The sequence below is a fragment of the Neofelis nebulosa genome, chromosome 9 (genome assembly GCF_028018385.1).
Source record: "Neofelis nebulosa isolate mNeoNeb1 chromosome 9, mNeoNeb1.pri, whole genome shotgun sequence".
Classification (NCBI taxonomy): Eukaryota; Metazoa; Chordata; class Mammalia; order Carnivora; family Felidae; genus Neofelis; species Neofelis nebulosa.
In genome coordinates, this window is record NC_080790.1 from 137,404,739 (window position 1) to 137,472,662 (window position 67,924).

At 52.5% G+C, this 67,924-nt stretch overlaps 5 protein-coding genes across 9 annotated transcripts in view; 2 read left to right on the top strand and 3 right to left on the bottom strand.

Annotated features, from left to right (window-relative positions):
- Positions 1-18,159: 18,159 nt before the first annotated feature.
- On the top strand, positions 18,160-30,551 carry NELFCD (negative elongation factor complex member C/D). Of its 2 annotated transcripts, none has more exons than XM_058686099.1 (15): positions 18,160-18,309; positions 21,990-22,105; positions 22,346-22,455; positions 23,298-23,407; positions 24,503-24,610; positions 25,214-25,366; positions 25,582-25,712; positions 26,366-26,531; positions 26,767-26,901; positions 27,312-27,451; positions 28,167-28,281; positions 29,262-29,357; positions 29,437-29,577; positions 29,926-30,055; positions 30,149-30,551. In XM_058686099.1, exons 1-15 carry the CDS (start codon positions 18,190-18,192, stop codon positions 30,181-30,183), a joined length of 1,806 nt encoding a protein of 601 aa, XP_058542082.1. In that variant the 5' UTR covers positions 18,160-18,189; the 3' UTR covers positions 30,184-30,551. The 2 variants fall into 2 exon arrangements, with proteins under 2 accessions (XP_058542082.1, XP_058542083.1); XM_058686100.1 differs by having other exon boundaries at positions 18,188-18,309; positions 21,993-22,105.
- A 60-nt stretch (positions 30,552-30,611) lies between these two features.
- CTSZ (cathepsin Z) lies at positions 30,612-39,338 on the bottom strand. The gene is made up of 6 exons (XM_058686102.1): positions 39,169-39,338; positions 38,626-38,789; positions 34,311-34,490; positions 32,399-32,549; positions 31,941-32,103; positions 30,612-31,133 (listed from the first exon to the last, which is right to left on the bottom strand). Exons 1-6 carry the CDS (start codon positions 39,297-39,299, stop codon positions 31,023-31,025), a joined length of 900 nt encoding a protein of 299 aa, XP_058542085.1. The 5' UTR covers positions 39,300-39,338; the 3' UTR covers positions 30,612-31,022.
- Positions 39,339-52,653: 13,315 nt separating this feature from the next.
- On the top strand, positions 52,654-60,587 carry TUBB1 (tubulin beta 1 class VI). Of its 4 annotated transcripts, XM_058686105.1 has the most exons (6): positions 52,665-52,856; positions 54,901-55,004; positions 55,283-55,536; positions 56,597-56,705; positions 57,437-57,547; positions 57,681-60,587. In XM_058686105.1, the coding sequence occupies exons 5-6, from the start codon at positions 57,487-57,489 to the stop codon at positions 58,775-58,777; spliced, it is 1,158 nt and encodes a 385-aa protein (XP_058542088.1). In that variant the 5' UTR covers positions 52,665-52,856; positions 54,901-55,004; positions 55,283-55,536; positions 56,597-56,705; positions 57,437-57,486; the 3' UTR covers positions 58,778-60,587. The 4 variants fall into 4 exon arrangements, with proteins under 4 accessions (XP_058542086.1, XP_058542089.1, XP_058542088.1 ...); XM_058686104.1 differs by lacking the exon at positions 54,901-55,004 and having other exon boundaries at positions 55,302-55,536; XM_058686103.1 differs by lacking the exons at positions 54,901-55,004; positions 55,283-55,536 and having other exon boundaries at positions 52,654-52,856.
- A 1,833-nt stretch (positions 60,588-62,420) lies between these two features.
- ATP5F1E (ATP synthase F1 subunit epsilon) lies at positions 62,421-65,963 on the bottom strand. Its single transcript, XM_058686107.1, has 3 exons — positions 65,806-65,963; positions 64,047-64,173; positions 62,421-62,576 (listed from the first exon to the last, which is right to left on the bottom strand). Exons 1-2 carry the CDS (start codon positions 65,835-65,837, stop codon positions 64,050-64,052), a joined length of 156 nt encoding a protein of 51 aa, XP_058542090.1. The 5' UTR covers positions 65,838-65,963; the 3' UTR covers positions 62,421-62,576; positions 64,047-64,049.
- An 823-nt stretch (positions 65,964-66,786) lies between these two features.
- Positions 66,787-67,924, bottom strand: part of PRELID3B (PRELI domain containing 3B) — a 9,586-nt gene continuing 8,448 nt past the window's right edge. Inside the window, exon 6 of the mRNA XM_058686108.1 lies at positions 66,787-67,924. This exon is cut by the window's right edge and continues 624 nt beyond it. The gene's annotated coding sequence lies outside the window, so the exon portion shown is untranslated.

Here is a 67,924-nt window from a genome sequence, read left to right on the forward strand (position 1 = left end):
ATGCCCAGCTCTCAGCAGATAATTAAAAGGCCGAATGAAAGGTAATGTTAAGAGACAGAGCAAGCATCAGAACCAGACTCGGAGATGACAGCAGTTTTTAAAAATGAAGAGTAACATGCTCATCATTTTTACTATAATGTTTATTTATATTTATTTATTTTGACACAGAGAGAGAGAGAGAGGGAGACACAGAATCCGAAGCAGGCTCCAGGCCCTGAGCTGTCAGCTCAGAGCCCCACACGGGGCTTAAACTCACAAGCCGTGAGATCGTGACCTGAGCCAAAGCCCCACGGTTAACCGCCTGAGCCACCCAGGCGCCCCAACATGCTCATCATTTTAATGGGAAAAGTAGACAGCATGCAAGAACACATGGAGGATGTAGGCAGAGACATGAAAATTCTAGGAAAAAGGAAAATGCTGGACAGGCAACGCTCTGTGACAGAAAAGAAGAATGCCTTTGTTGGGCTTATTGGTACGCTGGATGCGGCTGAAGAAAGAGTCTCTGAGCTTGGGAATATGACAATAGAAAGTTCCAAAACTAAAAAACCAAAGACAAAAAAAAACAAATAAGAAACCCTGAGAAGAAAATGGAACAGAATATTCATGAACTGTGGGACAACCAAAAAAAAGTGTAACATACCCATAATAGGAAGAGCAGAGGAGACAGGAGAAAGGGGTAGAAAAGTCTGAAATAATAATGGTGGAGAATTTACCCAAATTAATGTTAGACACCAAAGCACAGGTCCAGGCAGCTCACCGAACACCAAACAGGATAAATGCCAAAAAAACAAATAAACAACAAAACAAACACCTATGCATGTCATATTCAAACTTAAGAAAATCAAAGATTAAGAAAAAATGAAAGAAACCAGAACGGCAACCCGGGACTAGCTTGGGGATGGGAAGTGAAAAAAAGAGAAAGAGAGAGAAACCAGAAGAATGATCCACCTTACCTACAGAAAAGCAAAGATAAGATTTCTCTCCAGCTCCTCCTTAGAAACCGTGCAAGCAAGAAGAAAATAGAAAGAAATATTTAAAGCATTTGGAGAAAAAAAAACCACCAGTCTAGAACTCTGTATCTTGGGAAATTATCCTTCAAAAGGGAAAGAGAAATACAGCCGTTCTCAGAAAACAAACAAACAAACCTCAAAAACTGAAGGAATTTGTTGCCAGTGGACCTGCATTGCAAGAAATGTTAAAAGAAGTTCTTTAGAGAGAAGGAAAATAATGTAGGTCAGGAACTCAGACCTGCAGATAGGAAGGAAGAGCACTGGAGAATAAGTGAAGGTAGAATCCAAACTTACTTTCCTTATTCTTAATTGATCTAACAGATGTGAGTTTGTTCAAAATAATATCAACAATGTGCTCGATTATGTATTGATACGTGTACTTATCTTATGTGTGCTTCTGTATGGTAACATGAATGACAGCAGCGGCACAAGAAATGGGAGGGAGGGATGAGGAATAGTTTCTTTTTTTTTTTTTTTTTTTTTTTAATTTTTTTTTCCAACGTTTTTTATTTATTTTTGGGACAGAGAGAGACAGAGCATGAACGGGGGAGGGGCAGAGAGAGAGGGAGACACAGAATCGGAAACAGTCTCCAGGCTCCGAGCCATCGGCCCAGAGCCTGATGCGGGGCTCGAACTCACGGACCGCGAGATCGTGACCTGGCTGAAGTCGGACGCTTAACCGACTGCGCCACCCAGGCACCCCGAGGAATAGTTTCTTATTATAAGCTCTATAACTGTACCCACAAAGCAGTCTAGTGTTACTGGAAAGTGGACTTGGATTAGTAGTAAATGTATGGCAAACTCTAGGGCAACCGCTGAAAACAAAAATCTTTTAAAGGAATACAACGTATATGCTGAGACAGGAGAAGAAAAACGGAGTCACATAAAGAGCTCAATTAAATTGACAAAGAGCAGAAAGAATGCCAGTTGAAAAGTAGGAACAAAGAATAAAGGCGACAAATAGAAAACAGGAACAAATAGGATAGATATTAATCCAGTAATACTAATGATCCCTTTATTTTTTTTAAGTTTATTTATTTATTTTGAATGAGAGATAGAGCACGAGCAGGGGCAGGGCAGAGAGAGGGAGAGAGATTCTCAAGCAGATTCTGCGGTGTCAGTCCAGAGCCCGATGTGGGCTTGAACTCAGAAACCACGAAATGGTGACCTGGGCCGAAATCAAGAGTCGGATGCTCAACTGACTGAGCCCCCCAGATGCCCCTTAATGATCACTTTAAATGTAAATGTAGGGGCGCCTGGGTGGCTCAGTCGGTTAAGCGTCCGACTTCAGCCCAGGTCACGATCTCGCGGTCCGTGAGTTCGAGCCCCGCGTCGGGCTCTGGGCTGACGGCTCGGAGCCTGGAGCCTGTTTCCGATTCTGTGTCTCCCTCTCTCTCTGCCCCTCCCCCGTTCATGCTCTGTCTCTCTCTGTCTCAAAAATAAGTAAACATTAAAAAAAATTTTTTTAAATAAAAAAAAAAAATAAATGTAAACGTAAGCACATCAATTAAAAGAAATTGTCACCGTGGATAAAAAAAAAAAGACTCATCCATATGTTGTCTACAAGAAACCCGTTTACACTTGGACACATACAGGGTGAAAGTAAATGGATAGAGGTGCACCTGAGTGGCTCAGTCAGATGAGCATCTGGCTCTGACTCTGATTTCTGCTCAGGTCATGATCCTAGGGTCCTGGGATCGAGCCCTGCATTGGGCTCTGCACCAAGCATGAGTCTGCTTAAGATTCTCTCTCTCCCTTTGCCCCTCTCCCCCACTCTCATTCACTCTCTCTCTCTCTCTAAAATAAAATTTTAAAAAGTAAATAAAGGGGCGCCTGGGTGGCGCAGTCGGTTAAGCGTCCGACTTCAGCCAGGTCACGATCTCGCGGTCCGTGAGTTCGAGCCCCGCGTCGGGCTCTGGGCCGACGGCTCGGAGCCTGGAGCCTGTTTCCGATTCTGTGTCTCCCTCTCTCTCTGCCCCTCCCCCGTTCATGCTCTGTCTCTCTCTGTCCCAAAAATAAAAAAAAATAAAAAACGTTGAAAAAATAAAAAAAAATTAAAAAAAAAAGTAAATAAAGATAATGCTAACGCTAATTTAAAAAATGGGAGTAGCTACATTGATTTCAGACAGAGCAGACTTCAGAGCAAAGAAAATTGTCAGGGATAAAGACGGCCCTTACATAATGAGAAAGGGGTCAGTTCTCCAGGAAGACACAAAAGCCCTTAAAGTGTGTGCATCTAACCACAGAGGATCAAAATGCTTGAGGCAAACACTGGAGGAACCGCAAAAAGAAATGATGAACCCACTGTCCAAGTAGGAGACTTCAAACCCCCTCTCTCACAAATGGGTAGATTCAGCAGGCAGAAAACCAGTAAGGATATCGTTAAAGTTAATAATCCTGCCCATCAACTGGATAGAATTGATGTCCATAGACTGCTTCATCCAACAAGAGCAGAGTCTTCTCAAGCCCACATGGAACATTTACCGAAATAGACCACACTCTGGGCCATAAACCAGAATATAAAAGATAGAAGCATACAGTATCTTCTGTCAGACCACAATGGAATTAAAGCAGAAAGCATTAACAGAGAAACAGTTGGAAGGCTCCAAATATATGCAGATTAAATAACACGTAGGTCAAAGAAGAAATCACAAGAGAAATTTTAAAATATTTTGAATTAAATGAGGGGCGCCTGTGTGGCTTAGTTGGTTGAGTGAACGACTCTTGATTTTGGCTGAGGTTATGACCCAGGGTCATGGGATTGAGCCCCATGTCTGGGTCCACTGGGTGTAGAGCCTACTTGAGATTCTCTCTCCCTCTGCCCCTCTCCCCCCCTTGTGCTCGCTTGCTCTCTCTCTCTAAAATTTAATTAAAATGTAAAATAAATAAAATATGCTGAACTAAATTAAAATACAACCTTTCAAATTTTGTGGGATGTACTGAAAGCAGAGCTTACAGGGAAATTTATAGCACTGAGTACATATATTGAAGGGAAGAAAGATCTAAACTCAATCATCTAAGGTTCCACTTGAGGAACTAGAAAAAGAAGAGCAAAATTAAATCCAAAGTAAGATGAAGAAATATATAAAAATTAGTGCAGAAATCAAAGAAATTGAAAACAGGAAACCAGTAGAGAAAATCAACAAAACCAAAAACTGATTCTTTGCAAAGACCAATAAAATCAAAAAGCTTTAGCCAGGATAGCTAAGGAAAAAAGAGAAGACACAGGGGTGCCCGGGTGGCTCAGTCAGTTAAGTGTCGCAACTTTGGCTCAGGTCATGGTCTCACAGTTCGTGGGTTCGAGCCCCGCGTCGGGCTCTGTGCTGACAGCTCAGAGCCTGAAGCCTGCTTCAGATCCCGTGTCCCCCTCTCTCACTTCCCCTCCCCCATGCTCGCTCGCTCGCTCTCTCTCAAAAATAAAACATTCAAAAATAGAAAAGAAAAAAGAAAAAAAGAGAAGACATAAATTACTACTAATATCAGAAAAGAAAAAGAGGATGTCACTACAGATCCCATGGATATTAACATTATACTCAGGGAACATTATCAACAACTCCATGCCAACAAATTCAATAACATAGAAAAAGTGGATGGGTCAGTTCCTTGAAAGATTCAATCAGCCAAAACTCACACAAAAAGAAACAGACAACTGAATGGGCCTATATCTATTAAAGAAATTTAATCAATAATTAAACACCTTCCAAAATAGAAAGCAACAGGCCCAGTTTGGTTCACTGATCAATTCTACTAAACTTTTAAGAAAGAAATCATACCGATTCTGAACCATCTCTTTCAGTGGAGAGAAGCTGAAGGAATACTCTAACTCATGCCTCTGAAACCAGTGTTATTACCCTAATACCAAAACCAGACAAAGACAGTACAAGAGAAAACTACAGACCTACATCTCTCATGAACATAAGTGTAATATATATTATATTAGCACATTAAATCTGATAATATGAAGTAACATCACGACCAAGTGAGATTGATCCCAGATATGCAAAGCTGGTTCAACATTCAAAAATCAATTAATGTGACCCATCATATCAACGGGTTAAAAAAATAATAATAAAACCACAATGCATATTACTAAGTATAAGAAGTTATATATTGTGTGATTCCAAATATATGACATTCTGGGAAAGGCAAAACTATGGAGACAGTATAAAGATCAGTGGTTGCCAAGGGTCAGGGGAGATGGAGAGGCAGAGTACAGATGATCTTCAGGGCAGAGAAACCACTCTTTATTACACCGTAAAGATGGATATGTAATTATAAATTTGTTCAAACCTTTAGAATATATAACACCAAGAGTCAACCCTAAGGTAATACAGACTTTGGATAATGATGTGTCCACATAGGATCATCCATTTTAATAAATGCACCACGTGAGGGGGGATGTTGATGTTCGGGGGCTCTGTGCATGAGTAGAGGCCGGAGGTCTATGAGAAATCTCTATCTCCAATGCTGCTGGGAACCTAAAACAATTAATTTATTTAAAAATGAAAGAAAATGGTTGGAAGGAAGGAGGGAAGGGGAAGGGCGGGAGAGGGCAGAGGAGGGGAGGGGAGAAAAAGTCCGTGAAAAGCCTTGTAAACATTTAAGGAGACTGCAGCTTATCCCAAGAGCATTAGGAAATGGGATGGCTGTTGTATTCATTTTCCATAGCTTCTGTAACAAATAATCACAAATCAGGGATTTAAAAGAAGAGAAATTTATTTTCTCACAGTTCTGGAGGCCAAAAGTCCAAAATCAGGGTGCCAGTGGTCCCCATGCTTCGCTTGAAGACTTTAAGGGAATCCATCCTTCCTCCCTCCCTCCCTCCTTCCCTCTCTCCCTCCCTTTCTTTCTCACTCCTTCCTCTTCTACGCTCACCTGGCTCTGATATTCCCTGGCTGTGTCCACCGAAGAATCACTCTAATATCTGCCCCTATTTTCACATGGCCTTCTCCTCTGTGTCTCTTACAAAGACACTTATCATTGGATTTAGGGCTCACCCAGATAATCCAGGATGATCTCATTTTGAGATCCTTAACTGAGTTACAACTACAAAGACCCTTTTCCCAAATAAGGTCACATTCACAGATTCTGGGGGTTAGGACATGAACATCTCTTTTGGGGGACCACCCTTCAACCTGCTACAATGTTAAGCTTCTTAACACACATCTATTGGGTTGCTGCATTAGTTAAGCCTCTTTAGGTGACATTTGCAACCTACTCTGGCCACAATAAGCCAAAAAGTCGGGGAGGGGACACATGGGGGTTACTGGAATATCACTGGGAAGGTGACAAAATTGAAGGAAAAGTGAACTAGCTGGCTTTAGAAAGGTCCAGGGCAGCCCCAGCAGTAAAATATCACGAGTTACTACTTTAGATCAGGGGTCGGCAAATATTTTGTGCAAATGACCAGATCGTAAATATTTTCAGCTTTGCAGACCGTACAGTCTCTACTGGAACTGCTCAACTCTGCTATTGTACACGAAAGCAGCCACGGACAGATACAAAGGAGTGAGCATGGCTGTTTTCCAATCGTTATTCCTTGTTTATTTATGAAATTTTCCAACTTGGGGCACCTGGGTGGTACAGTTAGTTAAGCGTCCAACGCTTGGTTTCGGCTTACGTCGTGATCTCACGGTTCATGGGTTCGAGCCCTATGTCAGGATCCATGCTGTCAGCACGTAGCCTGCTTGGAATTCTCTCTGTCTCTCTCTCTGTCTCTCTCTCTGTCTCTCTCTCTCTCTCTGAGTCCCTCCCCTGCTGCTCTCTCGGTCTCTCTCTCAAAAATAAATAAACTCAAAAAAAAAAAAATTCCAACTTGGTTTTCAAAAGCAGGAGAGCCTCTCATTAGCGCACGGTGGTCACATGCCCACATCATTGCTGGGACTTAGGGTAAGGTGGGGAACAGCCAATAGATGGACCCACCGAAAACGAGTGAAATTGAAGACTTGGTTGCCCACAGGAAAACCGAGATGCTATTACCAACAAAAGGGAGAAAAAGGTACGGCCAGCATCCTAGTAGCTAGACCCATGCAGAATGCGGGATGTGCCAGGCACGGAGGGCCCTGTATGAACAAGAGGCATCATGATGGTAGCTCTCACGAAGCCCAAAGCATACGTGATTGTGGAGAAATAGACAGAGATGCACACTCCAGAGGAGAGGAACACAGGTCCACCACAGGGTGCTTCAACCTCAGCACCACGGACACTTGGGGCTGGATGGTCTTTGTTGTGGGGGCTGTCCTGTGCGCCGTAGGACGTCTAGTAGCACACTTGGACTCTATCCACGAGATGCAAGTATCAAACCCCACGTACCTCTCAGTTGTGACAACTAAAAAGATCTCCAGACTCTGCCAAATGTCCCCTTGGGTGCGGGGAGGGGGGGCAAAAATGTGCCTGGTTGAGGACCACTGGTCTACAAGAAAATACACTAGGGGAACCTGCTCTCTGCTGGGGAGTCGGAAAGGCTACCCTGGGGAAATGAAGGATGAATAGAAGTCACCTGGACCAAGAAGAGGGCATCACAACCCAAATTGAGAGAACACGGCAAATGCAAAGGCTCTGTGGCCGGAGACAGCGGCGGCAAGCTGAGGAACCGAAAAGGGAATGGCAAGGCTAGACCCAGCCACGCGGGAGTTTGGCTCTGTGCGAAGCCACTGCGATATTTTAGCAAATCAGCGACGGTAAGATAACTAAAACAAATGAAACAAAGCAGCCACAAGAACAAAACTCCCACAGCGGTAGAACAAAAGCCAGCAAGAAGAGGCACGTTGGAGGCTGGGGCTGTAATCTAGGTGAGACAGGCCAGGCCAGTTGGTGGCGTTGAAGACGGAGAAAAGTAAAAGGATTCAAGGTCGGGGCATTAGGTGATGAATTGCAAATGGGGTGAAATGGACAAGTTTCAGGCATGCCTTTTAGGTTTCTTACCTGACCAGAAGCGGTGATAAGCATTCGCCAAAGGGCTGAAAGAGGACAGGGGCGAAGATTAGTGTGGGTGGAGGGAGCCCATGTTGTCAACTTTGCCCAGGTTGCATTTGAAATGCCCTAAGAGGGGCGCCTGGGTGGCTCAGTCGGTTAAGCGTCCGACTTTGGCTTCAGGTCATGATCTCGTGATCTGTGGGTTCGAGCCCTGCATCGGGCTCTGTGCTGACAGCTCAGAGCCTGGAGCCTGTTTCAGATTCTGTGTCTCCCTCTTTCTCTGACCCTCCCCTGATCATGCTCTCTCTCTGTCTCAAAAATAAATAAATGTTAAAAAAAGAATTTTTTTTTTTTTAAATAAAAAAGAAATGCCTTAAGAGACCCCAGGAGCTGTTGACAGAGAGGTGGACGTGTAATGGCCTGGAGCACAGAGAAGGACTTGGGGCTGGGGAGCTACATTTGGGAGTCACGGGGCAAAAGGGCGATGGAATCTGTGGGTGGGGGTGCAAATACAGAGCGAGAGAGAAGGCCTAGAGCGAGCCCTAAGAACCTACCTTTAGGGGCCGCCTGGGGGGCTCGGTCATTTGAGCGTCTGACGCCTGATTTCGTCTCAGGTCATGACCTCAAGGTTTGTGAGTTCAAACCCCGTGTCAGGCTCTACGCTAACCGTGGAGCCTGCCTGGGATTCTTTCTCTCTTTGTCCCTCCCCCTCCTCAAAATACATAAACATTTTTTGGAAAAAAGGAAAAAAAATGAATCTCCAACATTTAATGGCCAAGAGGAGGAGAAGGAGGGGTTGGCGAGAGAGGCCAGAGACCAGTGGGAGAAACCCTGGAAAGCTGGAGGAGTGGGAGGTGTGTCTTCTCTTTTATTAATGTGTTGTATTAAGATTATTGATTTGAGACCTGCCTTCTTTTCTAAGATAGGCACCTACAGCTATGAATTCCACCGTAATTTATATGTGACTGCTTAGTCACATCCCGTACATTTCCTTACGTTGTGTTTTTAATTCTCCTCAACGTTGTTTTTTTTTTAAACTTCTCTTGTGATTTCTTTTTGGCTCTGTAAGTTATTTAGAAGTGTTGCTCTGGGGCGCCTGGGTGGCTCAGTCGGTTAGACGTCCGACTTCGGCCCAGGTCACAATCTCACGGTCAGTGAGTTCGAGCCCCGCGTCGGGCTCTGGGCTGATGGCTCAGAGCCTGGAGCCTGTTTCCGATTCTGTGTCTCCCTCTCTCTCTGCCCCTCCCCCGTTCATGCTCTGTCTCTCTCTGTCTCAAAAATAAATAAACGTTAAAAAAAAAAAATAAGTGTTGCTCAATTTTGAAAATCTTCAGGTTTTCCTAGGTGTCTTTCAAGTGGGGGTTTCCATTTTAATTCTGCTGTGACCAGAGAATGTACTTTGTATGGTTTTAATCTTTAAGAATTTGAGCCTTGTTTTGTGGTCCAGCTGATGGTGTATCCTGGAGAATGTTCCATGCGCTCTTGAAAAGAATGTGTATTCTTTAGCCTTTGGGTCTTTTCTATAAATGTTAGGTCAAGTTGGTTGAGAGTGTTATTCAAATCTTCCGTATCCCTGTTGATTTTTGGAAACTGTGATAAAAACACGTAACATGACGGGGCGCCCGCTTGAGATTCTCTCTCCCTCTCCTCCTCTCTCTCTCTCTCTCTCTCAAAAAAACAAAAAACAAAAAACAAAACACATAAAATGTATCATCTTAACCATGGTTAAATGTACAGTTTAGTAATGCTAAATATGTTCCCATTGTTGAGATAGGGATCTCCAGAACTTTTTCATCTTGCAAAACTGAAACTCTACACCCACTGAAAAGCAACTACCCTTAGCCCCTCATAACCGCCGTCCTACTTTGTTTCTGTGAATTTAAGTATTTTAATTTTTTTTTAATGTTTATTTACTTTTGAGAGAAAGAGAGAGAGAGAGACAGAGGCGTGAGCAGGGCAGGGGCAGAGAGAGAGAGACACAGAATCCGAAGCAGGCTCCAGGCTCCGAGCTGTCGGCACAGAGCCCGACGACGCGGGGCTCGAACTCACACACTGAGAGATCGCGACCCGAGCTGAAGTCGAACGCCCAACCGACGGAGCCACCCAGGCGCCCCTCTGTGAATTTAAGTATTTTAGATACCTCATATGAGTGGACTCATACAGTATGTATCTCTTTGTGACTGGCTTGTTTCACTTAACATAATGGCCACCGGCTCATCCATGTTATAGCAGGTAGCATGTAGTATGTTCATCCTTTTGAAGCCTGAACACTATTGCCCTGTAAGCATATACCACATTCTGTCTACTCAGTTATCCATCCGTGGGCATTTGGGTTAATTCCACCTCTTGGCTATTGTCAATCGTGCTGCTATGAACAAGAGTGTGCAGATACCTCTTTGAGACCCAGCTTTCAGTTCTTTGGGGTATATACTCAGAAATGGAATTGTTGGGCCATACGGTAATACTATTTTTAATTTTCTGAAGAACTGCCATATTGTTTTCCATAGCTGGCGTACCGTTTCACAGTCTTACCCTTGCTGACTTTTTTTGTCCAGTTGTTCACGAATTGTTGAGAGTGAGGTATTGAAATCTCTACCTACCAGTATTGGATTGTCTATTTTTCCTTTCGGTTAAGTCAACCTTTCCTTTATTTCTTTGGGTTAATCGAAGGAGGTTGATAATATCCATATACATTTATAATTGTTATATCTAACTCACATATTGACTGTTTATCATTATGAGCTGTCTTAAAGTCTATTTATCTGATATTAATATAGAAACTCCAGCTTTTTTTTTAATGTTTATTTATTTTTGAGAGAGAGAGTCAGAGCATGAGCGGCGGAGGGGCAGAGAGAGAGAGGGAGACACAGAATCAGAAGCAGGCTCCAGGCTCCGAGCCATCAGCACAGAGCCCGATGCAGGGCTCGAACTCAGGAACCGTGAGATCATGACCTGAGCAGAAGTCGGACGCTCAACTGACTGAGCCACCCAGGCGCCCCAGAAACTCCAGCTTTTTAATGTTACTATTTGCATAGTATATCTTTTTTTCTATCCCTTTGCTTTCAACCCATTTGTGTCTTTCAATCTATGGTGTTTCCATGTATAGATAGCACATAGTTGGGTCTTGCTTTTTCATCCGTTCTGACAGTTTCTGTCTTTTGAAATATTTAGTCTATTCAAGACTGGATATGATTAGATTTATGCCCGTCATTTTACTGTTTATTTTCTTCTATCTGTCTTATGTCTCTCTTTTCTTCTCCTTTGCTGTCTTATTTTATGTTAAATATGTTTTCATGAATCACTTTGACTTGTCTATTTTTTTTTGTACTATCTTTTGAGTTATTTTATTAGTGGTTGCTCTAAGGATTCCAACATGCATTTTAATTTAGCACAATCTGCTTCAGAATACTAAATTTCAGTTACATACAGGAACTTTCTCCAGCATGTCTCATTTCTCTCCCCGTCCTTGGCGTCATTATAAACGCAACCATACAGTGTCAGGATTATTGCTTTGCCCAATCTCATATTGTGTTAAAAGGCAAGAGAAGAGACGGAATTTACTTAGAGAATCTGTTACATTTACCGTTTCTGCTCCTCTTCATATCTTCTCATGAGTTCAAGTTACCGTCTGGTGCTAATTTCAACCTGAAGAGCTTCCTGTAGTATTTCTTGGAAGGCAGATCTCCTATCAACAAATTCTTTCAGTCTTTGTTTATCTGCAAAAGTGTTTGTTTCACCTTCACTTTTTATATTTGCTAGGTATGGAATTTGTGCTCGACAGTGTGTTTTATTTCAGCATGTTGAGTATGTCATTCTACGGCTCTTGGATCCATTATGTCTGATGAGAAGTCGGTCACCAATCGTATTTCCCTTGTCGCTTTCATTTGACATCCATCTGTACGATAAATAGTACTCTGTCCCCTTGCTTTCAACTGGCAAGTGTCTTTAGGTCTGAAGTGAGTCTCTTGTAGGCAGCATATGAATGGGTCTTTTTTTTTTTTTGCTTGTTTGTTTGTTTGTTTGTTTGTTTTAAATCCATTTGGACACCCTATTTCTTTGGATTGGAGCATTTAGTCCATTTACATTCAGAGTCATTTTTTTTTTTCAGAGTCATTGATAAATATGTACTTAGTGCCATTTTATTACTTTTTTTTGTTGTTGTTTCTGGAGATTTTCTCTGTTCTTTTCTTGTCTTTGTCACTTTTGGTCTTTCTCTTATTGCTTTCAAGAGTAAGGGCATCCAGGAGTGCCCAGCTGGCTCAGTTGGTGGAGCGTACAACTCTTGATCTCCGGGTTGTGAGTTCAAGTCCACTGGGTTCAGAGATTACTTAAAATCTTAAAAAAACAAAAAAGAATAGGAACATCCACAGGCAAAAATGTCACAGATTTCATACTTAACTGAAGTTTCATAATTTTCATTAATAAATCTCAGTTTATTGTATGACTTTGACCAATGTCCAGGGGGTTATGATGGCTATGTTTGACAGTTTTATCCAGCTTTTTAAAAAAAATTTTAATGTTTATTTATTTTTGAGAGACGGGGAGAGAGAGAGAGAGAGGGAGAGAAAGAGAGAGAGAACATGGAAAATGGGGGAGGGACAGAGAGAGAAGGAAACAGAATCTGAAGCAGGCTCCAGACTCTGAGCTGTCAGCACAGAGCCTGATGTGGGGCTCGAACCCATGAACCATGAGATCATGACCTGAGCCGAAGTCAAGACACTTGACCAACTGAGCCACCCAGGCGCCCCTATCTAGCTTTTTTATTTTTTAAGCTTATTTATTGAGAGAGAGAGAAAGTGCAGGGGAGGGGAGAGAGGGACGAAGAGAGAATGCCAAGCAGGTTCGATGCTGACAGCAGAGAGCCCCATGTGGGGCTCCAACTCACGAAGTGTGAGATCATGACTTAAGCCAAAGTCAGATGCTCAACCAACTGAACCACCCAGGCGCCCCAACTTACTTTCTTTTTGAATACTTTTTAAATGTTTATTTATATTTGAGAGAGAGAGAGAGAGACAGTGTGCAAGCAGGAGAGGGGCAGAGAGATGGAGACAGAATCTGAAGCAGGCTCCAGGCTCTGAACTGTCAGCACAGAGCCTGGCTCAGGGCTCAATCTCACAAACTGTGAGATCATGACCTTAGGTGAAGTCGGACGCTTAACCGACTGAGCCACTCAGGTGCCCCCCTCCAACTTACATTTTTAAAAACACCCTGGATACTTGTATTAGTTAAGTATTGCTCGCAAGAAAGCAATTAGTTAAGTATTGCTTGTAAGAAATACCCCAAATGTATTGGCTTAAAACAACACATATTTATTATCTCATAGTTCCTGTAGGTCAGAAATTTAGAAGCAGTTTACCTTCATGCTTCTGATTCACGTTCTCTCATGGGGTTGCAGTCAAGTTGTCACCTGGGTCCTGACCGGGGGTCAAAATCCATTTCCAGGTTCGCTTCCTTGGCTGTTGTAGGAGGCCTCAGTTCCTCACCATGTGAGTCTCTCTGGAGGGTTGTCCATGATGTGGCATCGGTCTTCCTCCAAAGCGAGTAATGCAAAAGACAGTGTAACCGAGATGGAAGTCACAGGGTCTTTTTATGGCCTAGTCTGAGAAGCCTCACGGTGGCCCTGCTTCGCTGCGCTCATTAGAAGTGAATAGCTAAGTTCAGCCCACACCCAGCGGGAAAATTAAACACCATCTCTTGAAGAAAGAAGTACTCGAGAACTTTATGATGGCAAATGAGTCACTTTAGAGAAACAGAAGGAAATTAAGGGGTGGAAACCATACCCTCTAAGTCATTATAGACACAGCTGCCAGGTTATTCTCATCATATGAAGGTCTGTCCATGTGATTTTCCTGCTCAGAAGTCTTCATACTTTTCCATTGCCTACACCCGACAGGACGAAGCTTAAAATCTGTAGCGTGTAATTCAGGGCCCAGCTGCCCCTCTCCCTTTCCTGTGGATCGACCGAACGGAGACAGTCTTCTTCCCCACGCCTTTCCTTCTTGTTCCTCCTCCCTAAAATGTCCTTTCCTCCAATCTCAACATGCCCAAATCCTTTCAGTACCCGCCTTGGTATCTTTGGATTTCTTTCTTTCGGATAAAGTGACTTAGCAAAATTAAAAAAGAAAATGCTTTGTGGATGTTTGGAGAATGGACTGTAATAGAGCAAGGATAGACGTAGTCGGGTTTGTTCAAGGCTATTGCAGACATGTGAGTGAGGGCTACTGGAGACCTGGACCGAGTGGGAGCAGTGGAGACAGAAGTGGATAGATTGCATGTATGCTCTTACAGTGGAACTGATACGGGATTTGCCTTAGCACCGGGTGGGCGTGCAGCACCATGGAATCGGGGATGACTTCCAGGTGTTTGGCATTGCTCATTGTGGAGCTGGTAGCCCTATTTCCTGTGAGAGGGCCACATTTGGAGTGCTCATGCCGACGTGGAGATGCCCACAGGGAAACCTATGGTAAGGTCAAGGGACAGTTAGGTCAATTAGAAACATGGGTCTGGAGATCAGAGAAGACACACTTGAGAGTTCTCAGCATACAGATGGTTTTAGGATGGGGCATGGGTGGGGTCCCCCCAGGAAGAGAGCGGAAGAAGAGGAGGGTCCACACCTAGTTGCTGGGGACCTGTAGGATCTAGAGAACAAGCAGACGGACAGCTCAGAGGGAGAAGTCTGAGAAGAGCTGAAGGGGTAGGGAGAGAGCCAGGAAAGTGTGTGCCTTGGATGCAGAGAAAGGATAATATTCCAAGGAGGTTGCAGGGGCGCCTGGGTGGCTCGGGCAGTTGAGCGAGCGACTTCAGCTCAGGTCACGATCTCATGGTCTGTGGGTTCGAGCCCCGCGTCGGGCCCTGTGCTGACAGTTCAGAGCCTGGAGCCTGCTTCGGATTCTGTGTCTCCCTCTCTCTCTCTCTCTCTCTCTCTGCCCCTCCCCTGCTCATGCTCTGTCTCTCTGTCTCAAAAATAAATGAAAACATTTAAAAAAAAAAAAAAAGAGGATTGCAGCTGTCTGTGCCCGTTTCTCTTGCATCATTGAATGGATGAAAACGGGGAAGTGTTTTTGGATATGGAAAACTTTTGGCATTGGCAGGTGTAGTTCAGTAGCAGGAAGGAGACAGAAGAATGAGAGCAGTGTGGTGAAATGGGATGGGAGGATGGAGAATTTAAACACTCGGGTATTTGGTCTACACTCACCCAGTAAGACCCTGCAAACCGCACTGTGTGGCCTCCTGAGCCTCTCCCACGTGTCCTGGCTTCATCCTTACGCCTGCCTCATTCTCAGTTACCACCAGGCCTCACCTGGTCAAGTCCACTAACAGCATCCCCGCCTCTACTTTGCTCCTTCACATCCTTTCTCCACGGCAGCCAGAACGACCTTCGGAAAACCCTACATCTGATCGCATCGCTCCTGTGTTTCAAAGCTTTCAATGGTCACCCATTACCCTGGGGATGAAGTCCAAACCACTGGCGAGTTTCTAGGTCGTCTGGCTCCGGCCTCCCTCCCTCCCTCTCTCTCCCCCCTTTTCCCACATCTGCCCTCCAGTCCTTTTCTTTCACCGTCACCTTCATTTTTCCAACTGTGCCCCACGGTCGTTGTCCTCCAGGTTCAAGTCTGAAGTCTTAGCTGAAACACGGTTCCCCTAGAAAGACCTTCCTTCACCTCTCCTTGAACCCCCTCCCCTCTACACTATCACCTGAGATGGCTTTTCTTTTCTCTGCCATTCGCACCAGGCAGGCTGTCTCTGTGCTTTACGACCGTGTCACAGCACTTAAGACCAAGTAGGCGCTCAGTAAATATTTCTTGAGTGGATTAAGGGGAACCAACTTCTCATTTCCATGGTAATTCTCCGCCAGAATCTTTCGTAAATGGGAAAATATCTTAAATGGCTTTATTTACTTTCAGCAATGTAAGCTAATGTGGACATTTTAGATGAGGCTTTTCAAAAATCAACAGGTCAACAATATCTCAGGAGGCAAGACCTACAGACTCAATTATTCTACATCATTGCGACTTATAGATCGAATGTAATGCTTTCATTAAAGTGTTGTTTGTTAATCCAGTTAATAATGAGTCACCTATTGAGGTTGAACGAGAGGTGAGTTAAACAATCCCTGATTCTGTAGGAGTAATTAGTTATCCATATATTAATTTGCCTGCTTTCAATTCAGGCACTATTAAAACAAAAAAATCCAAGGGAAGAGGTAGTAGGAGTTTAACAGCCATCCATTCTTTGCAACGTTTTCAGAAAGCAAACGAAAATGAACGCTGAAACCAGCCAACAGCAGGGGCACTCATTAACTTAATGCACTTTAATCTTGTGAATAGAAGCTAGAGCTTGAATCATGGAATCTGGAGCTGCAGACTTCCACCCCCAGCCACCTGAAAGACATCTCCACATGGCTGTTCTGATGGCACCTCCAATTCAGCACATCCCAATCTGAACTCATTATCCAACACATTGTGGTTCTTTGCGGAAACCCGCCCTCCTCCTGGGCTCCCTGTTTCACTGCGTGCCACCTCAGACACATAGGCTACCAGTCTCAGCAACACCTTCCTGGGTGCACTCCTTGGCCCCCTGAAAGTGTCAGGTTACCACATCTTGGGGACAATCTCACAGCAGCCACCCTGGTCCCTTCTCAGTCTCCTGGACAACTCTCACTGAGGCCTTTTAAATTCCTTTCCCACCTCCATGTTCCCCTCCATAAAGCCTCCTGCCTCAGGTATGGAACTCAGCTTTGAAAACCCAAATATGGTCCTGTCACTTCCGCAAAGCAAGTAAACCAAAAGACCCCCAAAATATTTCATCCCCATCGTAATAACTCATCCTTACTGAACACTGATTGTGTGCAAGCTCCGTGCTCGGTGTCCTGCATACGTTACTGCATGAAATCCTTCCACATACCCCTCAGTTAACGTCCTAACTCCTCACCAACATCTGGCCTCCCTGTCCTGCCCACTTCATCCAGGCTTCTCCCTGGCTCGCCAGGTGCCAGTGGCAGTGGGCTTTGTGTTGCCAGGACACATGGCAAGCCTTGGCTCCTCAAATGCTCTCTGCTTGGTCCAAGCTCGCTTGACTTCCTTTGTCCTACGACTCTCAGCTCAAATGTAAGTTTCACAAAGAAGCCTTGTCTGATGGTCCCAAGTTGGCCCCTCCTATTATCATAAAACACCAGCATTTGTTACCTTCTGTCATTACTTTTGTTTGTTCCCTGTTCAGCTCCCTCAGCAGAAGGTAGGCTCCTCCAGGACAAAGCCCAGGTCTGATTTGTTCACCAGTGAGCTGGAGGAGTAGCATGGGGCCAGATGATTGGGGCGCTCAACAAACAGGAGTGGAATGAATAAGAGAAGGAATGAACGAAATCACAGTTCCCGGTAAGCACTCTGGAAATGGTCGCTATCATCAATATCCTCGAGCTCACATCTCTAGTGCTCTTCCTCACCGACCCGGGCTTTCTCTCCAAGCACCCAGATCTGACAGTGTTGACGTCCCTGCTCAGATCGTTCTATGATGATCACAAGCCTACCACTTTGGGATCTCCTACTACGTGCAGGGAACCATGATGTGGGCTTAAAAAGCATCATCTCAGTTATCCTTACCGACTACCCCACGAGGTAGACTCTCGTTTCCAGGGCATTTGAGAGCGGTTTTGCCTTCGTGAGCCCTTCTTCCATAAAGAAGTATTTAATGTTATATATTACACTGCATCCACTGGTAGAATTGGTATACCAATTATACAAATACAATCCAGGCTGGATTCATTTTTACAATATGCATTGTTATTCTGATTTTAAAGGAAATGGGAACATTTTCGTGGGCCCCGGACACTAGGCCCAATAGGTCAGCCCTGCTCTTGTGCCCCGTTGTCAGATGAGAAAACTGATGCTCTCAGGACCGAAAGTCACGGCGAAGAAGGAGTGGAGCCGGGACCCGAACCCAGGACAAGAGCGAGTCTGGTCTTTAACTTCTATCCGGAGTTAAAACCCCTGGGACCCACCCAGGTTGTGCTCCAGGATCCCTTCGGGGCGCTCTGTCCTCCCCGGGGGGCCCAGAGCCACCAGCCCAGGACAGCCTTTGTGCCCCGCCCCCTCGCTCAGGCCCCGCCTCCCGCCGGCTCCCGCCGGGGCCCGGGCGCCTGGAGCCACGACTGTAGGGCAGCTCTCTATGCCCCGCCCCTTCCCCGGACCGAGGCGCGCGGCCGCGGGGGGGGGGGGGGGCGGAGCCGCGGGACCGCGCGTGCGCTCGCCCGCCTCTGCCCGTGCGCATGCGCCGTGTTCGCGCGCGCTCGCGGGAGAGGATGGCGGGGGCCGCGCCGGGCGCCATCATGGAGGAGGACTACTTCGGGAGCGCGGCCGAGTGGGGCGACGAAGCGGACGGCGGCCAGGTGAGGGGGGGCGCCGGGCGCCCCCGACGAGGACCGTTGGTCTCCGTCGCCGGCGGGCCGGCCCCGCCCCCGCCGCGCCGGGCCCCGCGGTCACCGAGTGGTTCAAGCACAGCCCGCCCCGCCCCCTCCCCGCCCGGGGCGCGCTCCCCGCGCCCCCAGAGCGCCCGCCACCCGCCTTCGTCCCCGGGCCAGCGGGGCCCGCCCAGAGCGCCGCTGCCCGTCGAGGGGCGAGCACGCGGCCTCCGTGCGTCTCCGTTTCCTCCCTTGCAAACGAGTGGGGGCGGGGACGGGGCGGGAGACCCGGGCGTGAGGTCCCCCGGCGCCGCGGCCGCCTCGCTGGGGTCTGGGCGGCGGAGGGGTAGACGCCCCTACCAGTGGTCCCAGTGGCCACTCCCTTGGGGCCGGCCTCGGCCTACCGGCCCGCCAGGCATATAAGGCACGAACTCGACGGCGGATCGGGCTCAGAGCGCCAAATTTGAACCACTAAGTCGCTTAGAAAGTCCAAACCAGCATCATGAGGGGGAAAGTACAACTTTGGGCTTTCGTAACACGTGTTTTACTGTTTGTAAAACGTACTTTTCGGTGCTTTGGTCTGATCCAGTCAATCCTTCCATCGTTGACCTGGAGGGGTTTGGTATGGAGACTGAGGAGGGGTCTTTCCTTGTCCCCCATCCCCCCCTCCCCCAGGAGGGTTGGGAACTCCAACCTGGTAGCCCCAGCCCTGCCAGTGTAGTCCAAGTTTATTCTAATCTGAAAACCCACCCGAAGTGCTTGTTTAACTTGCAGCTTCTCAGGTCCCTCCCCTGGAGACAGATAGGTTGGCCTGGAGGGGAGCCTGGGGATTTGCCGTTTAGCAAGAGTCCACATCAGGTGTGGGCAATACCGAGCGCTTTGAAGGAAGGACGGAGTGGGGCGCAGGTGGTTGAAGGGGGCAGGGGTGCAAGGAGGGCTTGGGAGCTGAGGATCGGAGACGGGAAGACAGGTGCTGTGTTTGTGGAGCAGAAAGGAGTCCTCGGTGGTGAGCCGTCTGGTGGATGCGGCGGCCCGAGGTCTGCGAGGGAACCAGGTCTGAAGGGCCTTTGACGGCCGCTGAACGTGACTTGTTCAAGAGTTTGGGGCGGGGAGTGACAGCACAAGGTTTGTGCGTTTGGAGGCAGCTTCAGCGGACGGCCCTCGCTCGCGCTGTCACTCCCCTCGCAGGATTGCGAGCTGGCGAAGGAGTGGGGACCCAGCCCAGGTCCTTTGTCTCCACCGCCACCTTATCACACCGCTGGACAACCAATGGGACGTGAATGAGCTTAGTGGTGGCTTCGTGTTCCGAGCGTCCCGTTCAAAATGTCACAGCACTGGTCACTCTGGGCCTTCAAGTCATGACCTTACCACTGAGGCATATCCAGGGGCCGTCTAGACCAGGGCCCTCGTTTTATAACCCGACAGTCCACCTTGTGCCCTAGTGTGTGCCGCTAGGAACGGCAGAGCCAAGCCTAGACCCCGCCGACAGGAGGCTGGGGAGTCTCGCGTTTGGGGAACTTTCGTCGTGACCCCCATTCGGTGCACCGACCCTCATAGGCTCTCGGTGATGAGAGGGGTGGACCAGATGTTCCCTTCGCATACATGCTGACTGCTCAGAGGAGGAAGAGGAAGTCCAGCAAGGTGACCGAAGGGGTGACATGAGCTGGATTTTGAACGATGGGGGTGGGTCAGTTTTCGTGACGCCAGGTGTGCTCACTTGACGCCACGTTACTGGACCTGAGAGGTGGAAGACGCGCACGGAGGCCACAATGATGTTAAGTCCAGGTGATGACAATGAAGAGCTGCTGAATGCCGGTAGTGCAGTCTGGCTTCGGGTTGCCGGTGGGGGCTGGCAGGAGACGAGACCGGCCAGGTGGCAAGTGAAGGGTAAAAGTCACGCTAGAGGTTGGAGAGCCTTTCTGAGGGAGACTGGAAACTTTACGCAAGAGAGAAGCATCAGACGTGCGGCCCGTGAAGACCGTGGTGGCGTCAACATGGAAGGTGACCGAAAGGGAGGCGTGAGGCTGCGCCGCCCGGGACATACTGCTCCTGCAGGCACGCACAAAATAAGGAATGGGAAAGGCGGGAGGAAGGGCCAACGGGAGAGACCTGTGGGAAGCAGAATGGGCGGGTCCTCACGACGGGACGCGCGGTGGAGTGAGGGAGCAGAAACTGAGGGTGACTCACACCTTTGTGAGTTTGGGGTACCAGGTGGATGACGGAATCCTTTACTAAAACATAGGTGGTGGGACAAAGATCTGTTCGGAGGTCAGTTCTGGACCTAATGAGTTTGGAGAAGTAGCAGGCATCCGAGGGGCAGTGAGAATAAACTGCTGACACTTGAGTCTGGAGCTCGAGAGAAAGAGAGAGATCCAGGCTAAATTCTAGATTTATGAGCAGGGAGGTGGCATCACCCAAGAGAAGAGGTAGCAGGAAAGAGTAGGGCTGAGGACAGAGGCCCCAGAAAACAGACCCACAAGGACGAGTCTCGGGGTGAAGGCCAGCCTTCCTTCACGGCCTTGCTCCAGGCTCCCCGCACAAGGCAGGTCTGAAAGACTCCCCAGTCCCCACGGAAGGAATCTGCTCCCAAAGCATTGCTTACAGAATTGCCCAGGGGTGGGCAGACTTTTTGGTAAAGGACCACATACTAAACATTTTAGGCTTTGCCGGTCCCTGTCACGACTACTTAACTCTGCCATGATGGGGAGAAAGCAGCCATAGACAATATGTAAAATTCCAAAAAATTCTCAAATGGGTGTGGCTGTGTTCCAACAAAACTCTACTTAGAGAAACAGAAGGGCTGGATTTGGCCCTGAGCCGTGGTTTGCTGATCCCTGGTCCAGCTCTTACACCATCATGTTAGTCACTTGCATGGAAGGTTGGTCTCTCCTCGTTTGTGAAGTCCTTTGGCAGAAAAGGCTAGATCCTGTCTTCTATTTCCGGGGATTTCTAGAGGCGAGTACAGTGCTCAGTACAGAGTAAGCATCTAAAAAGCATCTGCCTAGTAGTTGGGATGACCGTGTTAACACCGGATGGACCTTGATGTCACACATCATCCTGCTTTGGTGTTAGATTCAGTGACCTGCCTGAGGTTGTTTCCACACAGAACAGGGCCTGGTATCCAGCCAGTCCTGCTGACTGGAGGCAAGTCTGTGATCTCTGCTTCCTAACAGCGTATTGATGGCTTGTGCCTTCGAGAATCACTCCATCAGTCTTTGTTGGAAAGCATTAAATGGCACGTGTGAAATAATAATAGTGAAAACAGTAATAACTGACATCTGTTGAACTCTCACTGAACGTCAGGCGCTAGGCTTGGTTCGTCCAGAAATTAGATTACAGAATCCTTCCAAAAGTCCAACGGGAGCAGCACTGGTACGATCTTTAATAGAGGAGGAAGCGGATACCCCGAGAGCTTAAGTACCTTGCGTGACCACCGTACACACGCGTGCCAGCATGTAGTTGCAATACAGACCCCCTTGGTGTGTTTCTGGATTCCATTTTCTTAGCCACTCCTTACTTGTCCAGCCCACTTCCTGAGATGATCACAGAAGTCAAATGAAGTAACGTATGTGGAACGCTTTTGAAGTGGACAGGGTTCTGCAGATTTAAGGTGAGATTGCAGGATACTTGCGTTGATGAAAAAGTAGCCTGGCTCTTTTTATCACCAGCAGGAGGATGATTATGGAGAAGGAGAAGACGATGCGGAGGTCCAGCAAGAATGCCTACATAAATTTTCTACCCGGGATTATATAATGGAGCCCTCCATCTTTAACACTCTGAAGAGGTGTGTGAGAAAGGTCATGTGTGTGGGGAGGAAGCTGGGGAACTTAGAGACAGTGTGTAATGGACCCAGAGGGTGATCTGCAAAAGCCAGAATAATGTGATTTGGGAATGGAAAGCTTCTAGACCCCACCCCACCCCACCCCCGCTTTAAAAATCTTAATATCCTGACTATCTTGTCATTGATCCCCATGCCCGCCTACATTCCTATGAGTGTCCTAGCTTTTTTTGTTACCTTTTCTAGGTATTTTCAGGCAGGAGGGTCTCCGGAGAATGTTATCCAGCTACTGTCTGAGAACTACACTGCCGTGGCCCAGACCGTCAACCTGCTGGCTGAGTGGCTCATTCAGACAGGTGCTTTGTGGGTGGCCCCGTCCTGCCTGGTCACCCCGCCCCGACCTTTTTTTAATAGACCTTTGGATCATTATAATGCTGACAAACCGGAAAGGCCTTGTTTGTTTTCCTGGTTTTTAAGACTTCTGTAAGTGGGAACTGAACTTCTTACCCGTGTTCATCTGCTTGATTCCTGTCTTTGATTCACTAATTTGAGGTTTACGGGTAGCCTGCAAATGGGATTCTCATGGAGCTGTTTTCCCTACTATGTTGTAGAATTATGGGGTCAGACTGTATACCCTCACTGCGTCATTTCTAAGAGGTCTGTTATAGCAAGCGGTGGATGATGGATAATTTAGGCCTGGGTATGATTGTGGCTTTTAGCTAATCTGGTCAGGGTAGAGCCTCACTGTAAGGCCACTGAGCTGGGTGCAGATGACGTCATGGAGTAGGTGCTGCTGGAAGGCAGTGGGTTCCCTGCTGCCCCAGCTCCTGAACACGATGCACCTCTCACGGCTGGCTTCTGCTCTCTGTGCACCCTGTCGGGTATGTCTTTCTGTCCTCCTGCCTGTCTGTTTTGGCAGTTTGTCCTTGTCTTTACCGAGGCGTCCAAGATGCTGCTGTCCTTTCCGTGAAGGCAGACGGCCTTCTGTGTTCTGCCTTGGGCTCCTTTTTGGGGTCTTACCGTTGACCAAGGTTAATAAATCTGAATTTTTATGAGAGGTCCCGAATTCCAAGTGGTCAGAAGCAATTCTGTGATCTTTGGTTCACATACAGACTTTTGACCTGTCTACTTTTTCCAAAGTAGTGTAACAAATTGAGAGATGGCCATTTTCCATCTGGCTTTTTTCATTTTCTTTCAGGTGTTGAACCAGTGCAAGTTCAGGAAACTGTGGAAAATCACTTGAAGAGTTTATTGATCAAACATTTTGACCCCCGCAAAGCAGATTCTATTTTTACCGAAGAAGGAGAGGTGAGGAGTCTGTCTTCTTTTTCTAATGCCAGTTCCTAGGATCTTTTGCTCATTCCACGTGTACAGTGGAACGTGGCGTATTAGGTAAGTAATGCAAAAAGTTGGGTCCTAAAATCAAGGTGTGAGACAGAAATTGTGTAGAGTCAGAATTGCCCTCAAAATGCTCTCTGCAGGGTAGTGAGCTCTTGCACACTGAGAGGCACACGGGTGGTGAACTAGAGAGGAGGACTGGCAGACTCACACCTCCCACTTCTGTCGACTCTCGAGCACCGGTCCTGGAAGTGGTGTGGGGTACTCGTCCGGGTCCTCCAGGAAGCAGACACCAGGACGGGATTCTGTGTGCAGGAGATACGAACAACACACCTGTGAGAGAAGATGGGCGGGGGCTGGGGAGCCACGATGCAGGTCTGGGCTCAGAAGGCAGAAGGGAGGAAGGAAGGTTGGGGGTGAAGAGCCTTAGGCGACCGTGCAGTTTTCAGAAAGTTCCAGCAGTGTCAGTGGGTGTCTTCGGGCCACAGTCCCCTGTCACTGGAGCCCCATGTCTCCTGGGAACCAGCCTGCCGGGAGCCCTGCCGTACTCGATTGGTGGCTGGGAGTATCCGGCGGGCAGCTGGCCTTGGCACAGGTGGGAGGTGGACTCAGAGGGTCTGTCAGTCACACAGTAGGGGAGCTGAGAGACGCGTGTTCGCGGCCACCACACATGGCGATGGCCAAAACCTCTGCCCTATCAAACGGCCTTTCCCTCTTGCCAAGGGCAAGATGTGGCATATGTGTTACTTGTGCCTACGCTGCGGCCACACTACGTGTACTTCCCTAGACTCGAGTGGCTCCAAGAAGCGCCTTTCAGTGCACTCTGGTGTGCGGTCGAGTCTTCCAGAAGCCGTTAGTGGGCTTTCAGGGCTCCAGCGCTGCCGCTCGGCTGCCCGTGTGGCATCGCCAGCTCCGGTCTGCTTCCTGTGCCGGGACCGCAGGGCTGGAGCTCGACGCTCGCGGGGGCTCTTCCAACCGGAATATCCAGTGGTTGTTTATACGATACTGTCTTCACTAAAGCTCAAGCGAGGCCTTTTATCTCGCCGTCCATTTGTTTGTTGGCAGACCCCAGCTTGGCTCGAACAAATGATTGCACATACCACGTGGAGAGATCTTTTTTACAAACTGGCTGAAGCCCATCCAGACTGCTTGATGCTGAACTTCACTGTTAAGGTAGGCAGGGGACTAGTGTCACAGAAAAGGCGAAGGCATTTATGAGTGAGAGTTATGTTAGTTGGGAAGCGGTCTGTTTCTTTTGAAAGGTATTTGCTTTTTCGTAAAGGTCTCCATCACTTCGCCTCTGTAAATCTGAACAGTGAGAAAGAAAAGCATAGAATATGTATATATGTTTTTGGATCAACGTGGACTGTGTTTTAGGATTTGGCAGGAATGTATTTTTAGAGTCCATCATGTGCTGAGAGGACCCTTTAAGAAGGCCTGGTTTGGGGCGCTTGGCTGGCTTAGTCGGAGCATGTGACTCTTGATCTCGGGGTCGTGAGTTCGAGCCCTACGTTGGACACAGAAATTAGTTTAAAAAAAAAAAAAAGGCGGCCTCGTTCGTCCACTTCATGTTACACACGAAGAAACCGAGATGGGATGGTTAGCCTGGGCCACAAGCCTAGTCAGTGGTGAGGCGGGGATCAGAATAAGCGTTTGAGACCTGAGACCAGTGTTTGCTTGTCCCACCTTCCCACGCACACTGACGACAAGCCAACTTTCTGTGAAACGTGTGGTCACTACCTGTTGACACTCTGGCCTCTCGTTTTTGTATTGTAGCTGATTTCTGACGCAGGGTACCAAGGGGAGATAACAAGCGTGTCCACAGCCTGCCAGCAGCTGGAAGTGTTCTCTAGAGTGCTCCGTACCTCTCTAGCTACAATTTTGGACGGAGGAGAGGAAAACCTTGAAAAAAACCTCCCTGAGTTTGCCGTAAGTTCTTTGTGTGTCTCAGAAGGCGGCCGTGCATCGGGGTCATGCGTTTTCAAACATGAAATGCTTCTTCCCTGGAGAGAATGTCCAGGTCAGAAGGCCAGTTCCAGCATAATAACTTGCATGCAGAGTGGTTGGGGGTTTGGCTCTTTTGTCGACATCTGTCACTGCTGCAGTTATGGAACCCCAAACTCTCTCCCCCTGCAACGTTCCAGAAGATGGTGTGTCATGGGGAGCACACGTACCTGTTTGCCCAGGCCATGATGTCCGTGCTGGCCCAGGAAGAGCAAGGAGGCTCCGCTGTGCGCAGGATCGCACAGGAGGTGCAGCGCTTCGCCCAGGAGAAGTGAGAGACGGTGTTTGTGCTCGTCCTGGTCCTGACTAGGTGCTCCCCGCAAAGTTCCCCCTTCGCCCTGTGTCCACCGGCAGAGACTCTAGGCCCTCCTCTTGACAGACAGATTAACTCCCTTCTGTCTAGTAGAGCTAGAAAGGTCAGGGTGGTTTTAGATACACGGAGAGGGCTTGCTTTCTGAAGTTTGGCTTTGATGAGTATTTTATAAGGTACTTGATTATTGTGCAGTTCACTGGATTTGTGAACCTGTGCTTTCATATATTAGGATTCATCAATAGCAAATGATAGCGGTCCTGAAATAGTTATTCAGTAGTTTAATTGTTCTGTTGTGGTCCATATCTTACAGAATAAAATTAGCCCTTGCTGGCTTTATTCTCTCCTAACGGAGTCTTAATAAGACATGAAAAGTGAGTGGCTCCTCTTGGAAAGTCTGCAAGCTGTATCCAACCCTTCTTTCCCAGTTAGCTCTAAATGCTGTTTTTGTGGGTCAGTCAAGACACCAGTGAATGACAGACATATGAAAAAAAAAGGACCCAAACAATTCCAAGAATGAGGTGTGAAAAAAAAGGAAGGAAAGAGGCAGAGAAGGAAGGAGAGGGCAGGGAGCCACCTTCCTAACAGTGGGATCTGTGTTTTCCCTCACCCAGAGGTCATGATGCCAGTCAGATCACACTTGCGCTGGGCACAGCTGCCTCCTACCCCAGGGCTTGTCAGGCTCTTGGGGCCATGTTGTCCAAAGGAGCCCTGAATCCGGCCGACATCACGGTCCTCTTCAAGATGTTCACAAGCATGGACCCGCCTCCTGTTGAACTTGTAAGTTGCTTTCGTTTTAATAATAAGGTGGGACCCCCTCCATGCCGATTAGAAGGGTTATTTTGGAAAGCCTGTGTTTCTCCTAAGTCCCTGAATACAAATTCGTTTCTGTCCTTTTCCTCATCCTCCCCCGTCACGTCCTCGGCGTGCCCTCACTCCTGCCGTAAGCACATGTGGACTGACCTGACGTCTCCTCCGCGCGTTCCTTTTCATCGAGCCCTGTGTGTCTCCTCAGATCCGGGTGCCGGCCTTCCTGGACCTGTTCATGCAGTCGCTCTTTAAACCAGGGGCCCGGATCAACCAGGACCACAAGCACAAGTACATCCACATCTTGGCGTATGCCGCCAGCGTGGTTGAGACCTGGAAAAAGGTACCATCAGTTCTGAGGATCGATGCACTTTTAGGGGGACAAGTAACCTCCTCTCTTTGGTGTCATTTGGGAATTTGGGCTATAAGAAGTCATGAGCCCAACTAGTGTCAGAAACCTGTTTGTAGCATTCGTGCATGAAATAGTCAAAGTGCTGAATGTCTCAAGAGAACGTGCATAGCATCTGTTAATACTTTTCACACTGGCATTTGAAGTGCGACTACAGAGATAAGCAGGTCCCTCTCTGCCACAGGCCCAGCCTCACTGGCTTGTTCCTGCCGAATGGACTCGACTCCAGGGACAGGGAAGGGGGTTTGCAGAGAGGGGTAGCCCGTAGCAGATGACCCCAACTGCAAGGCCACCGGGACTCACTAACTCTGTGTGTGTGTGTGTGTGTGTGTGTGTGTGTTCAGAACAAGCGCGTGGGCATCAACAAAGATGAGCTGAAGTCAACGTCAAAAGCCGTGGAGACTGTTCACAACTTGTGCTGTAATGAAAACAAAGGGGCCTCCGAGCTAGTGGCCGAGCTCAGTACACTTTATCAGTGCATTAGGTGAGCAAATTAAACCTTAGTTCTGAACTTGATCCTTCTGGAGGAAGTTGGTTGAATTTTCATTTTATTAAAAGCTTATGTATTTAACAAAAGCTTCAGAGACACTTACGGATTTCAGTTTTTTTGTAAAATGTATCTAGAGGACTTTAAATTGTTTCAGCAGCACGAGTACTTCTCAGGTGCTTATCTGCCAGAAGTCTGTTCATGAATTAGCCTAAGGAAATGGAAGACCAACCAGAATTACAAAAGCTGCTTCGAAGGGAAGGGGGAAGGGTCTATTTACCGTAAAAATCAGGCCAACAGAAGTGTTGCTTGTGTAGAAGTGACGTGATCACAGCAAGGATACAGACGCCTGCGTTGATCAGACAGGCTTACAGATAGGGTGGTCCTCTTAGGTGTTTGAGGCTTTCCCCTGGTAGTCTCTACTAGGGACAGAGAGAGGGTTTGCCAAATAAAACTTCAGCCCAGTCCAGGCTCCCTGAGAGTTCTGCATTAACGATCTTCTTTTAAACCAATAGTGGTTGAAAATAAGCCAGTAACTGAGTTTGGGTCCCCGTAGCACACGTTGAGAGGATCCTGGCCTCCTGAGACCGTCTCTCTGACCAGCATCTCCTTGGCAGAGCAGAGGGAGAGCCACTTGCTGGGATAGATGGGGTGGTGGCGTTTCTTTTTTTAACTTCATTTAAAGGAAGCATTGTGCCCCATTTTCCCGTAGGTTCCCAGTGGTGGCCATGGGTGTGCTCAAGTGGGTGGACTGGACTGTGTCAGAGCCTCGATACTTCCAGCTACAGACCGACCACACCCCGGTACACCTGGCCTTGCTGGACGAGGTACGGGGGCTGCGGGGCCTTGGGCGGCACTCCGTGTCCGTGCCTTATCCTGCTCGTGCCTGTCCTGCCAGTACATCTGTCACTGAATCCACAGGCTACTCGGTACAGAGCTAGTGACTTTTTATCCTCAGGGAGGATTTTCCTTTTAAGGAACTGGTTTTCGGGTGCCTAAATGGCTCAGTCTGTTAAGCGTCTGACTCTTGATTTTGGCTCAGGTCGTGATCTCACCATTCGTGAGACTGAGCCCCCCACCAGGCTCTCTCCACTGACAGCATGCAGCCCGCTTGGGATTTTCTCTCTCCCTCTCTGCTCCTCCCCCTGCCCCCAGAAAAAAAATTTTAATGTTTCCTGATCTAATTTTTTTAATGTTTATTATTTATTCTTGAGTTAGAGAGACAGCACGAGCAGGGGAGGGGCAGAGGGGGAGACAGAATCGGAAGCAGGCTCCATGCTCCGAGCTGTCAGCACAGAGCCTGATGTGGGGCTCAAACTTGTGAGCCACGAGATGACCTGAGCCAACGTCGGATGCTCAACCGACTGAGCCACCCAGGCGCCCCTATTTTTGAGAGAGGGAGCACAAGCTGGGGAGGGACAGAGTTAAGGGGACAGAGGATCTGAAGCAGGCTCTGTGCTCCCATCAGAGAGCCCGGTGAGGGGCTCGAACTCGGGAACCATGAAATCGTGACCTGAACCGAAATCAAGAGTTGGACGCTTAACCACTGAGCTTCCCGAGGGCCCCAAATAAAAAGAAAATTTAAAGAAGGAACTTGTTTCATTGGCTTCATAGATTTCTCAGTTTTTAGCAAGTGTTCCGAAAGGACGAGCAAAGGCACGGAAGCTGACCGGCTTTGGGCGAGGGCTGCCGCCACTAGCCGCCCGCTGTCTGCCGGCCGCGACGGTGATGGCAGTTCCGGGCACCGATGGTGAGCCCGGGGGCCCGGCCGCGGTGCTCAGCGAGGCCCCCTTTGGCGTGTTTGTAGATCAGCACCTGCCACCAGCTCCTGCACCCCCAGGTCCTGCAGCTGCTTGTTAAGCTTTTTGAGACGGAGCACTCCCAGCTGGACGTGATGGAGCAGGTGAGCAGGCGGCCCACGGGCTTCTGGCGGCTGGGGAGAGGACCCGTTGTGACGGCTTTGTCTGCCCCCGCCCTTGTAGCTTGAGTTGAAGAAGACCCTGTTGGACAGGATGGTTCACCTGCTGAGTCGAGGTTACGTACTTCCTGTTGTCAGTTACATCCGAAAGTGTCTGGAGAAGCTGGACACTGACATTTCACTCATTCGCTATTTTGTAACTGAGGTCAGCAATACACCGTTTGTTTGTTTCACGTTTCTACTGTTAACGCTAGCGGCGCCTTTTGGCTTAATTAGTTTATTTTGTGCCCAGCTCTGAGAACTGTGCTCTCTGCTAATCATGGGGACAATGGTTACATACCATTTACCAAGCACATCCCACCTTCAGGAGCCATATTATGTTTTGCCCGTAGAACCACCTGGGGTCTTAACGTTGGAGGCTCGTATTGTCACCGGGGAGCAAAGAGCGGGGAGGGGAGGGTGACTGTCCCCAAACTGTCTGCCATTTCATCGGATGATGGTGGGACGCTGCTTGTGGCTGTGTGGGGAACGACCTGGTGCTCTCTCGTCCTAGGTGCTGGACGTTATCGCTCCCCCGTACACCTCTGACTTCGTGCAGCTCTTCCTCCCCATCTTGGAAAACGACAGCATCGCAGGCACCATTAAAACAGAGGGCGAACATGACCCCGTGACGGAATTTATAGGTAGGGTTGAGACGTACGTGTCCCTCCGCCGCGACCTTGTCACCGTTCGCCTCCTGTTTCTAACCCCGTGCCCGTTTTCCTTCTGTGTTAAAGCTCACTGCAAGTCTAACTTCATCCTGGTGAACTAATTCAGTGCACCCTCCGGAGCTGACACAGAACGTTCCGAGACCAGTTGTGGGAAAGCCCTCCCAGGAGCCGTTGCCGAAGAGGCCCCGTCGGCATCTTGGGACCGGGCCCTGGGGGAGGAGGTGGAGACTGTGGAGCCGCTACTACGGGCGGCCCCCTCTCCTAGGGGCTCGCGCTGCCCCCAGACCCTGCTGCCCGTGGTCTCCCCCCGGCGAAGGAACGGAGTCCCTCCCACGGGTCGCGGCGAGCTCGGGACCAGAGACTCGGAGATGAACTACCTTCCGAGGTGACTTTTCTCACAAGAACCCGATTGGTCGACATTTTGTCATGTTAATTTTCCAAGAACAAATTAAAAAGTCTTTTTGCTGGATCGGCAGGTGTAGATCCTGGTGGTGTTCTCGTGTGTAAATAAGGCACGCTCAGGCTCCACTCCCGCGGGGAGTCGTGTATTTTATTCATTATCACTCGGGTGATCGGAGATGGCCTTCTCCACCCCCACCACTGATTCCCAGGTGACAGAACAACTGGTGATCAGTCTGACCTCGTTTACCACATTATAGGCCACCGTTGCCAAATAGAAAACACCAAATCACGTACTGAGGAGAACGGAGACCACACTCTGGCCGGGCACACCGTGCTGCCGGCCCCGGGGTCTCCGCCCTCCCATTGCCGACCCTTGAAGGATGGCTGCCCCGCCAGCCCGGCAGCCGTCCGCTCGGGTCAGCCCCGAGTTCCTGCAGACGGCGGCACTCCCGGCCCAGCGCCCTTGGCGACGGGATCCCCCCTGACGAGGGCTCACGATACCATCTCTCAAGCCCCCGCTCTTCCGGAGGCCTGGGTCTTAGACGATGGGGTCCCCGAACGTGCAGTTCTCCTCGATAGCGAGGTTGTAGTCGGCACCCTTCCCGTCTTTGTAGGTGCTGGTCACTATCCGCATCCAGCCTCGCTCACCCTGGGGGGGGGGGGGAGCACCACACATTCGCTCACCCCCGTCTCCTGTGCCCCCCGCTGCCCGTGCGCCGCCCCGCCACCGTCTCAGGCACCGTGCCTGCCCTTCCCGGGACCCCTACTCAGAAATACCTTCTGTGAAATACTTTGGCTTGGTTAATATTTAACAAGCGAGGTACATGGCCCTGTGAGCCCAAAGAAAATTAATGTAACTAAAATGTTGACTCTTCAAGCCGGATGACTTAACTACCTATTAATATCCCCGGTTTATGGTCTTTTAATAAAAACACCGAGTTCATCACTTCGACATTAATCACTCTCCCCCACTTCATAGTAATGAATTTGTGTCTTCAGCTGTTAATGGTTAATACTAGGCCTTAGAAATGAACATTCTGGCAGTTAATTTATCTCCCCTGGATTTTTGACCAACTCAAAAGTAGTTTTGAAAAAATGCCGCCGTATTGGGGCGTATCTCCTAAGAGAGCCGAAACTGTGCCGGCAGAAGGGATGAGATGGTTGTAGAGGGACGATCGGGCTGAACCGAAAGTTCCAAAACAGTGCTTTGCAACCAGGGCGGGGTCCCCAGGAGACACTTGGCAAAGTCCAGAGACATTGTTGGTGGCCACGTGGGGCGGGGAGGAGCCACTGGCGTCTAAGGGGTAGGGGGGCTTGACAACCCTCCCCCCACGAAGGATCTGACCCTAGATGTCACCAGTGCTCCTGGGCCGGAGCAAGGAGCCCCCCCAGCCCCCGCTCGGCGCCGCAGTTCCCGGCTGCGGAGCCTGGGGGAGGGTGGGGGGAGGGCGCCTACCCACGGTTCTCCCCAGGAGTTGCGGACGATCCAGTACTCCGTGCCGTCACTGACACCCCAGCCGGCCACAGAAATGACGTGGTTTATGTAGGCCTTGTCGTGGTACTCCGCGTAGATGCCTCCCGTGTAGTTGACCATCTTCTCCGTCGCCATGATACCGCAGCTGAGCGCAACCACTTGGATCAGCACTCGGGTGGGAAGGACTCACCCCCCTTACAGGCGGTCCCGTGGACCCAGCCCGGGTCGTGCATCGGGACGACCCTGCCCGAACTTCTGTCCCTCACTCGAGTGTGCGCACGTGTGCGCGCGCTTCACCCTCGCTACGATCCCAGACGCCCTACGATCCCTCACGCGCCCAGACAGGGAAGTCGGCCCCAGGGAGGGGGCGGGGGGGGGGGGGGGGGGTGACACTGACTGGGGCCCCTGTGCCCAGCTGGCAGGGGGCTCCGGCTCCTCACCTGATGGGGCCGTTGGCGTAGATTTCTGCCATCATCTTCTCCCGCCCGGAGAGGGAGCCATAGTCGCCGACTTTCCAGAGGGTGTAGTTCTGGATGGCGTGGCACTCTTTGAATTCAGTACAGGTTCCACACTGGTTAAACTTGTCGCACTCTGCGGGACAGCACGCGAAGTCGGCGTGAGACGGGCTCCTCGGGGACCCGCGAACGAAGAAGCACGTGCACACGCCCTCTCCACGCTTAACTAACAACCGGGAAGCATCTTGCCGACAGGTGCTGCCGAACTAGGCTCTTCGTCCGGCTGCGAGGCGGCGGGGAGGACCCCCTCCCCAGGCTTTGGCGGGGAAGGAGCACACAGGTTAATCGGCTCACAGTAGGCACTCAAGAGCGAGCCTGTTCTCCTTTAAAGGCCAAGAGCAGGGTCTTTTCACAATACAGCTGAAAGGAGTGGAATTAAACTATTAGCTTTTAATAAGATAATTGTATTGCTGGCTAGTGAACAGGCCAATACATTTGGAAAAAATTAAGCATTTTCTTATTTTATTTTATTTTTTTTGGTTTGAGGAGGTTTCAAGAAGTAGGCTAAAAAAAAAAAAAAGACCAAGTGTGGCTCTTAGTTGTGTAAGAAGACACCATCCCCTGCGCTGTCCCCAGGCCCTCAACATCCCACTTTGCACCCCTCCACCCTGCCTTGTTACGGCTCTCGTGTTACCTACTTGTTACAATTTCCCAGCCGTCCAGATTCCTCCCCCAGGACCACAGACTCCTTGAGGCCTAACCTGCTGGTTTCGTTTGTCCCCAGGACACCAAGTGCCCCAAGCCCAGTATCACTGGCAAGGGACAGATCCGTGGCCACATTTGCTAATACAAAGAGCGGACTATGTACCGCAAACAGTCGGCTCTGCTCAGTGGCACTGGTGGGTTGGAGGGGCCCGGCCTAGGCTGGACGAGACCAGTACAGGGTGAGGGAGGGCAGGGCCCCAGGGACCACCTGATCCCCCCCATTCTGCAGAGCCTTCTCCCCTTCACCTGCCCTCTCCTTGGTTCTCTGACCCCTGTTGTATTTACCACTTCAACAAGACTCACCCAACCAGTCTGGGGGAATTCTTTCTGGCTGGGCACTATGGCTCCGGAGGCGACGTGAGGGCACCGTGGGTGTGGCCCAGAGTATGCTCGGGCCCTGAGAGGGCACTGGGTGCTGCCGGAACTCACCCTTTTATGGAGGGAGAGGGCAGGGGCGGAAACGCACTCGGGCTCCCCCTTCCTCCAACACTGCGGTCTCAAATGTCCCATTAAGTTCATCCCAGTTCTCCGCCCTAGCCAAGAGGGAGCTCTGACAGCGACAGGTGACTTAACGGCCAATTACGGGCTGGACCTTCTTTCCTTCGGCTTCTAAGGAAAGCAGCCTGGGGCTGTGCCAGCTCCCGAGACTCCAGGCAGGCTGGCTCTGCTGGTCCCTGCAGGACCCCTCGGCCCCACCCCTGCCCGTGTGCTCACAGCCCAGGCCGGGGAACGAGCTGATGCTGTGTTCCAGCTGGGCCCTCGTGCCTCCAGTTCGGGGCCGCAACCTACCTGCAGGCCTGCTTTCCTCACCCACTCCTGGAAAACCTTCTCTTCCCTCTGCAGGGCTCACCTTATAGATGCCCAGGAAACCCCCAAAATGCCAACATGGCAGAACCCAAGCACCGTGGCCAGTCCTGGCCACAGGGGACACGAGGCTGGAGACACCCGCCCCAGGTCTTTTCTGGGGGGTCTTCTCAGGAAGGACCGTGGACTCCAGCTGCCTGCCCCCCCAGCCCCACGGGGTTCAATTTCAAGGTGGCGGGGGAGAGGGGCTCCCCGCTCCGTCCCGCCCTCCCCCAGCGCCCCAGCCGCGCTCTCCCCGGGGGGACGGTGGGGGCGGGCGGGCACCTACCCTGGTCCTTAGCCTGGTAGTTGTTGCAGGTCTCGTCGGGGATGCCGTGCTCGTGGGCGTACCCCCACACCGGCAGGTCGTTGCCCCCCTCGCAGGAGCCCGCGTCGCCGCAGTCGATGACGTGCTGCACGGACAGCAGGGTGGAGGGCCAGGCCCCCTTCCTCTTGATGTTGATCCGGTCTGCGAGGGCAGCAGCACGCGCACCTGGTCAGCGCCCGCCCCTCAGGGTGTCCGCACTCCAGGGCCCCCTGCCCCAGCCCTTCCGGGCACGGAGGTGTCTGTCCACACCACTGGCCACCCGGTGCCACACGGGCAGGGCCAGGTCCGTCTGCCCGCGCCTCGGAAGGGCCTGCTGAAGGGCCGGTGGGCCCGCCGGTCCCCAAGACAAGAGCGCGGGACAGGACAGTCCTGCCCCTTGAGGCGCCACCCCCACAGCAGCCCCGGGGCCCCCTCACCTCCCTGGTGTCACCGCACAGACCTCCACTCCTCTGACCAGCCCCGTGCCTTCAGAAACCCGCCGTCAATCTGCGCCCGCTGCCCCTTCCTCCGTGCTCCCTGGCCGCTCCTTGGCCCAGAGAGCTGTCCCTGCGGACACCCCTGTGCAGCCCCCCGGCCTCCCCGGCCGCGCCGGCTCCAAGCAGCTGCCGCCACGTCACCTGCTGACCACTGCACGTACTTCCCTGGGCCCGTGTCCCGCAGGGCTCAGCTCCAGACCCCAAGCACGCCGCCTGACACGCAGCAGGGGCTCACGAAGTACCAGCCGCGTAAATGAGGGAACGAATTTTCTTTTCCTGACCCGAGCCCGGCCCTGGCTGCTGACCCCGGGAGGTCACGCCCCTGGCAGCTCCTGATGGAGGCTCCCCAGCCTCACACCCCGCGGTGCAGGGCCTGCGGGCCAGGTGAGGGCCCCCTTCGCCCTACTGCCCTCTCCAAGCCATTTTTGCCTCCACCGGTCTCGGTTTCCTTCCACACCGCGGTAAGGGTGTCCCCGTTCTTGGGCTGATGCCTGCTGGTGCACGGGAGGGTTTGCCCTCAGGCTCAGCCCCAACCCCCACCCATCTGAGGGCTCTCCAGATTCCACTGGAAAACTCCAAGGCAGGTCCCTCGACTCCCTGCCACCCGGTGTACAGGCTTTCTGCACCCCCCCACCCGCCTTCTGTGGCACATCCCTGCCCGCCCACCCGAGGCCCAAGTGGGCCCTGGGCCCTCTCTCCCCCATCAGTACCTGCACACACGTGGACCTGCCTCTCCTTCCTCCCTCCCTCCTCTCTCGTCCTTCTCTTTCTTTTTTTTAATGTTTATTTTGAGAGACTGAGGAGGAGAGGCAGAGAACATCCCAAGCAGGCTCCATGCTGTCAGCGCAGAGCCTGACGTGGGGCTGGATCCCATGAGCTGTAAGGTCATGACCTGAGCTTAACTGACTCCGATGCTTAGAGCCACCCAGGTGCCCCCGACATCGGCAAAGGGCCCCTGAGCCCCGCACGCGCCTCCGCACACACCGCAGTTCTCTGCTGCCTCGTGAGGCTCCCGGCAGCCCTCCGGGTCTCCATTCCCAGCCCCGCTGTCCCTTCGGCGCCTTGCCAACCTGGCTGGGGTCTCCTCCCCACTGAGGAAGCTGCTCTTGGAAGGCCGAGGACCTCCATGCTGCCAACTCTGAGGCCTACTTCCCCAGCCTCGTCTCCTCCGGCCCCTGCCCGGCAGCGGTGGGCAGCAAGGCTGCTCCATCTGCGGCCCGGTCTGGCCTCCCCGCACCCGGATCAGGCGTCCCCTCCCTCCCTGACCCAACCCCGGGGGGGGGGGTGGTGGGGGCGGTCAAAGACCCTCCCCGCGTGGCCTGAACGTAACTGGAAGTTCCTCTCCACCTGCTTCCTCCATCACCCACAGGTGCTTGTCCACACCTGCTGTGCGCCCGGCTGTTCTCCGCGCTGGGAACCCAGCGCTGGACAGAAAAACAGTCAAAGCCCCGACCCGTGGGGTCCCCACACAGGACAGGGAGCCCGCGTACAGAGGCTCTCGTAGGTCAAGTAAGCATTCTGTGCTCGCTCTGCGTGCAATCGCGGAGGGTTTCCAGTGGGACAGAAGTACAGTCCGACCTGGGGCTCAGTAGACGGGTCTAGGCTGAGACGGGACGGCAGGGGGGCGAGGGGGCAGAGACCAGGCGGTGCCAGCGCCCGGGGCTCAGAGTAGGGGTGCAGCGATGGGGGCTGCAAAAAGCAGAGGGGTTCAGAACATACCCTGAAGGTAAAACGGACAAGATCCGTCCCAGGATCGTACGAGGGGCGGTGCTAGGCTTCCACGGGAGGCGACGGGAAGGATGAGTGGCTCAGCCAGGTGGGGTGGGGGGTGGGGGGACTGAGGCGTGAGGTGTCCGGGCAGAGGGAGGGCAGCGGACAGCTGGTGTCACGGAGGCGCAGGTGAAGGCTGAGTCCCGGGGAACCCAGTGCTCAGGGGGAGGGGGAGGAGCTGGCAGAGGATATGGAGGTGCAGCCAGGAAGTAGGAAGAGCCGTAGTGTGTGGTGAAAGGCGACAGGGACAGGTGATCAAGCGCGACCACGGAGGGCGAGGCCCGGCGGCTGACGGCTGCACCTGCCGGCGTGGCGGCCCCTCGCGCCGAGTGGGAGGTGAAGCGAGGCTGGACGGGGTCTGAGGACGGAGGAAGGGGCCCGCAAGTGGGGCTTGGCTGGGGCGGCATGGGCTCCAGGCCTCCGGCTCATTTGCTCCTGGCGATGGCCGGGTCCAAGCACAGGGCAAAGGGCCTGGGGACAGGAGGAGAGGCAGACCACGACCGGCTGTGTTAGGTGGCAGCCAGCCGGGCCGGCGCCCCTGGAAGTCCCCTTTTGAGGGCTTCTGTTTTCTCATTGAAAGAGGAAGAAGGGTCCTGCTGCTGGGGGAGAGCGTCATTGGAGGAGACGGTTGCCCCGGAGAGTCCGCTCCGGAGATGCGGCAGGGCTGACCCTCTGAAAATGGAACCAGGTGGAGGGCTCGCCCTGGTGACCTTTGTGGCTCTTCTGTCCATCCCCCACCCCGAGGGCCACCACAAAGGCCCTCTTTCAGTTCCGCGCTGTGAGCACCATGCCCGCCGAGGCCTTCGCCCCGACCCTCCGCCTGGGGCCTGCCCACACCCTGCCCGCCCGGCCCAAGGCCTTGCAGGGGCTGCAGGGGTTAAGCCTCTGGCTCCACATCCCAATCAGGGGGCCTCCCAAGCCTCCCACACCTTGCAATGGCGCCGCAGCCTATCTGCCCCCCTTTCCTCCTCCTTCCGGCAGGGCCAGAAGGATGCCCCAGACCACCCCCCCTCCACTCCTCGACCCAAAGACGCCCGGCAGAAGTCCTGGCCCAAAGGCCAGGCTTCTGGGCTCTACTCCCAGCTGCCACTCACACCACACCCGAGTCTCCTGACCTCCTTGCCAGGGACCTCAGCTTCCTCATCTGCAAAGTGGGAACAGTCCCAGGGCAGCTCGGAGGTTTCAATGGAGCCACCAAGCCTCAGAAGCGGCAGCAGCCTCCCTGTCCTTAATCAAGTTAACACAAGGCCACGAGTACACCAGGCCCGCCCAGTGAGCTGCCCCGCGGGGACGAGGCAGTGGTCCCCTGCCCCCCCCCCCCCCCCCCCAGCCAGACAGTCCCTTCTGCAGCGGAACTCTCCCGTCACCGGAGGCGCCTGGGCTGCCACTGGAGGTGGCGGAGCCCCTCCCACACCTCCCAAGCCAGCCTGGGGCTGAATGGAGGCCCGAGGCTGGGGGAGGTCTCTGCTCCCTGCTCTCCCAAGGCAAGGCCCAGAAGCCCTCGTGGGTGGTGTGGCCCTCAGCTTCCCCTCCTTCGTCCCCTCACCGGGGCCAGGGGCCAGATGAGGAAACCGGCCAGCCTTGCTCAATATTCCAAGCCCAGGATGGCCGTCAGCTCAAATATTAACTGCTGCTGCAAAGCAGTTTCACTTCCTTGTCCCCAAATACTGGCAGGGGATTTTGGGTGAGTCTCACCTCTGGTCTGATCCCAAAGGGCCGGGGTCACAAGCTTTGGGGGAGAAACGGCACCTGGGAGCCGCATGTCACGGGGCGGCTGGCCCTCGTCCTGCCTGCCACCCACGGGCCCCAGGCGGACACACAGTCCAGCCTGCAGCACTTTGGCCTTCCCTCCACCGGGAGGAACCGCAGAGGTCACAGGTCAGCTCCCCTAGGCTGGAAGAGGCTCGGCCACCTCCCACCCCACGCTGAGCCGTGGCGCAGAATCCCGGTGGCTGCCTGTGCCGCCCAGGAGGCAGTGTGGACAGGCCTTCGCGGCCCGCGGTCCGGAGGGGCTGCGGAAGCCCACCTACCCGCCATGGCGCTGGTGCTGCCGTGGGCCCAGCAGGAGCCGCAGTACTGGGGGATGTGCTGGTTCCTGGTGACACTGGCGTAGTTGACGCCGTTCACGTTCCGCCAGTCCCAGCTCTTGGGCAGGTCCCTCGGGGACAGATACTCGTGAGGCCGGGGGTATGTCCTGGGAAGAGACCAGCACGAACAGACTCAGCGCCTGCTCCCCTCCCCAGAATGACAGGCTGTGGGAGTCAGCGCCCGAACCCCCAGGGCAGCCCCTCTCCCAGGGGGCGCCCCAGCCCCCCTTCCCCCGGGGGTCGTGAAGGAGGAGGCGCAACCCCCCATGCGGGAACCACATGGCTTCCCCGGCAAGCCCCCGCCCCCACCCAGGCCCCCAGGTGAGGCTTGTCCCACCTTCCAAAGGTAAAGAAAAAGAGCGATCCCCCCCAAAAAACACGGGATCTGGATTTGACCCTCAAAGGTCACGGGAGGCAGGCAGCACGCCAGGTTCCTGGAACCCGGGGGAGCCCCGGGTGGGGGGCCCAGCCCCGCGCGCGGCCGACCTGCGCCCCAGCTTGGACAGCTGGTCCCCCCGCAGGGGCAGGCGGCAGCTGTGACCCGCTCGGAAGTAGGGCCCGGCCCGCGCGCCCGCCAGCAGCAGCAGCAGCAGCAGCAGCGGCCCGGACGGCGCCATGGCTCCCGGCCCGCCGGCCTCTCCCAGCCCTCCCCGCCCCGCCCGGGCCTTAAGCCGGCCGCGCCCGGCGACACACCCCCGGGGCGGGGCCGGCCGCTGGCCCCGACCCCGCCCGCCGCCCCGCCGCCCGGCCCGCGGCCCGGCAGGTGCAGCCGCCCCCGCATCCCGCGCGCGCATCCCACCGCGAGGCCCGCGCGCGGCCCCAGGTCTGCGCCCCGGGCCTGGCCTTCCCGGCCCCGTTCCCCAGAGGCCCGGGCTCTCCCCGGAGAGGCGCTCCCCGTATGCAGAGAAGGAAGGAGAGATCCTTCTAGAAGATCCCCGCCCCAAGGAGAAATTCCACCCGGCCCAGAAATCCTTACCTCTACATTCCAACTTCCAAAGTTGCTTGAAAAGCTTTCCTGCTAACAAAACGCGTCATGGGTCACAGGGGAACCGAAAGCAGAAGTGGGTCCCCGAGGCCCTGGTTTTATGACTTAACAGTTGCCTCCCTCCCTCCCTCCTGCTCCTCGTGGGTGGCAGTCACTTGAGCAGACCCCCTGGCGGCCGCCTTCCTCCGGGAAGAAGAGGTCCGGGCGCTTCATGCCAGGGGCCTCACGGGCCGTGGGGGCCACGGACGAGCTCACGCCGCTCTTGCAGGGCTCGAATGGGGGCATTCCGTGGCCTCCCCGCGGCCCCTCCCTCTGCCCGCGCCAGGCTGGCCATCAGACGTGAACATGCGTGCCTCGTGGGCTTCCAGCAACTTCCCAGACCACCCTCGGAAGCGCTGAGGTGGTCGGGGAATCCCGGCAGAGCGGGGAAGCCTGTCTGGCAGAGCCTGCTGGAGCCCGGCGGGCCACAGAGGCCACGTCCGGCCCCGCTTTACCCGTCCAGAAGTTTAGTCCCTGCTCCTGAAAAGCCGTTCGCTGAGGCGCAGTGCGGACCTGGGCTCTGACCACTGACGTGTCCTTTAGCTTCTTGCGAAGTCGGCTCCTGGTTGGGAGGTGGGGTGGGGGTGGGATGGGGCTGCCTCCGGGTTCTGCTCCAGCTCAAGACTGCACTGGGGGGAGGGGGCAACTGAAACCCGGCCTCCAGATGCTGGTTTGCCCCAGCACGTGTCCCGAGGCCTGGCCTCAGAGCCCTTTGCTCCACTCTGGGTAGGAAATGTGTCGCACGGGCTTCCCCCGCCGCGTCACATGCACTAAGGTGAATCAGGTCACCCACATGGGGGAAGAAAGCCAGTGGCTGTCCCTGTCATGTCACCGGGTGGGGTATTCCTGAAAGGTGGACTTCTGGTACCTTCTAAAGAGAAAGCTAGAAGTTCATCACTGCTTCGGGACAGCCACAGTGCTCACAACATGGAGGGTGACAAATATCGTGGAGACCCTTATCGCGACAGACGGTCACGGTCCAGACGCCAGTCACGTGTTTTACAACATCAGATCCCAAGGTCCAGGATGGGGAAGGCTCACTCAGTGCTTCCCCTCTGGTGGCTGGGCTGTGAGGTCTGAGGCCTCATCCCTAATAATGGGTGAAAATGTGCTGACCTGTAAGTTTTTCCACCGCAGGGGCTGAGGGCAGGTCACCCGAAGTGGCCGCTTTGGCATGAAGGTTACTCTCAGTGGAAGGCAGCTGAGACCCCGCGGGCTCACAAGGAACATCTGCCCCTCCCTTAACTCCATCAAAGAATCTAAATTGCGGGTCTTTCCCGGAAGAAGGGTTACTGGCGAGATACATTTTATCTGGGCGACCCATCTGTGTGGCAGGACGGACGACGTCTAGTTCCCTGCTCTGCTCTTCTTATCTCTGTGTGAAGGGCACTCCTTCCCTCTCAAGTCCCAGACCCCGTCCCCCTAGTTCAGGTCACGTATGCCTCATTTTGCCTGTCTTTGGAGTTTCTGTCTGCGTGGATTCCCGGTACGCACGCCATTAAATGTGATTTTCTCCTGTTACTCTGCCTCGTGTCAATTCGATTCTTACTCCAGCTAGAACAACCTTTGAAGGGGACCGGAATCCTTTTTTTTTTTTTTTTTTAATGTTTATTTACTTTTGAGAGAAAGAGAGACAGAGTGAGCAGGGGAGGGGCAGAGAGAGAGAGGGAGACACAGAATCCGGAGCAGGCTCCAGGCTCCGAGCCGTCGGCATAGAGCCGGACTTGGGGCTCGAACTCACAAACTGCGAGATCATGAGCTGAGCCGAAGCCAGATGCTTAACCGACTGAGCCACCCGGGTGCCCCAAAGGGGACGCGAGTTCTTGCTCCCCAGCATCACTCATACCGCAGTGGGCGAGCTGGCTGCTCTGAAGATGCTCTGGGTGTAGACACTGCGGACGCAAGCATGTGACCCCCGTGCTCAGCCGGTGCCCCGCTCGGTCTGACACTGGCTTTTGCACCAGGCCCGGGTTTTATTTTGCTCCAGGCCTTGCAAATTCTTTGCTGGGCCTGACTGCTCACTAGGCCTCTCGGGGTGGTCAGGGTCAGACAGAGGGGTGGTGTTTTAAGGTTCCCTGACCCAATTCTAGCCTGAGACGTGGGTCCCCTTCCCGCTACCCCCCCAAACACCAAGCAGTTCTCAGACACCAGTTGGGTGTCTGATTTTTCAGTTCAAATCCTGACATGGTCTGGTGCCGGATTCCAGTCCTACAAGACTGCCCCCCCCCCCCCCCGCCCCCATCAGAGGCCACTTGTGAGCCCCAGGCTGTCACCTGTGCTTCTGGCCGATCAACTACAGATTGGAGGTTCCAAAGACCACCCCCCCCCCCCCCCACCTTACATTCGATTAATTTGCCAGAGCAGCTCACAGCACTCGGGGAAATGCTTACATTTACCAGCTTATTAAAGGATAAGAATCAATGGCCAGATGAAGAGATACGGAGGGCGAGGTACCCAGGAAGGGGGCGGGGCTTCCAGGTCCCCTCCAGAGGCCTCCCTCCCCGCCCCGCCATTCAATTAACATAACAAAAGACTTTTATCGCCCTGAACGCTTTCAAAATTCCAAGGCTTTAGATTGCTGTGAGCTAGAAACTGTGGACAGGGGCACCTGGGTGGCTCAGTCGGTTAAGCTTCCGACTTCGGCTCAGGTCATGATCTCACGGTCTGTGGGTTCGAGCCCCGCGTCGGGCTCTGTGCTGACAGCTCAGAGCCTGGAGCCTGTTTCAGATTCTGTGTCTCCCTCTCTCTCTGCCCCTCCCCTGTTCATACTCTGTCTCTCTCTGTCTCAAAAATAAATAAATGTTAAAAAAAAAAAAAGAAACTGTGGACAAAGACCGAATACCTGGGAGAAACAGATTTTGGTCATCCAAGTGACCAAATATGAAGTTCCTATAAATCACGACATTGCAGGTGGAAAGTCAGGTGGAAAGGTCTGGAAGCATCAGCCCTGTGGAAGGCAGGTTGCAGGGAGGGGCGGGGTAACGAACAGGACCTCTGGAGGTGGCAAGTTGGGACACCCCAGGATCTTCCTGACAAAGAAGCAGCTCACGCTCGGAAAATGACGGAAAACCGGATAGGAGTGGGGGGAGGGAGTTCGGACATTTCAAATCACAACTTTCGGGCCGCCTGGGTGGCTCAGTCGGTGAAGCGTCCGACTTCGGCTCAGGTTATGATCTCGAGACTCGTGGGTTCGAGCCCCGCGTGGGCCTCTGTGCTGACGGCTCGGAGCCTGGAGCCTGCTTCGGGTTCTGTGTGTCCCCCTCTCTCTGCCCCTCCCACTCACACTCTGTCTCTCTCTCTTTATCTCTCGCTCTCAAAAATAACTAAAACATTCAAAAAAATTAAAACCACAAGTTTCAAGGCAAGGAGAAGGAAGTGAGGTCTCATGTGATCACCCTGTCCCCTCGGCCCCTGTGATGTCTCAAACCCGGGGAGCCAAGCGGACGTGGGGCTCTCTCTCACCTCTGAACTTGGCTGTGGTCTGTGGGCGCCTGTGTGCCTGGCTGACCGCTATCAGAGCAGGCTGGCTGCGTCACTTTGGGGGTTACTGGTGTGGCAGGATTTTTTACCACAATACCCGGGATTCATTGCTGCTTCGAAGGAGGAAGAGGTGAACACAAAATGAGCAGCAGCCAGAAGTTTCTTAGACTGTAAGATCAGAAACAGAATAGTAGGAAAGCTCTCTCTACAGAGAAGGGACGTTCCGAAAGTGAATGCCTGAGGACTATAGGCGAGGGTCCTTCTATTTTTTATTTTTTTATTTTTTAAGGTTTATTCATTTTTCAGAGACAGAGCGTGAGCAGGGGAGGGGCAGAGAGAGAGGGAGACACAGAATCCGAAGCAGGCTCTAGGGCCTGAGCCATCAGAACAGAGCCCGATGTGGGGGCTCGAACCCATGAGCCGTGAGAGCATGACCCGAGCCGAAGTCAGACGCCCAAAACAATGAGCCACCCAGGGTCCTCGTTTCATAACGTTCTGGTCAGCGCCCTCTTCCCTGCCTCCTGGTTCCTTCTCAGGTTCTACCCTTACTGGCTTGACAGCTCTGGGCACTGGATTGTCCTTCCCGATTGGCTCCATTGGTTTCCATTGTACAAAGGGTGGTCCGTGGCCCTACTTAGGTCTTTTGTCAAATTCCCAAGGGCAACCTGGGGGGAGGGGAGCAAGTGGGGTCTGTTCCATTCTTAAGTTCCAAGATAGGTGTCTTCCCCCTCCCCCACTCCCGCCAGGGACCTCAGGCCCTAATCTTTCCCTCTCTGCCCACTGAATCCTACAGCCACTGGGTGGGGGACTCCTTTCCGCCGACGCTTCCAAAACGCTTCCATTGAGGGGGTGGCTGTGGACACAAGCGAACCCGATTTCGGCCCAGCGGCTGTGCCGAGAGCAGTGTTGGGATGAACTGCTGCTGGTGAAGCGGGTTTGGCCCCGGAGCCCTCGGAAGGGCACGCAGATCAACTTGGACGGTGCCTGGGACCCAGAGGAAGGCACCTGCCTGAACTGGCCACCTCCCCCAGTGGCTGCCCCGGTCCCGGTGGAATCTACCCTCAGGATCTGCTCTCTTCAGAGCAGAGCCACCGGACCAGCAGCTTTGGGGACTCGGCAAACCGGACTCCACTCGGTTTCGACTCCACTCGGCTGGTTCCCGACTCCGCTCGGCTTGCCTGAGGGCATCATCGAGGATAATGACTCCTCTACTCTACCCGCCTGGGCTGGAGGAGGCTCAGGGCAGGGCCCCAAGCCCAGCTCGTCTCTGGGGCCCCCGCTGCCTGGGCTTGGCTCTGGCTGCTGCCCTCTCAGCTATGGTTAAGCCACCAGCAAGGAGTCTAGGGCAGCATCTAGAAGCAATGTTAGAGCTCAGAGCCTCCCCTGAAACCGCTACAAAGTGGCCTTCCTGGAAACTGACTGGGCGCCCAAGGCCCTTCTTCCTGGATGAGACCAGAGTCATACCTGTTCCCCCAGTGGTGCTTAAAGGCAGAGGTGCTGGCATTCTAGAAGACTCTACAGTTTGGGAAGTGTCTGTCCTCACTTGATTCTTGGCACAGTTCGGGGAGGTGGGGGTCAGAGGCCATCGTCCCATTTCACAGGTGGGAAGATGGGCTCCAGGAGGTCGAGAGATGCACGGTCAGCGTGAGGCCTGTCGCTGGCAGGTTTGAGAACCCTTTTTGGTTTTTTTTTTAACCCCATTAAAAAAAAAAAAAATCTCCTGGCAAACACGTGACCCAAGGCCCCAACACAAAGCCTGCTCATTTCTAAAAATAAGGGTGATTTTCCCCCCCCTCATTGTGAGGAATAGCACGCAACCTTACAGTTAGGCCCGGGCTGGCCTGCCCTCGCAGCCTGAAGGACACAGGATGAGCTTTCGTTTAATCTGGGGTTGCCTCAAAATCCTTTCTTTCCTCCTTCTTTTGTGCCGTGTTGTCTGGTTCCCGCCCGCCGAGCTGCGGACATTTCCCATCATTCCACATTCCTGAGTGTGGCCACATCCTGGCTCCCGGCGTCTGTTTTGCTGGGTGCCGACGGTGCTCGGTGCTCAGTAGGCAAGTCTGGCTTTGCGGGGCACCGCGGCCTCCTTGCACATCCACACTCACGCTCACTTCCCAGGCACCTTTGCAGCGAAGGCCTTTCCGAGGGGCGGCCAGGTGCACAGGCCATCCTGCCCCTGCCCCCAAGTGCCTTCGTCGCCACACCCTCTCCTGGCTGTACCCGTCCGCTCGGGAGGGAACGCGGCTCCCTGGGGCCCCACCGGCAGGCTGACCCCCAGCATCACCTTCAGAATGCACGGGGCACAGCTGGGCAGGCCACATACAGCCCACTCGGGAGCTGGCCCGTGACCAGAGGGGTCCTGGACACTCAAGGACTGATCAAGGCTGTGGCCTCTCTACAGTCCGTCCGTCAGCGGTTTGTGGCAGGTCACTGTCCCAGCCCTGGGGATACAGCAGAGGTAAAGTCCTTGGGGCAAGCTGGAGACAGGGGTCCTCTGGGGAGTTTGGTCTAGGACGGTTCTTTTGACTATCTAAGGGGTTGTTGGGATTGAACGATGAGGACACAGCCATGGAAAGTGCTGGACTCTTAAAACAGAGGGATGTATGCAAAGGCCTTGAAATACAAACACACTGGCGAGCGTGACCAACTGGAAGAATGCAGTGGGGGTCGTGAGTGGCCCGGAGGTAGGCAGGGGTGAAGTCACCGGAGAGCAAATGGGACCCTCTGCGCACCTCCCAGACCTCACGGCCACAGGGACCCCAGCTTCGACCTTGCACCCCAGGCGATGCTCCCACAAGAGCCTGCCCGGTTCTGCCCCCCTCTCAGGGCAGGCCCGCACCTGGCTCTGCTCCGGGTCCCCCCACATGCCCCTGACAGGTGTCTCCTGTCAGGGATCAGAATGACGACACATCAACTGTGGCACGAGGGTGAAGAAGGTGGGTTTTACGCTGGCTGCTGCTAGTTTCCCGGAAGGCAGTGGGCGAGGTTTGATTTCTGTTTTATGAGATCTTGTGACCATGGGGAGGGTGAAAGGAAGGAGGCAGGAACTGGGGGGATGGGGAGGTCCAGGGGTCCTGTGGTCGTGGAGGGTAGAGCTGGTGGCGATTGGGGGTGGGTGCTCCCGGAGAGGTGGTGACAGTGGACGCATAGGACCACGCACCTGGGAGGTGGACAGACCCACTTACTGACCAGAGGCGAGGAGGAAGGTGAGCTGAGCTGAATGGTCCAGATGCCTCAGATGCCCCGCTGGAGGCCATCTGGCCAGCCGCCTTCTTCTTCTTCTTCTTCTTCTTTTTTTAATGTTTATTTATTTTGAGAGAGAGAGAGAGAGAGAGAGAGAGAGAGCACAAGCAGGGGAGGAGCAGACAGAGAGGGAGAGGGAGAATTCCCAAGCAGGCTGCGCACTGTTCGCACAGAGCCCAGCGTGGGGCTTGAACCCACCGACTGTGAGATCGTGACCTGAGCCGAAATCGAGAGTCGGACACATAACCGACGGAGTCACGCAGGCGCCCCAGCCGGCCTCCTTCCTGACCTCGAAGCGTATCCCTGGACGTCAGGGTCCGAAGACCCGGGCCCCATCCCCGTTTCTGCCATGTTCTCCTGGGAGGCTCCCTCTCCAAGCCTGTTTCTACCGCATGTGGAGAGCGCCTTGCTCAAAGGCGGGCCCGAGATGCCAGAGAGCTGGGCGAAGGCCAGCGGGAAGGGGGCGGTGCTGGGCCATCTCCGGGGTGTGGGGCCCAAACCTTCCTCTTCCCGGAGGTCCCTCAAGCCCCCACGTGGTGCTCGGCCAATATTTGTTGGGTAAACGGATGGATTTCTGAGACTTTACAGCAGAGGTTTCTTGGGCAAATATGGGGCCTTGAGCAGTACGTGTTCTTGTTCGATTTCGGCTCCGGGTACTGGGCCATACACACGGTGCTTATCTCTGCTCCTGCCACGGCATGACGCTGACCAGGAGCTGCACGCCTTGGGAGACGGGAGACATTCAGCTGAGGTTAGCGTGGCCACCCACCTCCAGGGTCACCGCGGCCCAGGGGACGTGATGTGCGTGCACCTGCGCGTGTGTCTCCTCCTGCAAACCCGCAGCTCAGCATTGACTCTACCGGGGCCCAGAGGCTGGACGGGGGTGGAGGGCAGCCCGGCGAGTCCCACGAGGTGCGGCGGTGGGGGCGACGGGCTGCCCTCCTCCGTGCAGCGGGGCAGCCCGGCTTTGGTGGAAACCAGCGATGTCTTCCCGGTTCTCTTCTCTTCTACTGACTTATTCATCCTCCCAGAACTTTCTTTCACAGTAAGAGAACACGCAGAGAAGCGGAGTACAAGAAAAGTAGAACTCAGTTCATCCGATGATCTGCCCACACCCGCTGACTCACTCATAATGGCCCCTCAGATGTCAGTTTCTTGCGAAGACATTTGGAAAAATTTCTGCTTCTGAATCACAAGCAAACACTATAATTCAACAATCTTCTCTGAGTTATTCAAGGAACTTCAATGCGCTCAGAGGTGGAAGGATCAGGGGTGGATGAAATCGATGAAATCTCTGAGTACCATGCTTTTCTCTTAACTCGACTTTGTTCGCCAGATGGAGGCGGGGGTGGGGGTGGGGCTGGATCTGACCACTGAGGGCCATGTCCCCGGGAAGTCTGGAAGCGGCCGATTGGGGGTTTCTGGGTGACACTTGGTTTTCCTTATCGTCTTAGGTCTGTTCCCATAATAGACTCAAGTGTCATCCAGGAAAAGGCCGGCTACCACCGCCTCTTCTCGTGGACTGATGGCCTCGGCCTGCCAGGGAGAAGGTGTCACGGCTCAGGGCCGGCCTGGTCGTACTTTGCCCTCTCGGCGTCCCTGTCCTGTGGCATCACCCACCGTGCAGTCGCAGGGAGGCTTTTGCTCCTGCCCTCTGCCTTCTCGGGCGGTGCTCTAGCCAGCCTCTGCCACAGCCCTTCTTCGTGGGCAGAAAATGACTTTCTCCTTCATCACAGACCGTCGCTCTGAATCCCTGCTGCTGTTCAGGGCTGGGGGTGGGGGGTGCCTTCAGCCGGGCTGGAGAACGGACCACGGGGAATGGTGGCCTCTCAAGGGCCACTGTTCACCTGCGTCCCGGGAAGGGACCTGTTAGTCTGAGAAAGGCACACACATCCGCCATTTCCCTGGCTTTTTGCTAAGCGGGCGTCCGAGGAGAGCTCTTTCCTCGGGGGAACAGGTACCTTGGTAAAGAAGGACACCAGAGCGGAGGCGGTGGGGTCTGTGCATCAGACCTACCGCTTTCCCCTGGGCTCCCTCCACACGGTTCAAGTCCAGCGCGGAGCCCTCTGTCTGTGCCCCTGACACACAGTAGGCACGTAGTTCCTAGGTGCCGAATGAAGGGCGTCGTCCACGCATCTGCCTCCGGCCTGTGACGCCCGTGTGAAAAACACTGCCTGCAAAGGGGTGTTGGGGGGCCGCCCCTGCCTACTCCGTCTTCCTTGCAAACCTGGGACTCAGGACCATCATCCCATTTCACAGCTGAGAAAATTCAGATCTGGGGAGGAGGTGGGCCCCCCTTTCGAGGGGCAGGGCCCGTCCCTCCCCCCACCCCTGGCCACAAAGTGTCCCTGCCCAGATCTGCCCTGCCCCTCACAGCATCCGAAGCTCAGACAGCCACCCAGACTGAGTCAACACTCCCCCCTAACCCTAACCCTAACCCCTAACCCTAACCCTAACCCTAACCCTAACCCTAACCCTAACCCAAAGCAAACAGGGCTCCTCTGCCCCCCTCCCCTTCTTGCCAACTGCCCCATTAACAGAAAAACCTTTTAAGCGCCCATCTGGAAAGCTGGCCTTTTCCCTCCCTGAGCAAACTGAGATGACCAAGGGGAATGTGCTCCAGGGTGTAGGTTTGGCAGCGGGGGGCGGGGGGGGGGACCCCAACACACTGGCTCCTGCTCATACAGCAAAGAATGAACACAGGAAGATCAAAAATGCCCCCCTGGCCCGGCCCAGCGGTCTCTGCGGCAGCCAACACGGGCTCTTTCAGCAGCCCTGCCGGCCTCTGCTTCCCGTAATAGCTCGTGCGGTCGCTCCTTCTACGATCTGCTCCTGGCACCCAGTTTTCTTGGAACAGTCTCTACTCTCAGTCTAGACCACCTCTTAGGGGCCAGAGAGAGAGGTCCTCAGGCACCACGCCCCCACCTGGCCCATCAGGACATACTGGTGAATAAATACATCATGGGCTTTAAGAAAATTTGCCATTCTGGGGCGCCTGGGTGGCTCGGTGGGTGAAGCATCCGACTTCGGCTCAGGTCATGATCTTGCAACTCTGAGTTCCAGCCCCGTGTCGGGCTCTGTGCCGACAGCTCCGAGCCCGGAGCCTGCTTCGGATTCCGTGTCTCCCTCTCTCTGCCCCTCCCCCGCGCGTGCTCTGTCTCTGTCTCTCTCAGAAGTGAACAAACATTAAAAAAAAAAAAAAAAATTAAAAAAAGGAAAAAAGGAAACTTGCCATTCTGAGCATGGCCTCAGCCCTGCCCAGCTGTCGGTGTGCGCTCTAACATTTACTGAGGCCCCCTCATGGATCAGGCATTCTGGGGACTCAGAGGTGAGGTGACAGGTCCAGCTCCCGGGCCGGCGGGGAGATGAGGCAGGGGCATAAGTAATTAGCAAACACAGCCACGTGCAGACACTGTCCGCTCAGTGCTGGCGAGGCCGCGGGGTCCCTGACCCAGGGAGCTGCGAGCGGGATGACGGGCTCCTGGGGCACAGTCCACGGGCTGCCTTGGGCTTTTGCGCTCTGATGCACAGGGGGAGGGCGGGGAAGGCAGGTGAGGGGTCACCAGGAAAGGCAAAGGGTCGAGCAAAGGCAAACTCGGGGCCGGCGGGGGGGGGGGGGGTGACTTCTATGGGAGCTGAAAGGCTCATTCTGCCTGCATTTCGTACCTTGTGAAAAAAGACTGCTAATTCCATGCAAATTTGCTCCTCTTGAATTTACACTTTCTTCTCTGTACTTCTCTGCACCACACTTCTTCTGTTTGCGGCTGGCGGGGTTTGGACCAGAAGCGTCCGTAATCAGGCGGTCATTCGGATTTGAGTAGGAAAAGATTCCAAACTTAGAAATGTTGCAAGAGTATTCATCTTGCACTCGGTTTGCAAAGATTCACCGACTGTTAACATTTGGCCGCATGCGCTGAACCTGTCTCTCTCCATTTACCACATTGTTACTGTTGTTGCCCAACTGTGTGAGAAGACCCTGGACCCTGAATATTACATAGTATCTTTTGAAAGCAAGAATTTTCATTTGTGTAACCCTGGCCATGATCAAATTCAGGACCTGTAACACGGATACACTGTGATTCTCCAAGCCACACAGTCTGTATTCAAATCTCATAGTTGTCCTGGGACCGTCCCTTACGGTAACTTCTCTCCTGGCCCGAGACCAGACCCAGGGGCACTGGGTGCTCTTGGCTGGCACGTTGCCTGCGAGGTCACTGGACAGCGGAGGACAGGAGTGCAGTGCCGGCATCCGCAGGACAAAGTCCTTGTTTCCCATGTGGGTTTTCTCTCCTAGGGTGCTGTTCAGCTGCTCTTACTTTGTGGCTGAATTCCTTGGGAGAAGGAGAAGCTATTTTCCAGCAAAAAGGCCACGAAAAATCAGTTAATGACTTCCCCGTCCGTATTACTGACCTCCCTTCTTGGGCCTCACCTGGCGTGTAGAAAGTGCACAGGGTTTAGGAGCTGACCGTCAGGGTGGGGCTTGGGCCGAGGCAAGGCAGACCCCTCGGTCAAGGTCACCTGTCAGAGGCAGGGGCAGGGGCAGGGGCAGGGGCAGGAGGGCCCGGGGACCGGTTTTCAATTCTGCCTTTGAATTCACGTCCAGGGGCCTGTGGCTTCCATGGAGAGTTCCTCCACCAGTTCAGGGACTGCCCACATCTGTCTCCGTCATTTCCATATCCCCGGTTCCCAATGTGTGCCCGGCATATGGCAGGTCCCTGTCTGTAGCTGTTCAGAGAATGGGGGCCTGGGGAGCCTGGCAAACACTGGAGAGAGGCCTGGAGAAGCAGGTGCTCGCCCGGTGTGGTTACCTGCTTCCCGGGGGCTTGAGGAGAGAGGCTCCGGCCTGGGAGAAGTTCTACAGTCCTCAGAAGGGCAGGGATTGGCGTGTAAGGCAGGGTGTGAACCAGCGTGGCGGGAAAGGGAGGTGGCCACAAAGCCGATGGCCCCACGTGGAGGCATCCAGAGCTCTGACGGCATCCTTGCCAAGGAGTGAAGTCCAGGAAAGGGGCTGGAAAGGAAGTTTGGGGCTACGTGGAGAAAGGCCTCGATGGAGAACCACGGAGTTTCAATTTAATCTCTCTCTCTCTCTTAAAAACTTTATTTATGTATTTGGAGAGAGAGAGACAAAGATTGCAAGCGGGAGAGGGGCAGAGAGACAGAGAGAGAAAGAGAAAATCCCAACCAGGCTCTGCACTATGGGTGCAGAGCCCAGTGTGGGGCTCGATCCCACAAACCGTGAGATTATGACCTGAGCCAAAACCAAGAGTCGGATGCTTAACCGACTGAGCCACCCAGGCGCCCTTAGATTTCATCTCTTGATAGTTTCCCCAACTCCAAAGAATCACATGTTGCCTTCACAACTTTGGCCAAGTTCAAAAGGACAATTTCTCTTCTTATCATTTTACTATTATAAATACTAGTTATTTTTTTCTATTAACATTAAAGTAGACAAAGTAAGAATAAAAAACTGTCCCTTCGTGTTCCACCCCCGAGGGCCCTTCTGTGCTGCCCGTGGCTGTCAGACCAGTCCTTAGGAATCACAGCTGAAGAGCCTGGGAGCCATGGCCAGTTCCTAAGGCAAAGTAGGGGCATGTCTCACCAGTCCTGTGGCTACGGTGAAGTCACTTCATGCTCTGGGATGTTGTGGCCTCATCTGTCATGTGATGGGCTTAGACAAAAGGATTTCTTTCTTTTTTTCTTTTTTTTTTTTTTTTAACGTTTATTTATTTTTGAGACAGAGAGAGACAGAGCATGAACAGGGGAGGGGCAGAGAGAGAGGGAGACACAGAATCTGAAACAGGCTCCAGGCTCTGAGCTGTCAGCACAGAGCCCGACGCGGGGCTCGAACCCACGAGCGGCGAGATCGTGACCTGAGCCGAAGTCGGACGCTTCACCAACTGAGCCACCCGGGAGTCCCTGGACAAAAGGATTTTTAATAACACAACTGGCTTGGTCAGGGAAAGCTCCCTACAGGTGGTCCGGTCACCCCCCGATCTGGGAGCTGGGAGCTTGTCATAGCGTGAGCCCGGGGCCAGCGCTGGTGCCCCGAGTCCACCATGGCAAGACCCACACCTGCTGTTAGACCACCGGGCGCTGTGCACAAAGACAGCCTCTGGTCTTAAACTCTAGGAAGTGACTGGGTGATATTCTGTGTTGCGAGAGGAAGAAACACCCCTCTCACCAGGATGATAGCAGAGTGGGGGCTGGGTCCCTGGGCTGGACACACCCTTGGAGCAGTCACACTGGGACGGGCTTGGGTCAGCTGGTCCCATCACCGCAGTGCCCAGAGTGTGTGGGGGTCACACGAGTGAAGGGCGGCTCCAGAGACGGAAGGTTCTGCGAAGATCTTACACTTGGACGGGAAGCGAGGATGCGTGAAATCGTACACATTCAGATCGGCCAGTGTGGTAACCAGATCGGAGCCAAGGTAAGGAAAGTTCTATTCCTAGGACCAGCTTGCCTACCGCCCTAGGTGTAGCCGACAAAGACATATCTTAAGTCAGCAGGTGAGAGAGACAACAAGTCAGCAGATGGAAGGAAGCACTTGCTGAATACTTGCCTCCTTAAACCACACCCTTCGTTAAAGAGACACAGGAAATAGTAAAGGCTTAAAGCGTCAGTTTAATTCATGTTAATTTCGTCATCAGTTACATGCCACCCATGTTTACCTTTATGACTTTAGCAATGAATTTTTCATATCTAAAGATATGAAAACGCTGGGCTCACTTGGTTAAGCGTCCGACTCTTGGTTTCAGCTCAGGTTATGATCTCGCGGCTCATGAGTCTGAGCCCCGCGTCGGGCTCTGGGCTGACGGTGCAGAGCCTGCTTGGGATTCTCTCTCCGTCTCTCTGCCTCTCCCCTGCTCACGTCTGTCTCTCTCAGAATTAAAAAAAAAAAAAAAAGAGTAATTTTCTCAAAACAGTTTTCCAGTTTGTTGGGCAACTTTTTACAGCATATTACTAAGATGCCTTCCTTCTCTCATGTTTATATTACAAAGTTTAAAAAAAAGCAACATGTTTGATTTAGTATGAAATAGAAAACTAAGGAGGCAAACCTAGAAGTTTTGGGGTGTAGTAGCAGAAACAATTAAAATACAGTCTCTGGAATGAATACAAACGCGTGTTTGTTCTCCCCAACTAAATTTTTGTACAAAGTGCCTGGTTCAATGGCTGACACTATGAAAACAGATGATACAGCCTAACAGGTCTCTAACCTGAATTTGAATCCTAATTTTACACAACTGTACTGTGTAACAGCTGATTGTTCCCTTTGCCATTCCGAAATTACTTTCACTAGTATGAACTGCATTAAAAATGTAATTGCATTAAGCGTTAAGTTCTTAAAAAATTGTGGTAAAACTGGGGCACCTGGGTGGTTCAGTCAGTTGAGCATCTGACTTCAGCTCAGGTCACGATCTCACGGTTTGTGAGTTCGAGCCCCATGCCGGGCTCTCTGCGGACGGCTCGGAGCCCGGAGCCCGCTTCGGATTCTGTGTCTCCCTCTCTCTCTGCCCCTTCCCTGCTCACGCTCTGTCTCTCAAAAATAAATAAAACATTAAAAAAATTTAAAAATTGTGGTAAAATACAGTGTACAACTTATCATCTAGCCACTTTTTTTTTTTTTATCATTTAACCCCTTTTTTTTTTTTCTGGCACTGTGTGTCTGAGAGGGCACAAGTGAGTGAGGGCGAGAGAAACAGAGAAAGGGAGAAAATCGCATGAGGGGTAGAGCGGCAGAGAGGGAGAAGCAGGGCTCACTCAAAGTGGCTCAAGCTCACGAACTGTGAGGTCATGACTTGAACTGAAGTCAGATGCTTGACCCACTGAACCACCCAGGGGCCCCATCCATCTTAACCATTCAAAAACATTTTTTTTAATGTTTATTTATTTTTGAGAGACAGAGTGTGAGTGGGTGAGTGGCAGGGAGAGAGGGAGGCACAGAATCGGAAGCAGGCTCCAGGCTCTGAGCTGTCAGCACAGAGCCCGACGCGGGGCCCAAACTCAAGAACCGTGAGCTCATGACCTGAGCCGAAGTCAGAGGCTCAACTGACTGAGCCACCCAGGCGTCCCTAAATGTTTATTTTTGAGACAGAGAGAGAGAGAGAGAGAGAGAGAGAGAGAGCATGAGTGGGGGAGGGTCAGAGAGAGAGGGAGACACAGAACCCAAAGCAGGTTCCGGGCTCTGAGCTGTCAGCACAGAGCCCGATGCGGGGCTCCAACTCATGAGCCGTGAGATCACGACTCGAGCTAAGTCAGACACTTAACCGACTGAGCCACCCAGGCACCCCATCCATCTTAACCGTTTTTAAGTGCGCAGTTCAATAGTGTTAAGTATATTCACCGTGTTGTGCATCTAATCTCCAAAATGCTTTTCCTTTTGCGAAACTGAAACTCGGTCCCCATTAAATACTAACCCCCCACACCCCCTTCCCCAGCCCCTGGCACCCACCCTTCCACTTTCTGTCTCTAAGAATTTGAACTCTTCTCGGGACCTCACAGAAGTGACATCACACAGTATCTGCCCTTCTGTGTCTGGCTTATTTGTCTCAGCATAACGTCTTCAGGGTTCAACCACGTTGAAGCCTGCGTCAGAATCGCCTTCCTTTTTATTTTTTTTATTTTTTTTTTAAATTTATTTTTTTTTTCAACGTTTTTTATTTATTTTTGGGACAGAGAGAGACAGAGCATGAACGGGGGAGGGGCAGAGAGAGAGGGAGACACAGAATCGGAAACAGGCTCCAGGCTCCGAGCCATCAGCCCAGAGCCTGACGCGGGGCTCGAACTCACGGACCGCGAGATCGTGACCTGGCTGAAGTCGGACGCTTAACCGACTGCGCCACCCAGGCGCCCCAGAATCGCCTTCCTTTTTAAGGCCGAATAATAGTCCATTGTGTGGATACACCATGTTTGGTTCATCTGGTTATCCGTCGACGGACTCACGGGTCGTTTCCAACTTTTGGCTATGGCGAGTAATGCAGCTACGAAAAATGAAAGTCTTCTAATGTGGGTGTTTAAAACCTGGGGCAAAGAATATCACTGCTTGGAAAGGAGTTGCCACCTTCCCATGCCACAGCGATGAGCTGTTCCTGAGTCAAGCACGCAGAGAGGTGGGAGGCCCAGCCCCACTGCTCTGAAACGGGGAGATAATCCGGAGGGAGGCTCGGGAGAGGAATTGCGGGGTCCAGATAGGGTCTGAGCACTTACTCCACAATCATGTTGTCTGGCAGTTCCAGCCGCACCGACTACTGATTACTTGGGGTCATAAGAGCTGTAAGAGACTTAAATTTATTTATTCTTTCAGACCCAGAACAGTGCAGGTAATTTACTATGAAATAGAGTCTGGTTAATGAGACCAAGGCCCGAGCAGAGCCATCACTTATAAGACATGGCTGGGAAAACACCCTTGAGGATTTTAACATAAATGAATATATTTTCATTGCACATATGTGCTTCTCCAGGGCAATGAAAGGGGCCATTTCAGTAACTGTTTCCATATTAAGAGCTGTGCGCGTTCCTATATTAATAAATACTGTATATGTGATTGAAATTGTCATGTTTCAAACAGTTACAAGAGCTGTACGTAATTTTGAATTGTATGCATACCTGATCACGAAAAATGCACATTGCTAAAAACCATGCCTAGATGTCCTAGTTATGGGCTTTTTGGGAAAACTGCATGAAAATAAATCCCCAAGTGAAAGGAGATATTACTGTGAAATCAGATAAGAATTCAGTCTATTTTCATTTAATGGGATCTATACTTTACTAGCTTGAAGCACTATACGGTGAAATTAGAGATACGCTCACTGTCGGACGTGAAATTGTAAAATAACAGCTTTAATGTATACAATGGCCTCCACTTAATAGGAGCAAAATCCATTTTAATATTTTATGTGTTGGCATTTTATTTAAGGGGTTCGGGTGGGGAGAAAACACAGTCTTCATACTCCTGTTTAGTGGGGGCAAGAGGAAATTATACAGTGGTGGAGGGGGCATAAAACGGGCCCAAAAACATCCGGGGAGAGAAAGGGCGGCCAGACAGACCCCACCAAGCAGGCCCAGGGGTGCTCACTGTCTGTCTCTGGCCAATCTGCTGGCTCACGGGTGCCTCTCTGGACCTTTCTTGGGGTCCCTCCGTACACTGACCTCCCCTCCTGCCGTTTTCAGTTCTGGGAGGTGATTGGCAAGGAGCATGGGATCGACGCGGCGGGGGGCTACTTTGGTGACTGTGCCTTGCAGCTGGAGAGGATCAGCGTGTATTACAACGAGGCCCACGGTAGGACACTGTGCACGGGTGGCCGTGGTCACCAGCCCCAGGTGGACGGTCGCAGCAAGGTCTGGGCAGAGCAGCAGGATCCCGAGGGTGACAGGTCCCCAGGCCTTGTGCAGGGCAAGGACCCGGGAAGAAGTCACTGGGGGGGGGGGGTAGCCGGGGAGGGGGGAAGGGCACGTCTCAACACCAGCAGGTTAAGCACCAAGTTTCCTTTTTAGTTTTTATATATATTTTTTTCAACGTTTTTTATTTACTTTTGGGACAGAGAGAGACAGAGCATGAACGGGGGAGGGGCAGAGAGAGAGGGAGACACAGAATCGGAAACAGGCTCCAGGCTCCGAGCCATCAGCCCAGAGCCTGACGCGGGGCTCGAACTCACGGACCGCGAGATCGTGACCTGGCTGAAGTCGGACGCTTAACCGACTGCGCCACCCAGGCGCCCCTCCTTTTTAGTTTTTAAATAAAAACCGGAGTCCCTTCCACGAGGGACAGCATCTCTGTGGTTGGCGAGACGGCAAAAGAGAGCACGATGGGAGAAGCATTTCTGAGGTATTTGAGAGATCTGTGCCCTCGCCGTAGGCATCAAGGACGTTATTTCAAATGTCTTTTTGCCAGAGACACCTTCTAGAAGAATGCCATTTCCTTTGGCCGGTGTCACAGGGTTCTATTTTGACGGAACATTAACTTCTAGAAACGGCGGCAGTTGGCCCACTTCTTCGGCCCTTCCTCCACAGGTGGGAAGTACGTGCCGCGGGCCCTGCTGGTGGATCTGGAGCCGGGGACGATGGACAGCATCCGCTCCAGCCAACTGGGAGCCCTCTTTCACCCGGACGGCTTCATCTACGGTAGGTTTTCCTGCAAGGCCCCCGGGACCGTGAGGGTGCCCCCTGGCGGGCGCCCCGTCCCCCTCCGCCCGGGGGCCAGGTAACCGGCCTCCTCTCCCCCCCCCCCCCCCCCCCCCCCCCCCCCCCCGCACAGGTAACTCTGGGGCCGGCAACAACTGGGCCAAGGGCCACTACACGGAGGGCGCCGAGCTGGCCGAGAGCGTGCTGGACGCCGTGCGCAGCGCCAGCGAGGCCTGCGACTGCCTGCAAGGCTTCCAGCTGGTGCACTCGCTGGGCGGCGGCACGGGCGCGGGCATGGGCACGCTGCTGCTGAGCCGGATCCGCGAGGACTTCCCCGACCGCATCCTGAACGCCTTCAGCGTCCTGCCGTCGCCCAAGGTGTCGGACACGGTGGTGGAGCCCTACAACGCCGTGCTGTCCCTGCGGCAGCTGGCGCGGCACGCCGACGCCTGCTTCTGCATCGACAACGAGGCCCTGTACGACATCTGCTTCCGCACGCTCAAGCTGGCCGCGCCCAGCTACGGCGACCTCAACCACCTGGTGTCCCTGACCATGAGCGGCGTCACCACGTCCCTGCGCTTCCCGGGCCAGCTCAACGCCGACCTGCGCAAGCTGGCCGTGAACATGGTGCCCTTCCCGCGCCTGCACTTTTTCACGCCCGGCTTCGCGCCGCTCACCAGCCGCGACGGCCGCCAGTACCGCGCGCTCACGGTGGCCGAGCTCACGCAGCAGGTGTTCGACGCGCGCAACGCCATGGCCGCCTGCGACCCGCGCCGCGGCCGCTACCTGACGGTGGCCTGCTTCTTCCGCGGGCGCATGTCCACCAAGGAAGTGGACGAGCAGATGCTCGCCGTGCAGACGCGCCACAGCGCCTGCTTCGTGGACTGGATCCCCAACAACGTCAAGGTGGCCGTCTGCGACATCCCGCCGCCGGGGCTCGGCATGGCCGCCACCTTCGTGGGCAACAGCACGGCGGTGCAGGAGCTGTTCGGCCGCGTGTCCGAGCACTTCTCGGCCATGTTCCGGAGGAGGGCGTTCGTGCACTGGTACACCTGCGAGGGCATGGACGTCGGCGAGTTTGCCGAGGCCGAGAGCGACATCCACGACCTGGTGTCCGAGTACCAGCAGCTTCAAGACGCCAGAGCGGTTCCCGAGGAAGACGGAGACGTCGTGGGGGAGGCAGAGATGGAACCGGAAGACGGGCCCCGGGCACCTGGCGGGGCCGTGTGAGCCGCGGCCGCAGGGAGCCCCCCTCTCGCCGGGGGCCGCCCCGGGGCCGCGCGACCGCAGGGACCTCAGGGCCTTCCGCCGGCATCTGCTGACCTTCCAGCCTCCGACGTTCAGTGCACCCACCCTCTATTAGCTGGTTTGCAACAGCAAAGCGAATTCGTGGGGAATTGCTCCCTTTGGGCCGTTCCTGGGCGCACGGCCCGTGCCAGGCATCGAGACCCCCCGCCTGGGTCTCGTGTGCGGCCTCTGCAGCCCACGCTCGCCTTCGACCCCCTCGGGCCGCCCATCGGCACCCGGGAGCCCTTGCCCGTCATCCTCGCCAGGTGTCTCGCCTCGGCTTCTCTGCCATGCACTCTGCCCAGCACCCTACCTCCTGGTACTTGCTGGCCTCCGGAAAAGCCAGGTGACTAATTGGTGCGTGGGGAGCTCTGCAGCCGAGGCAAAATGTGAGTCAGCATCCACTAGCGAATAGTGCAGACCTCGTGTGTGCCTGTCAGAGTACTAGCCGCAAAGGGAAAAGGGAAGGACAAGAACAAGTGGCAGTGCCTGATCCACTGAGACACCTGGCCAAAGACACCCCCAAGCACAAGCAAGCAAAAACCCACCAACTCCAAACCTCTGCTCTTTACTGCTGCACAGCTGGCTTTTAACACACACGGTTACACTGTCGGTTCCTTCTTAGGGCTGGGTTCTGGGAATTCATGAATCACTGTCTTCGGTTTCCCTTGTAAAGGCTATTTCAAAATGCCCTTTTCACTTTCAGTCAGTAATCACCTTCTGAAAATGCTCTGTGGCCTCTGCTCTTTCAGAAAGGGCACACGGCGCGGTGCGCTGGGCAGCCATTCACATGCAGGAAGGAGGCAGCACCGGGCTGGCCGGTGTCCTTCTCGGTTCCAGGAGGACGCCGTCTCATTAGGGAACGTTTACAGTTCAGATTAATTTGCCGAAGTCGCCATCAACGTCGGCACGACGAGACAGCTTTCACCGTTACACGATTTTGATCTGCTCACATTACAACAGGACGCAATACACGAGAGTGTAATCGAATCATCCATAACTTTTTAATTAAGGTTTACCTATTTCTGACACACAGCACAGCCATCCCTTCCGGGCCCATAAGGGCTTTAATGGCCTTCTGGAACGACCACTGAGCTATACTATAGGATCCGTGGTCAGTCAGCAATGGGAAGATGCTCCGACCTTCACTGCAGGAAATATTTACTTGCGGGCCACCAGGTTCTCCTCTCCCGATTCGTTTTTGTCACCTGCAATAATACAGTAGCAGGTGGACGGATGACAGTACCTCCTTCAGAAAAACTTCACTCCTTCCCATATGCATTGTAAGGAAGTAACGAAGACACGTACGGAGAGAAAATTAAGTCTTGCTGTCAGTATCAGGACAAGCCTTCTATTTACAAAACTTAAAAAAAAAAAGTTGTATACACTTTCTCCTTGTGGTTCAAGCACTAAAAACAAAAGCAGATTTAATAAGCGGTTACCTATCCACTCTCAGAAGTTCCTAACTTCTTAGAAGCCAGAAAAGACTTACGACCTCTGAGTTTACAAGAATTCATACACATGCTTCCTCTAGCAAGCACTTTCCTTCTCAAACCCGAAAGGGACATCAAGTAGATGCAAGGAAGGATACAGACCCAAATTAAAAAAACCAAAACCCAAAAAACCTGCTGATTTATATTACTGTCAAGATTTGTGTTGCTCAATAGTAATCATTAAAATACAAGGAAATTCAATTTTAAATGGCGAAATTGCTTTATTTCAGACTAAATAAATTCCTTTTCTTGGAGCCTAACCGCCCAGACTGATTAATTTGAGTAGTTAAAAATATTTCAAAATGTATCTCACCATCCTACTCTTTTCTATGGTAGGAATAGATTAAAACACACACACAACACACACACACACACACAAGCCCACCAGAAACCAAAAGAAATCTGTCCCCTCAGATTTGGAGGAGCCTAGTCCTTCAGTGGTACAGTTGCCATGGCAACACTGGTCTCAGCGACGAGAGACCTGGGATCAGAATTTGAGAGCTTGTCCGGTTCCTTCACTTCACTCCCAAGAATGCTGCGCGAGCAGAGATTGATGAGTCCCTCAGAAATCACTCACATGGTTAGTGAAATACCCACCACTAGGTCTGATCAGGGTGCCCTGGTCATCTGGACACAGTAGTCCTGCCGGCTGACCCCCAGCCCCCAGGTCTGGATGCAGGAAGTTTACTTCATCACGGTGATCAGTTCAGGATTTTTAACTACAGAGAAAGAGGCTCAAAGAATCTTTGCTGGGTGGTAACCTGGCTATTTTTACTTTTCCCCCTTTCCCTAGAAGCAGCCCTGGCCCCGAGTCTCACCTTCATTACCTCCCAAGCTGACCGAGGACTTCTCTCTACTCAGCTGCAAAGAATTCAGCCCTTTGACCATCAGCTTCGTCTATGAAAAAGGCCTGATGGCCTTGAGATTCATTTATTCCTGTCCCTGTAATGAGAGATGCTTCCTAGTGCCTTGACCTTGGGGACCTCAGCGCCGGGAACTGGGGTGCCCTGACTGTAGAACAGCACAACAGCCCTGAGGGAAAAAGCTCACAGATGGGGGGGGGGGGGGGGGGGGAGCTTGGAGTGGCTACTGCCCCGCAGCCACCTCCCCCCCACCCCCCCCATTCATCCTGGAGCTCTTCCTTGAGTGCCCTGGGCCAAGAATGAAATAAAACCTACAGGTCAAGTGTCCCGGGGCGGGGGCAGGAAACTGCCTCCAGAAGGCCGAGAACAAAGACATTTTCTTGGGCTCCTCCTCGGCCCTGCTCAGTGGCCCCGAAAACTTATTGTCAGCTTAAGTACCGTGGTGAGAACTGGTCCTGGCAGAGAAGCTGAACAGTGTTTCAAAATTTCCCGTTCACATTTGATTTCTCCATTCTCCAAAAACAGTTAAAATCAAGCAGTGAACTTTGCAGTGGGTGTTTTACTCAGCCAAGTGCTTCCAAGTTTCAAAGGAAGATAAAAACAAAACATTTGCAACAAGTCTTCATGCCTGAGTATTTAATGAGTAAGCCAGTCACCACGCAAACGCCACCGAGCTGTCGTCATCCCCGCGCCCCGAGACCTGCAGGCAAGAATCTTACAAGATTTGACTTCAGCTCTGAGGAGCGAGTTACTGAAAGGCTCTGCCCCACTCCCCGTGCGAAGTGCTCCCAGGACACAGATTCACCCACAAGACCACGTGAAGCACGTTTCTTGCTTAAATCCCGACATTAGTAATTCTTCTCTACAGGTGTTAAGTGTACAATAAAAAAATTAAAAAAAGACCACACTGTAGTGTTTTCTCTTCTAATCTATGCTTTTAGCAATTATTTTCATTATAACCCATCCGCCACTCTGACGTGATTTCGTAATTCAAAGATAAGGGACGGTGAAAGCCACACCAAGAGGCTCCTTTTGTTAACGGACATCACAAAAAAGAGAACTTTCTATCCTGAGACATTTAAAACGTGGTTCCGGCATCCCTCAGCTCACTAGATACCACACCTGCTTGCCCCAACTTAAGAGACTCTGGCTCGTAAGGTCATATGCTGCAGGTACGCAGAGTTCCTCTGAAGAAAAAGCCTGAAGGAAAACAAACACCAACAGCAGGAGTGGACCATACTTCAATTTATTGGCATCGTCCATCTAGAACAAGACAGGGGTTTTTTTGTTTTGTTTTCTGACGAAGGGAGGTGGTTTCCAGTCGGCCATAGCATATACCCACACATCTTCACCTTGAAAATGCAGCATTTCAAGCTCTGGGCGGGTCTGGGAGGAAAAAAGAAAATGCAACAGTTGCGAGTTCTTTGTGTTTTAACTGTCCGGCGCGACCGTGGCAGTGACTTCCTTGTCATGAGCTAAGATAACTCTGGCGTCACTTCACGTGGCTAATGCTGACCCTTGGCTCTTGGCTGTAGAAAGTGCTGGTTCACGTGCACTGCCTCAGCTGCACAGGAACTTCCCTTCTAAGTAGAACCAAGTTCTCTCCTAGCAATAAAGAAACCACTCGGCCTTTCAAAAGACACGAAAAGCCCCCTGTGCTGATGGGCTGGGGTCACCCCCTGCTGGACCTCGGGAGAGCGGTTTTCTTCTACTGGATCTGGACACTACTTTCTGACCCCAAGGACACCGCAAGGTCAAGGGAGTGCGATGCGCAGCGTGGCTTGGCCACGCTGCAGAGGCTCAGTGACTTTGGCAGCCAGGTCACTTTTAAGACAAAACAACCCAACGTAAGACTAGGTCTCATTACTTAGAATTACGAGGGGAGACAGAGAGCCCCTAGAAGAAGGGCTTAGAAGAAGGGCTAAAACACTGCATCTCCAGACTCATGATAAAATATTTACTAATTCAAAATGAAAATGAAAAGTGCTTAGGGGAGACAGTTCCAATAAGTGAAATTGCTCATAACCACAAGCTGCCAAAGGATGAATATTTATCACATTTCTCTTCTACTGCAGGTCTGAAGCCTTTTTTAAAGCAAAACAAGAAAATTAAGTCTGAAAAACAGCTCTCTGGTTATTTGCCTTGTTTATCTTTGAAATAACGTCAAGAAAAAGGTTGAGAGATCACGTCGCTTTAGCAGTTTGGAGCGAAGAGTCAGAACTTATCAAGTGTACGAAACTGTCTTTCACTGCACAGGATGTAACTCTATGTGACCGACATCTCTGGAAAAGTAAGACGAACCAAGCACTCAGAAAGAATAATACATTTAGCAAAAGCAGTTTTCACTGCAGGGCCTTGGATTCTGCTGCTCGATAGCTTAGCAGGACCCTGGCCTGTACTTGCAGCCCTGATGTTCAGGAAGCAGTCCTTTGTGAGAACACTGGCAGACGTGAGGGAAATAAAGACGCAGAGCACTGTAATTTGTCACGCCCCTGAACTGTTACATAACTCTGACGGCAATTACAAAAGCGGGGAGTTTATCCTCCGAATTATTTGATGTTGTGCAGACAAATGAAACAGGTTTAATTAAAATAAGATGGCTCTCTACCTAAGCATTGCTAAATGAGCTGAAAATCAATGTGCCAATTACTTCTGCTTGTCAGGGCCTGAAGCGAGATTCTTTCATGATGCCGCGGCACTCGTATCACTCTGTGCTTTAAATTACTACCCCCCGAACTAACACCTAAATGTACCGGTTGAACAAAAAATGGGCAGAACTGAAAAACTAAAATTACTTTGTGTTTCAAGTGCTCTAAGAACTTAAGGTGCAGGTCTTCTAATAAGTCGGTAACTTACAGATTACTCCTTCTTCACTTTCACAATTTTTACGGTGCTGCCAGAAGTCTTCTCGGCATTTGCTTTGAATTCCGTCTTCAGCGCATCTCTCACTGCTTTTGCACAAATCTGGGAGTATCGGATGTAGCTGGGAGGAAATCAGAGACAACATACAATTAATTACCAATGAGCCAGCCGGACTGGTTGTGTTACTGTGATTTTTTTTCTTCCCGTATGTTAACTTTTGGTTTGGCTGTACAGTATAGTGGAACTGGATTTAAAATTCACTAGTGCCAGAAGGAATCTATACAGAGTAAAAGACTAGAAAGAAATGTACTAAAGTCTTAATCTTGGAGTTAGGATGGGTAATCTCGGTTTCTCTTCTTTGTACCAATTTAATACCTGTTCATTTAAAATAAAAGACTCACAGGTATTTAAAAAAATCCTATAGCAGAGGAAATAGACTAAAATGTTAGAGGCTCTGATAGAAGGGGCATTTCCCCCCATGTCTCTACTTGAGATTTTTTCTTTACGCATGTTATTCTTACAAGGTAAAATACATAAAATTAAAGGAGAAAAACTATTTTGAATTCAACAGTTCTTCCTCGGAGTAATTATTTAAAGGTTTTCTGGAGAATACTGGATTTTGTTTCATAAGTCTGCCATTGAAGACACTTCCCAATCAAGGTTTCTAAATTAAACCTAAAAGCTCTTTGAGAACATCATCAATTCTAACAAAAGATCTAACAGCCTGCTTCCTGTTTGGTAGATGGACTCCCATCAACATCTTATTTTCCAAAAGATGTCAGTTCAGTCTTTATACTTTTTGAAAACAGGAAGGCGGCGGCGGGGGGGGGGGGGGGGGGGGGGGGGAGAGGGGGGGCTGCTGCTGTCTATTTTCTCATGTTTCAGATTTGTTTTCTGGGCCAGAAGCAGGCGTTCCAACGCCTGTCTGCAATGTGACTAATTGGGTTGACCTTCAGGCTGCTTAATCTTTCCGGCTACTTTATCCACCTGTAGAAACGAGAATAAAATAGAAGACTAATATTACTGGCCCCACTGGTGGATGGGAGAGACACAAGTGTGAAGGGCAGGGCCCAGCACACCTGTCACAGAGTAGGTGCTTGATTCAATGGCACCCGTTACTGGGACTATCATCCTTCCAAGGCCACGGATCCGTGCTCAACCCCCCCCCCCCCCCCTGCCCCCAGGTCAGGCACCTGCTGGGCTGCTCAGCTGTCCCAGTCATGGGCCCACTAGAAGGTGTCCCTCTGGGCAAGTCACAAGCGCTAGGTCCATCGAGGGCACAAAGAGCTCAGGTGCGAAGGCCGCACCGCTGGTGCCCCCATGTCACTAGAGGTCGTGTCTTCAGTCGCGTCAGTACGTGAGCCTCGCGGGAGCACCGCCCCCCTGCGTGCAGCGCTCTCCAGTGTACAGGGGCCTTCTCCCTTTGCACCGGGCAGGAAGCACAGGCATGTGCGTGCTGGGCAGGGGGCCGGGGCGCTGGCAGCGCCGGGGAGGGGCACGAGGACCCTGCACGCGGGTCCCGGCGTCGGCGCGCCTCGCGTTCACCCGGGGCGCTCGTGGGGGCGCGGCCGCACCCCCAAGGGGACGAGCGTAGGCGCTCGGCCCGCGGCACAGGCCACGCGCCCCGCACGCTCGAGGCCGCCCCGGCCGCCATCTTGGAGCCGCGCTCCCCCGGCCGCGACCCCCGCCGCGCTGGCGCGACCTCCGACCCCCGGCCGCGCCGCCGGCCCCCGCCCCCCAGGCGCGGGCCTACCTGAGTCCAGCCTGTCGCCAGTACGCCACCATGATGTCGCGAGAGTGGGCGAGTCGGGCCAAATCGCGAGGACGCCTCAATGTCGGCCCGGTGCGCGGCCCAGCTGCAGGAAGGTCAAGCCTGTGAACCGGAAGAGGCGGGACTCCGGACCTGCCAATCCCGCCTCCTCTTGCCCCGCCCGCCGGCCCGAGCAGCCCCTGCTGCCCCGCCGCGGAATCCCCCCGACGCCGGGAGCCAATGGGGACGCGCGGCCGGGGCCTCGCGTGCCAATCCCCGGGCGGGACGGCCGGCAGCGCCCCCCGATTGGCTCCGCGGGAGTGCCGAGCGTGTTCCCCGCGGGCTTCCGTAGTGCCCCGGCCGACGCGGCCGGGTGAAGAGGGCAGCTGGGGTCAGCGCGGGACACGGCCCCCACCTCAACACCCCCCCCCTCTCCCCGCCGGGGTCACGGCCCCGCCCGGACGTCGGCACGGAACCCTTAAGCCCCCACCCCCGAGAGGCAGGGATCAAAAGCAAACCTCGGCCCTGACACAACCTTGGCTTTCGGGTGGTCCCCCGACGTGCGACAGGACAGGACGGGCCAGGGCCTTGCTGGCGGCGCGCGGGGACGGAGGTGGGGGGGGTGGGGGACCCAGTGCATTCGCAGGAGGAACAAAATCTCTCTTGCGCTTCACAGTGATTAAAAAGAAATTATCATCAGGAAACACATCATGGTTAAAAGTTTTCAGGAAGAAAGGTTTTTCTTAATATAACTTCCATTTTTAATATTAAATAGGATAAGATGCTCCATGGTCCCCGAGTCTAATCTGTGAACACCGTCCAGTTTAGTCTCTCAAACACATCTACTTGCTGTATATTTGTATTTTAAAAGGTAAAAGCCACAAACTACCAGCTATTTCACTGAAAGTAACTACACTGGAAAATGAAAATTTCTAGAATTTTATCATTAGGTCAGAGTTAAAAAAAAAATCAAACAGGAAAAAATTTTGTTCAGAAATCGTTTTATCATTAGGGCATTACACCTTTTTTACAAGTATGATTTACAGAAATTATACAAGGCAACTTTTAAATCAAATATCAATATTTTCCAATGTTTTGTTTAACTGAAATGTTATCTCACTTGTAAAAATCCTCTCCGGTTACAAAAAATAATCAAAAACCTTATTGGATTTCAGTTGCTTTTACAAAAGTCCTAAGAAGTCTTAAGCTAAACAATACTTTAAGTAGAAAAACTCTAATTTTTAAATAATTTGCTATAGTATTTCTGTGGTTTATGTACATATATTAACTGGTTTCTTTTCCAGGAAACCTGAGGAGTTTATTACATTAAGCATTGAAAATAAAGACAAGAGCTGATCACCTTCCAAGAAAAGTCCTCTATGCACCAACTGCAACTACCAAAGATACCATTTACTGGCTGGTAACTGCCCGCCTAGAAAATGGGAGATACATTTTCAGACTGCAGCTGCCCCGTGGTATCCAAAGTAAGGATTTCCCATCGATAAAAGCTGCAAAGCTATTCACATAGTGGTTGGTTTAGGTCAGTGCTGCTTTTCCCATTATTCTTCTTTTTTTCTTCCCCTCCGCCCCCACCATATTACTAAAAACACTGAGTACCCGGGATTTATGCTTCAGGAAGACATCGGTTTGAGTAATTTCAAATGACGTACAGCTCTTCATGTAAAAAAGACGTTTTGTGGTCACAAGTACTTCAAAAAGTAATTATATTCAAATAACCTGACATATCATGCTTCAGCAATTACGGAGCCAGGATCCTGACACACGGCAATTTGTAAGTTAGGCAAATGTGAAATGCTAGCAGATGCGTACAGCTGTCGTGTGTCAGTTTGGAGCGCTGCAGGATTTCGGCAATGACCTTCTTTTTTCAGTGAACATCACCAGCCCACGGGATAGCACGCCAAGTCATAAAGTACAAATCCAAGGGAGGTAACACCTTTCCCTAAGTTACAAAACTTTGGCAAATCAACACAGTACTCTTTAATACAATGAAATCCTTTCTGTTGCTGTTGGGAGTCATGTATTCTTTTAGTGATAATTTTCACTCCGAAAATGTCATTTAAGTACCAAAACCAAACACTGTGATTTTTTTTAATGGTGGTTT

Bases quoted from the DNA above. Each gene is read 5' to 3' on its own strand.
- NELFCD (XM_058686099.1), top strand. From the start codon at position 18,190: ATGCGCCGTGTTCGCGCGCGCTCGCGGGAGAGGATGGCGGGGGCCGCG. The intron at 18,310-21,989 runs GTGAGGGGGGGC...TTTTATCACCAG, and splicing joins ACGAAGCGGACGGCGGCCAG to CAGGAGGATGATTATGGAGA. The intron at 26,902-27,311 runs GTACCATCAGTT...GTGTGTGTTCAG, and splicing joins TGGTTGAGACCTGGAAAAAG to AACAAGCGCGTGGGCATCAA.
- CTSZ (XM_058686102.1), bottom strand. From the start codon at position 39,299: ATGGCGCCGTCCGGGCCGCTGCTGCTGCTGCTGCTGCTGCTGGCGGGC. The intron at 38,790-39,168 runs GTCGGCCGCGCG...GTCTCTTCCCAG, and splicing joins CTGTCCAAGCTGGGGCGCAG to GACATACCCCCGGCCTCACG. The intron at 31,134-31,940 runs GTAGGCGCCCTC...CCCCCCCCCCAG, and splicing joins ACTCCTGGGGAGAACCGTGG to GGTGAGCGAGGCTGGATGCG.
- TUBB1 (XM_058686103.1), top strand. From the start codon at position 52,800: ATGCGTGAAATCGTACACATTCAGATCGGCCAGTGTGGTAACCAGATC. The intron at 52,857-56,596 runs GTAAGGAAAGTT...TGCCGTTTTCAG, and splicing joins GTAACCAGATCGGAGCCAAG to TTCTGGGAGGTGATTGGCAA. The intron at 57,548-57,680 runs GTAGGTTTTCCT...CCCCCCGCACAG, and splicing joins CCCGGACGGCTTCATCTACG to GTAACTCTGGGGCCGGCAAC.
- ATP5F1E (XM_058686107.1), bottom strand. From the start codon at position 65,837: ATGGTGGCGTACTGGCGACAGGCTGGACTCAG. The intron at 64,174-65,805 runs GTAGGCCCGCGC...ATTTCCTCCCAG, and splicing joins TGGCGACAGGCTGGACTCAG to CTACATCCGATACTCCCAGA.